Consider the following 56,387-nt stretch of genomic DNA (forward strand, 5'->3'; position numbering starts at 1 on the left):
TATGCACAATAGGTGAGGTCCCACTGATTACCCTCCTCCACCCGGCCACCCCCCCACCCCTCCCCTCCCCTTCCTCTTCTCTCCTTCATTCTGGGCTATATTTGTGTTTTATTATTTGTATGAAAGTGTGGGTGATTATATATTGGTTTCATAATTGTACTGAGTAGACTGGATACTTTTTCATACTTTCTTGAGATACTTTACCAGCTCCATCCATGTAAGCATAAAAGAGGTAAAGTCTCCATCTTTTCAAAGGCGGCATAATATTCCATGGTATACATATACCACAGTTTGTTAATCCATTCATGGGTCAAGGGAATTTACCTAATAAATGACATAAAAGATCTTTATAAAGAGAACTATGAAACTCTGAGGAAAGAAATAGCTGAAGATGTTAACAAATGGAAAAACATACCAAGCTCATGGCTGGGAAGAATCAACGTTGTTAAAATGTGCATACTTCCCAAAGCAATATACAATTTAATGCAATCCATATTAAGGAACCACTGTTATACTTTAAAGATCTGGAAAAAATAGTACTTCATTTATATGGAATCAGAAAAAAACCTCGAATAGCCAAAACATCACTCAGAAATAAAAACGAAGCAAGAGGAATCACACTACCAGACTTGAGGCTATACTATACATGTATAGTGATCAAAACAGCATGGTATGGGCACAAAAACAGAGAGGTAGATGTATAGAACAGAATAGAGTACTAATAGATGAACCCAGACACTTATCATCATTTGATCTTTGCTAAGCCTATCAAAAACATAAATTGAGGGAAAGATTCCCTATTTAACAAACGGTGCCGAGTGAATTGGCTGGTGACCTGTAGAAGACTGAAACTGGACCCTCACCTTTCACCATTAACAAAAATTGATTCTCACTGGATAAAAGATTTAAACTTAAGACATGAAACTATAAAGATACTAGAAGAGAATGCAGGGAAAACACTTGAAGAAATTGGCTTGGGAGAATATTCTATAAGGAGGATCCCCCTGGCAAATGAAACAACAACAAAAATATATTACTGGGATCTGATCAAACTAAAAAGCAGCCACTTATGATATTTAGATGATATTAACCCAAGGGTCTTAGGAATTCCTAAACCTAAACCTCAGCCATCCCTCTCCAGAATGTTCCATGCGTTTCCCTCCTATTTTCCCTCCCCAGTATCCTTTGGCTATCACAGAACAATGATAAAGGAAAGCCAAGAAAATGTCCCATGCTCAGCTAAAGTTTGCCCCCCGTCCTTAATGGGGAGACCTTGTAAGCTGGACTAAACATCTAAGCAAGCCTGAGGCTCAGAGAAGGAACACCTTCTCTTCCCACAAGTCCAAACCCAACTTTAAGATTTCACCACACCTCATCTGCCATAAGACAGAAAATCAAATAAATGAAAATGCTTGATCATGCAGGGTAAGAGCAAAATGTTGGCTGGGCATGTCCAAAGCAGGAAGGCCCTGGCTTTTCTCCCCATTCAGGCCACATGGAAGCAGTAAGGAGAAGAAAAGAGAGCCTGGTCTATTGACATCCTCTGCAATACAGAAGAAAGAGAGAATACACCATCGCATCTGACCCTTTTGTTTACATCAGCTCTACTGAGGTATACACGTAAAATTAGATGCATCTGTTTTAAGTTTGAGTTTTGAAATGATAGCCACATATGAAACCAGCATCATAATCAAGATATATAACATCTCCATCATCTCTCCCCCTCAAAATGTCTTCATGCCCTTTTTGTTTCATGCTTCTACCCTTAAGCCTCAAGCAACTTTTAATCTGTTTTGTCACTATAGATTAGATTTGCTTTCTTCCAGAGTTTCATATAAATCTGCAAAGCATGACTGCATTGGGCTCAGACTTCCCTTGTTTTGCAGAGTGCTTTGTGATCCCTCCTGGTGTGACAAAGATCAGTAGCATGTTCTTTTTACTACTGAGTAGTAGTGCATTGTGTGGATATTCTACAGCTGTTTTATCCCTTCACCCATTTATGGGCACTCAAGTTGTTCCCGGTCTGGCTATTATGAATACAATTGCTATGAAGTTCATGTACAAGTCTTTGTATGGACATTGTGAAAGACCTTTTAGTGGGCACTGTTCTATCTATTGGCACTTTCCAATGTCCTATAACGCCACCAATATATAGCACCCTGGCCCACAGATGGGAAACTGGGAGGAGGACTGAGGGACAAGATGAGAAAGTGTCACCAGCCTTCCTCAGAGACTAGAGCTGCACAACATCCATGGGGACACACGACGTGTTTCATTCCATGCGTTTCCCTCCTATTTTCCCTCCCCAGTATTCTTGCATTTTCTCTCACCTAGTTCCTTCTTCAATTTTTAAAAAAATGTTTAACTTTGAGCAGTGGAAAGAGTAACTGTTTTTTTTTCCATTGTGAATCCTAATACCCTCAAGAACAACTTAGTTGTTTTGTTCTGCTATTACATATGGGATGTGTATTAAGTAACCTGGCGGCTGAGTAGAGGAGTCACGACCACAACACACTCAATTACATTATGGTGACTTCTCTCCACCACAACTGTGGGCCTGAACCTGGCAAGACAATGTGCCATTTTCTGTATGGTCTTCTGTTTTAAGTGCCTAAAACACAAATGCACTGTCCCTCCATCCCTCACATAGCTCTGCTCATCTTCCAAACAAGATGTTAGTCAACAAATAGGCCTTACTCATTATATTTTCTCTCAGAGGACAAAAACCAGCATGTAAGCAAACAAAAACCAACATGAACACTGGAGGCAATAGTAGGTAACATAAGTAGAATAACACTGTTAACACTGACCTGCATGGTGATGTAAATAAAGTTCAAAATGATGTCAAAAATGGTAGACTGTGGGCTGATTAGAGCCACAAACGTGTTTTGTGTAGTTTGCGGTGTTTAAATAAAATTGACTTTTTGTGAAGCTAAAGGTATTCCTATTTCACCAAAAACTTTCACATGCAAAAAAAAAATGTGTATGCAAAAAAATTCACATACCAAAAAAAAAAAGGGGGGTGGGTGGCGCCTATGGCTCAAAGGAGTAGGGCACTGGCTCCATATGCCGGAGATGGCTTGGTTCAAACCAAGCCCCGACCAAAAACTGCAAAAAAAAATCTGGCAAGTAGATCTGGGTTGCCCCTTGACAAGAAGCTACTGGAGCTGAGCAACAGTGGCTCCCTTTGACCAGGCACACGTACTGCATGTGCTCACGGACTCCTGTGAATTGTCTGCGGGACCCTTGCGTTATGACATCACTTCTACTAATGAAGAGGAAGGGGTCAGAAGCTTTTCACTGAGGTAAAGAGTCAAATTCTGGGATGGGAATTCTGAACAACTTCTTCTTCCTCCCCTTGATCTTCTTTCTCCTCCTCTTCTTCCTTTTTTCTCTTCCTCTTCTTCCACTCCTTCCTCTTTCTCCTCTTTCTCTTCTTCTTTAGTAGCAGCAGTAGCAAAAGATTCAGGTTATTAAACATGTTACAGGAGAGATTTAGTCAAAAAGACCAAGGCCCATGTCATCACTGGACTCCTTGGACTCTAGGAATTATCAACCATTGATGCCTTATTCAGACATTTCTTTTGTTCTCCTAGTCCCTTCAGTGAGGCAGCCAGGACTCTCTGGCTTTCCCGGTCCAGTCACAGACTACTGCCTTGCTCTAAGATGCCTTCTTGGTGTGGTTCTCATGACATTTCTCCTGCTCTGAAATACCCTACTCGTTCTGAGCAGGGAAAGCAGGACTCCCAGGCCTGTGCCCACTGCTCAGAGGCCTCTCCCTGAAGTGGCAAGGCTCTCTCCTCAGCTAATTCTGCCTGTACAAAAAGCAACTGAGCAGGCTGGAACTTTCCACAATGTCGTGTGGTTTCACAGCAATATTACATAAAAGAAATCAGCTTTGCAATTATTCCACCAGGAGCTTACACCTCTCCCCTAAGCTCCAGATTTATTCACCTAACTATCCATTACATTTCTTCTTCCTCATCCCCTACAGGTCTCTCAACAAAAACTTTTCCAAATCTATAGTTATAACTTTATGTTGTCATGTTTTCAAAACAAAATGTTTTATCTCCTGTATTTTCCTTTTATATCTTTTCAATAACTCAAGCCAGAAGCCTTTAGAATCATTCCAGGCTTCTCTATCTCCTGCCCATCTACTTCCCCACATCCACTCAGTCACTGCACCTGGTACAAACCACCTCCTTACCATTCCTCTTACCCTTCTCTCCATCTTTAATTTATCCAACATTATTCAATTCCTGCATGCAATATTCCAACAGTCTTCTGATTATGTGTGTACATCTAGTGTTGCCTAGTCCATCCCATTTTATTTTATACCACACACAATCAGAATGAATTCTAAAACAGAAGTCTCATCACTTTACTCTCCATCTTAAACCTTTATTGTGCCCACTATTTGCATTATGGACATTTTCTTAGCTTCTAGCCTAGCTATCTAGCTATCTAGCTATCTAGACTTGCACTGTCAGATACAGTGACCACCAGCCACATGTAGCTATGGAACCCATGAAGTGGTACTAAGTCTGATTGAGGGGTGCTAAAAATTCACCAGATTTCAAAGATATAGTTCAAAGAAAAAAGCATGTAAGGCATCTCTTCAATAATCTATACATTGGTTGCATATTGAAATAGAGATATTTTGCATATCTTGAGCTAAATATACATTATTAAGTTACATATATCTTTTACATATTTTAATGTAGTTACCAGAAAATTTTAAGTTATATCTGTGGATTGCATTATATTCCAAATATTTTCCTCATCACATCTCCTTACCTGCCATATTACCCATGCTGTAACTTGCTAATAATATCAGGCATGTTGAATAACTGACAGTTTTCTAAAGCAAGTTCTCGTATTTTATAATCTTAGTCTCCTTTAAATAAAAATTAAAATGCCTTCAACTATCACACCCCATCCCACCTATGATGATTTTTTAAAAAATACCTGTAGGGACACAATTATGAGAGGGACTTTACCTAACAAATGCAAGCAGTATAATCTAATTCTTTATATCCTTGATAAATCCCAAACAATAAATAAATAAATAAATAAATAGGGGGTCATGGTGTATGGCACCTTTTGGGAGCAGGACAGAATTATAAGAGGGCTTTATCTCACAATTGTAATCAGTATAACCTAATTCTTTCCACCCTCAATAAATCCCAAACAATTAAAAAAAAAAAAAAGGCCTGAGGGAAAGAAAGAAAGAAAGAAAGAGGGTCTATCCAGCACTGCCAGAGGAGTGTTAAAATCTCCAACTATTATGGTGCTGGAGGAAATCAAGTTGCTGGAGGAAATCAAGTTGCTCATGTCTGTTAGAATCTCTCTTATAAATGAGGTGCATTCTGGTTGGGTGCATAAATGTTAATAATTGAAATCTCATCATGTTCAGTGTTACCATTAACAAATATGAAGTGACCATCCTTATCTTTCCTTTCTTTTGTTGGTTTAAAGCCTATTATATCTGTGGATAAAATTGCAATACCTGCTTTTTTCTGATTTCCATTTGCTTGAAATATAGATGACCATCCTTTTACCCTGAATCTATATTTATCTTTTAAGGGAAGATGAGATTCTTGTATGAAGCAGATATCTGGCCTGAGTTTTTGTATCCAGTCAGCCAACCTGTTCCTCTTTAGAGGACAATTTAAGCCATTCACATTAATTGCAAATATTGATAAGCCTGGTAGAATTTTGGGTATTGAGTTTTTCAAAAGTCCAATGGACATTTTAAATCCTTTTGCCACTATGGAAGTTGAAATTTGATCAAAAGTTTCTGAGTGAGTTTACTTTTGTGGTGGAGGATTGAGCTGGTCATTATGGAGGATAGGTCTGAGAATATCTTGGACAGCTGGTTTAGTTGTGGCAAATTTCTTCAACATGTGAATGTCATTAAAGTATTTAATTTCTCCATAATAAATGAAACTCAGTTACTCTGGATACAGGATCCTGGGTTGAGAGTTAGAAACTTCTCTGAAGAAGACAGGCACAAAGCCATCAGACATATGAAAAAATGCTCATCATCCTTAATCATCAGAGAAATGCAAATCAAAACTACTTTGAGATATATTCTAACTCCAATAAGATTAGCCCACATCACAAAATCCCAAAACCTGAGATGTTGGTGTGGATGTAGAGAAAAGGGAACACTTCTACACTGCTGGTGGGAATGTAAAGTAATACGTTTCTTTCTTTTGGAAAGATGTGTGGAGAAGACTTAGGGGTCTAAAAATAGACCTGCCATTCAATCCTATACTTCCTCAACTAGGTATATATCCAGAAGACCAAAAATCACATTATAAGAAAGATATTTGTACCAGATTGTTTATTGCAGCCCAATTCATAATTGCTAAGTCATGGAAGAAGCCCAAGTGCCCATCGACCCATGAATGAATTAATAAATTGTGGTATATGTACACCATGGAATATTATGCAGCCTTAAAGAAAGATGGAGACTTTACCTCTTTCATGTTTACATGGATGAAGCTGAAACATATTCTTCTTAGCAAAGTATCTCAAGAATGGAAGAAAAAGTATCCAACGTACTCAGTCCTAAACCAATATAAACCAGTATAAACCAATTTATAGCTCTCATATGAAAACTATAAACCCAATTATAGCCCAAGAATATAGGGAAAGGGGAGAGGAAGGAGAGGAGAGGGGGGAGGATAGGTAGAGGGAGGGTAATCAGTGGAACCACACCTATGGTGCATCTTACAAGGGCACATACAAAATTTACTAAATGTAGAATATAAATGTCTTAACACAATAACTAAGAAAATGCCATGGAGGCTATGTTAACCAGTTTGATTAAAATATTTCAAATTCCATATAAAACCAACACATTGTACCCCATGATTGCATTGATATACACGGCTATGATTTAATTTAAAAAAAATAGATAACATCTCTTTAAAAAAAAAAAGAAAGAAAAATACCCACAAATCCTTTGATACTCTTCCTTTAAAAAGGTAGATTCTAATTCCTCTCTCCTTGTTTTAAGAATTAGACGTAAAGACTTGCTTCTAATGAATAGAATAAAGCAGAAATGCCAGTAGCTTTGAAGTATTGTCTCTCTCTCTCTCTTTCTCAGCCCTTTTTCTTTCTTAGGTCATTCACTCTAAGCTTAATAGAAAGCCAGCTGTCTTATCAGGAGGTAGCTCAAGTAGCTATGTGAAGAGGTCAGTGTGGCAAGGAACTGAGGCCTCTTGCTAAAAGCCATGTGAGTGAGCCATCTTGGAAACAGGTTCTAGAGCCCAGTCAGCCTTCATATGATGGCAGTCCTGGCTGATGTTATTACAGCAACTAAGCCATAACCACCCAGCTAAACTATTCCTAAATTTCCGAACCACAGAAAGTGTTGTTTTAAGCAACTGAGTTTTGAAATAATTTATTACCCAGCAAAAGATAGCTAATATGCCATCCATACTGCACACTCCTCCCCACTTCCACCTGAGAACAAGAAAAGAAGAGAGAAGAGAAACTGCGAAGAGCTCAACCTTAAGTTTTTTCTACTTTAATGTCAAGATTTGATTCAAAATTATTTCCTTTAAGAAGCATTTCCAAACAAACCCCAACCAGTTCCCATATGTCTATAGAATTTTTTAAAATCTAGAAATGTTTTTTATGCATTCTGAACTCAATGTCTTAACTGAAAACATATTTCCTATTTTTAAATAAAATGTTTCAAAAATAATTTTTTTTCTGAATATAAAAGTGACAAATACACATGGTAGAATTTTGGGGACAGTGTGAAAGGAAGAGGATATTTTTCCTTTTTGAATTTTATTTCAGAATATGACAGGGGTACAAACATTTTATTTATATAAACTGCTTTTGTGCTATTTAAGTCAAAGTTGTAAGTGTGCCCAACACACAGGTAGTGTGCATTATACCTGTTAGGTATGAATTTACTCAACACACCCATCCCCCTTACTGGACTGATTTCTGGTGAGTGCTATTTTCATGTGTGCACATAAATGTTTATCTATTCACTCTAATTTAATAGTGAGTGCATATGGTGTTTGTTTTTCCATTCTTGCAATCTTTCACTTAGAAGAATGGTCTCTAGTTCCATCCAGGTTGTTGTAATAGGTATTAGTTCACCATTTTAACTCAAAACTCTGTCTTTCAAGTCTCCTCAAAATTCAAAGAAGCATAATTCTAATAGTGCATTAACAAAGCCCATGATTGAAAGGACTTTATTTTTTTCCAAATAAGGGTAGAGATGGGAAGAGGGAGACAGGAGTGATGGTGAGAAGGAAGTATCCATACAGCAAGATCCTTCAAACATAGGCTTACCGAAATTTAGAGCTGGAAAGGATCGCAATATCTGTACCAATCCCTTCATTTTATAGAAGTGGAACATTAAGGCCCAAAGAGTATAAATTACATTCATTTATATCTAAAGGACTGATCTATTTGATTAATTTACAGGAACCAAATTTTCTAACCATCTTACTTGGGACCGGCAAAGAGATGACCAATCTTTTACCCAATTTTCAAAACCACAATGTTCTCATCTGTGGTCATTAACAGAACAACCACCATGATTTTATAATTATGTGGGGGAAATGACCATTTCTAAATAGAGTTTCCAAATTTAATAGTGTTTACATCTTCACCCTCCCTCTAAAATGTGGGATACATAGATGCATAGTTTTTGCATAGGAAAGGATGTATAAACAAATAGTAAATTATCAGGCAGATATGGGAGTCACTATGAAAGTTTTGGAACCGACTATGCAGTGGTCTGTTGTTTCACTTCCAAGCAACACAGCCCACAGCATCCTGATTCATCCATGCAAGTTTCAACTTGCTTGCTTATCAGTATTGCTAGAAGGCCTTCATTTGTTTCCGTCCATGCCAATTTTACGTTTCTTGATTTTTATGTATCTCAAAACTTTTGTAAAGAGCTAAGCATATTTTGTTTAGGAATCCCTGTTTTGGTTTCTCAAAACTACCAAGACAAGGGATCAAAATATAATGGATCTCATAGAATAAGCATGCTTATAAGAGCATAAAGCATGTGATTTCTGCCATGGCCCACGGAACACAGGGCTCTGCTTTCTGTATGAGGGGCAGCTGGTCCTTGCCCCATCCCTGGAGGGGCTGGGTGAGGAGTGGCCCATTCATGACTGCAATCAAATAAAACATTCACTGAGCTCTTCCTCTGTGTCAAGTGCTGTCTTACCATTAGGTAGGAGGCAGTCTGATAGGTAAGATAAAATGTACACTCAGAGAATTAAATAGTTCTTGTGAGTATAAATATGCATGTTAATGGCAATTAACACCTTCTGTTTGCAAATGTAGCAGGATAATATTTTGATATAGTAACTGACGTTTTCCCTTCTCAGTAATTCTTGTTACCTGTGAGCTCCCCCTCCACCTCTTACAGGCTTTCTTGGCACACTGCCTCAGGGATGGGATTATACTACAGAGCAAAAATGGCAAACTTTTGGCTTTTGAATTTCAAAACCTGAAATCTTGGCAAAAACAATATGTTTGGAAGGAAAATAGATCTGGAAATGGTCAAAACTGAATTTTTTCAAACTGTGGAAGAGAAAGGGAGCAAAAGCGGAAGATTTAGACCCTTACATGGGTCACAGAGCAGACACCCATGGGCTGTGCCCTCTGCCCTGACCCCATGTGACTGAGCTCCAGTGGGAGGAGAGACAATGGACACACCGGGGAAAGCAGAGGAAATGCACAGGGGGACTGTGGCCAGCACACCTGCCACCCCTCACCTCCTGCTGCTGCCTCCAGCTCAGGTAAGACTCCACAGACCCAGGCTCTCAGGGTCTTTTACCCAGTGAAAGCAGATGTTCTCTGCTATGAAAGCATTATCTACGTGAGAGGATCCCAAACTGCCTGAAAGTTCCCCCATATGCCCAGGAGTTCAGAACAACTATCTTCCAAGTGCCCAAGATGAACAGCCAAGAGAGACACAGATCTGAAAGTACGTGTGGCTGAGAATTAGGTGGGCTCGAAGGGTTGTATACAGAGCTAGGGCATAGCAGGGGGACGGCAGTTCAGTCAATGCCAGTGTGACTGAGTCTGTCCCCCAACTCTCTTGCCCTCATCCTACGCTAATGCACCTGAAGCCCCCTAGATCTACATGAACACTCCAGGCTCATAATCCCACAGGGGTCCTCACTCATCCCAGAACAGATCAGGCTCCTCATCAACCCAGCCTCATCCACACATCCTTGTTTAACCAACTTCTTCATAAAACTTCTCTCAGGACCCAACTAAATACCCTTACTGTAGGCACACGTTGATTTCTTTTTCCATTCTTAGGAAGCAAAGACCAGGACAACCTAGGCTGTGTAATAACTCCTGCTGCATCAGGAGAGGGAGAACAAAGCCTCCAGGGACCCAGGCCTCCTGATACACACAAGATCTCCCTTAGCAGTGCATACGATGAATCCAGAACCTGAGCAGGGAAGTGGGGAAGAGGTTCCTCCCCTTCTCAGCCCCCGGGCTGGCCCTTTCCCCACCTCTGTGGTGCTTAGGGCTCTTTTCGCCTTGCACTGTCTTCTTACTATCTTCCCACTGCAGCCTGACACTCACTCCCACGAAAGTGACTCAGAGTAGCATGAAGTTTAACAACTCCTCTGTTCTCAGGGCTACCCAGTCATTAAATATATCCTCTGGCTCTCTACCCTCCTGTTCTGGAAATGCAATTCTCTGAAGGTCCCTTCTCAATCTGGGAACATGGCAGAATTGTACTTCCCCTCCTTCTTAATGTTCGTCGTGGCCTGCCATGTCACTCACTGGCCAGTGAATCGTAGGCAGGAGTGACATATGTTGCTTCTGGTGGACGAATTTAGTTGCCATATGTGACGCTGAGCTCCATCTGCCTCCTGCCACTGGAACCAACAACATTCCAGATGGTGGAGGCTCTGCTGACCTGGTTCCCAGAGAACCCCACTTGATGTGCAAAGGACATGTAATGACAGCAAGAAATAAACATTCGTTAAACTAATTCACTTACCACATCCTCCTCTAGCCCATCCTGACTGACATACCTGAGCTACTGTGGGAGTCAGGCTGTCATCACTTCTCATGTGAGCTCTTAGCACAGGCTACTCAAAGAAGGGTCCACAACCAGGGGTCATGCCATAAACTATTGCTAGTCTGCAATGAAAAATAAGTACAGAAATAGAGAATAGATATTTTAAATTACTTACAGCAATTAAACTGACTAATTCAACAGACTGAGTTTGATAACATTTGGGCTTGCAATCCCCCAAATCTTAGTATTGTCCCTTGCCCATCGGGGTGATAAATATTTGTCAAATTAAATTGGATCACTGTTTCATGATTAAGAAGTAGAACAACAATAGCATTTCAAGCAATAGCAGGCATATGTAGGGGCTAGTTGAGGTGAAATCATTATTTAGAAGTTTCTGGAATCTCCCTTTGTGACGTGACAAAATTTATTTCCGACAAGCAGAGAACCTTTATCAGCTCTTCCTCATTTTCTATTAAGCATTGTTTTAGGTTTACCTCCATAAGAGCATAGACACGACATAAGAGCATAGACACAAGTGTGTTTATCCCCTGGAATGAAACTCCGTAAATATATTGCCTATGAACATGGTTTTCAGAATTACCCCTAAACAGCCTGACATTCTGATACATTTGTCAGAGAGAACAAAAGGATAATATAACTGATCTCTAAATCACTTCCTAATTCCCTCCAGGACTGAGTAATTTTTTTTTCCTCTCGAAGACTCTTTGGCACACATTAATATATTTCTAAGCTTCCTTATACAAGAAACAGGCGATATAATATTTTGCAAAGCACAGCACAGAAGGTGTCAGGAGATCTGGTTCTAATACTTATTACCCACTCCACTCACTGGTTACTACATAAAACCACCATTTAACCACATGGTACCCTAATTTTGTTTTTATCTTATGAGGATATTAAGTTAATAACAAGTCACATCAACTCCGTTGTGAGAATCAAGATAAAGGGTTCTGAAGGAAATAGTGAATAGCAGGCAACATAATTAAAATTTAGCCTTTACATATAATACTGTTTTGTAAAGTGCTCAAATTATTTTGTAAATAGATTTTCTCCTCTCTAGCCAGATGATAACCTCCTTAGAAGTACATTGTATTGTTTTTCTTTGTATCTTCTCCAATGCTGAGGCCTTTTGGACAAATACCACATATATGATGATTATTTGAAAACTACTTAATTTTTCTAAAGTGGTTGAACTCCTTCCCTTCACCCTTAAGTAAACTACATGTACTTCATACCTCACATGACAAATGTTCCTCTGTTCACAATGACAAGATGCTCTGAGTGTTGTGGCTAAAGAGAATGGTAATTAGCTGAGTTCCTTGAGGGCAGAGGTCATGTGTCATTAATCTTGGTGTCCCCTAGTATCTGAACATTTAGAAGCAGCCCAGAATTCTCCCAAATTCATATGTTGAAGCCTTAACTCACCACATGACTGGATTGGAAATAGGGCCTTCAGGGAGGTAATTAAGTTTAAGTGATATCATAAGGACATGGCTATAATCTGATAGGACTCCTCCTGTTTTCCTAAGGAGACAAAGAGCCCCCCGAGATCATGCTGGCACTGGACTTCTCTCTCACACACACTCTCTCTCTCACCCCTCCATGTACCACAGAGGAAAGGCCTTGTGAGGACACAGCCAGAAGGCTGCCATCTGTAAGCCAAGAAAAGAGTCCTCAAGAGTCCATTAGCACCTTAATCTGGAACTTTCAACTTCCAGAATTGTAAGAAAATAAAATTTTAAGCTACCACTAGCATATGGTATTTTGTTATAGCTGCTATTAATAAATGAATGAACTGTCATGAAATTTTTTTTTTTGGTTGCAGTTTGGCCAGGGTGGGTTTGAACCCACCACCCTACCCACTGAGCCACAGGCACCATTCGAAATATTTTTAATATTACTTCCACTCAGTGTCCTGAAACCCCAAAAGCCAACCTTTGACTTTGCTTATATTGATTTGTGGAAATTTTCCAGAATCATCTAAACATTATAATAGCATACCTACTCACCAGACATGTGATTTTTCCATTCTCTTTTCCTTAGTGAGCACAAGCAGTTCTTATTCGAAGATCATTAAGAGGATTAGGCTGTGGGAATGAGGGTGGTAAGGAACAGAACAGTTATTGCCAGAAAGAAGGAAAACTGTACTATTAATTGTTCAGAGGATAGCCTGTTATTCTACCCATGTAAACAGTCAAGGCAAAATGCGGCAGATGAATAAAGGGGGTTCTGTAGAGAGCAAGGGACTTTGGCAGGAACCACAGTGCTGCAGTGGTGAAGAGGCCTCCTGCTGGGAGCTGCGATGGAAAAAGTGACCTCAAAGAGAAAACGCAGAACAGAAATGCTCAGAAAGAGATGAAACACCACAAAGTTTTTGTTAAGTCATTTGGTTCCAGGCTTATAAAAGTATAAGGCTATGTAAGCCCCCAAAGGCAGATTATGTGAAATTTTGTACATTACTTTCCTATTCTAATAGTAACTTTGAATTCCAAAGTGCCTCTACCCACAGATTCCTTACAAAAGATCTATAATGTTTAGAAACACTTTCTTATAAAGAGGTCTGGGCAGGAGAAGAAAAATACCTAGTCTGAAGCCACTGGGCTTAGATTACTCAGTGTTCCACTGAGCTGCCCCAGCACAGGGCCCACTGATTAGGAACTCCAAAAGAGGAAGCACCAAAAAGAAACCCTTGCGTGCCATTTACTTCTCTTGTTACCCAGCTAGAGAGGGTGCTGCTTTTACAGAAACGTTTGTACAGACATACCTGGGGGATACTGTGGGTTCAATTCCAGGCCACAGCAATAAAGCAAACATTGTAATAAAGCAAGTCACACAAATGTTTTTGTTTCCTGGTGCATATAAAAGTTACATTTATATTATACTGTGGTCTATTTAATTTGCAATCTCATTTTGTGCATACCTTAACTTAAAAATGCGTTCTTGCTAAAAATGCTAATGATCATCTGGGCCTTCAGCAAGTTGTAATGTTTTTGCTAGTGGAGAATCTTGCCTTGATGGTTGATGGCTACTGGCTGATGAGGTTGGTGTTTGCTAAAGGTTGGGGTTGCTGTGGTAATTTCTTAAAATAAGACAACAGTGAAGTTCACCACGTCTATGGGCTCTTGCTTTCACAAAAGAGCTGTCTGTGGCCCGCGATGCTGTTAGATAACATGTTACCCATAATAAAAATTCTTTCAAAGTTGGAGTCAGTCTTCTCAAATCCTGCTGCTGCTTTATCAACTAAGTTCATATAAAATTCTAAATCCTTTCTTGTCGTTTATACAATGTCTGCAGCATCCTTACCAGGAATAGATTCCATCTCAAGAAACCATTCTTTGCTCATCCATAAAATGCAACTCCTTATCCACTCAAGTTTTATCACGAGATTGTGGCAATTCAGTCACATCTTCAGGCTCCAATTATAATTCTAGCTTTTTGCTATTTCCACCACATCTGCAATTACTTCCTCCACTGAAGTCTTTAATCCTCAAAGTCATCTATGAAGATTGGAATCAACTTCTTCCAAACTCCTTTTCATTTTGATATTTTGACATCCTCCTATGAATCATGACTGTTCTTAAAGGCATCTAGAATGGTGAATCCTTTCCAAAGGATTTGCAATCTGCTTTGAACAGATCCATCAGAGGCTTTGATATCTATGGCAGCTAATGCTTTACAAAATGTATTTATTTCTTAAATAGTAAGACTTGAAAGAGAAATTACTCCTTGATGTACAGGCTAAAGAATGAATTCTATATCAGCAGGGATGAAAATAATATTTATCTCCTTTAACATCTTCACCAGAGGTCTTGGGAAACCAGGTGGATAGCCAATGAAGAGCAATATTTTGAATGGGATCTCATTTTCTAAACAGTAGTTCTCAATAGTGGACTTAAAATATTCAGCCAACCATGGTATAAACAGATGTGCTGTCTTTTAGGCTCTGTTGTTCCATTTATAGAGCACAAACAGAATAGATTTAGTACAATTCTGAAGGACCCTATGATTTGGGGAATGGTAAAGGGGCATTGGCTTCAACATAAAGTCATCAGCTGCATTAGCCCATAACGAGAGAGTCAGTCTTTCCTCTGAAGCTTGGAAGCTGGGCATTGACATCTAACTCTGTAGCTGTGAACGTCCTCGATGGCATCTTCTTTTAATAGAAGGTTGTTCTGTCTGCATTGAAAATGTATCATTTAAGGTAGCCGCCTTTATCAATTACCTTAGCCAAGTCTTGTAGGTCGTTGGCTGCAGCTTCCTCATCAGCACTTGCTTTACCTTGCCCTTCCATGTTATAGAGACGGCATCTTTCCTTAAATCTCATGAACCAACCCTGCTAGCTTCAAACATCTCTTCTGCAGCTTTCCTTCCCCTCTCAGCCCTCACAGAATTAAAGAGAGTTAGGCCTTGCTCTGGCTTTGGCTTTGGCTTAAGGGAATGCTGCGGCAGCTTTGATCTTCTATCCAGACAGCTACAACTTTCTCCATATAGGCAATAAGGCTGATTCACTTTCTTATTATTCTTGTGTTTACTGGATTAGCACTTTCATGTCTAACTTTTTTTTTTCACTCATAGTTTAGCTATTTGGTATAAGAGGCCTAGCTTTTGGCCTATCTGAGCTTTTGACATGCCTTCCTCACCAAGTGTGAACACGTCCAGCTTTTGATTTAAAGTGAAAGATCTGCGATTCTTCTTTTTACTTGAAGGCTTAAAGCCACAGTATAGTTATTAATTGCCTTATTTCAACATTTTTGTGTCTCAAGGAACAGGGAGGCGTAAGAAGAGAGAGAGAGGGAGAAGGTTAGTCAATGGATTGGTCAGACAATATACATTTATCAATTAAGTTCGCTGTCTTATATGGACACCGTTCCCTGGAATCCCAAAACAATTACAATAGTAACATCAAATATCAATAATCATAGATCACCATAAAAGATAAAAGTCATTAGGAAAAAGTCTGAAATATTTCAAAAATTACCAAACTAAGAAAGGAAGACATGAAATGAGCACATACTGTTGGAAAAATGGCATCAGTAGACTTGCTTGATAATACGAGGTAGGGTTGCCACAAATCTTCAATTTGTAAAAACCACAGTATCTGCAAAGCACAGTAAGGAGAAGTGCAATAAAACAAGGTATGTTTGTATGTGTGTATTACAGCAGCAATTTATGTATTCCACTACCTGTATTTATCCGGTACAAAGTACAGTACTTCAGAGTTGGGGTCTCCTTCTATGTGAGCAGATTTTGAAATGTATTTAATAAATCAGACTTTTATAAGAAAAAAATGAAGTGCATAATGGCTAAGAACAAAATCATAGTCTATAAAAAATACATACCACCCTACCCACCCCACCCAAACAGCTTTTAAATACAGAGCTACATTTTGAGCAAAGCATGAATCAAGTCACATATTTAATGTCAGTAGAGTATAATTTTAGAGTCATGCCAGGAAGAAAAGGGGGGTGTAAACACATAAAACTTATTTATATTTTTATGTATGCTATGTCCCACAAATTAAAAATAAACTTTCAAGAGTACCATTTCTCAAGTTTATCAACTCCTGGAGTTTAAAACTCTTGTGGTTATCTATCAGCGCCCTCTGGTGTTCAAATATATTATTTTAGTTTGCCTTGAGGCAAAAAGTAAGCTGGTATATAAGGAGACCATTTTATAGTCAGCATTCTTTCATTTGCCAAATATTTACTGAATGTCTAGTATATCCCAGTTACTTGTGGGAAACATTAGGGTGGAAATTGTATTTTTAAAAAGACATGGTTTCTTGTTTTGTTCTTAAGGGGCCCACAGTCTCACAGGGGAGACAAATGTAAACTCAATTGAACAAAATTACTTTTAAAAATTGCTTTACTGAATTTTTCACTAAACTGAGACATACATAGATAGGGCGCCTCCCTTTCCAAATTGTTCTCAATCATTATTCATGTTAGCAGATACCTGGCTGGCTTTGGACACAACAACTTTGGTCAAGTACAGAGGGAACGTTCTGAAATAAACATCCCAGTACAGAGACTGAGTCCCAGGTTTAAAGATTTGAGAAAGCAACTTCCACAGTAAACTGCAAAAGACACTTCTGGTTTGGGGGTTTGTAGTCATTTAAGACCCTGCCAGTTACCAGATCAGTCACACAAGTCTGACACTCATTAAGTCTTACATTTCTTTCTGAAAATACTGTTTTTCTAGCACTATGAGGAAAGGCCTTAACATGAATCAAACCAAAAACCTTAAGAAATCAAGAGACCCTAAGTCTTTATCATGAATTGTCTTAGGATTCTTAGAACTGAAAATTGATCACCAGAGTCCCTGAAGCCATATTGTTCTGAATAGGTACAGAAGTACCTAGTCTTTTAGGGAAGCAGAGGAAGCCTGAAGGAATTACGGAGACCTTCCATCAAGAATAAAAGTAAAATTCAAATGCTATCAAAGGAAAGGAGTCAGGCATGACTACAGCCCAAGAATGATGCCTTGTGCCACTTTGTAATGTCACTTTTTGTCATTTTTCCCCATTCTTATGTTATTGTTTCCTATTAGCCATGAAATCGCAGTATGTAGGCAGGACCTGTGACTTGCTTCTAACCAACAGAATATGGCAAAAGTGACAAGGGGCACATGATTACATTACATAAGATTATTAGGTCCATCTTATGGAGCCTCTCCCTTGCTGGCTTTCAAAAGCAACCAGTTCTGTTGGGAAGGCCCATGTGGCAAAGAGCTAAAGGTGACCTCCTGCCAACAGCCTGGACCCCACTCAAGGAACTAAAGACTGTAGATAACCACATGAGTGAGAAACAAAACCCTTCCCAGTGAAGCTTCAGGTAAGACCACAGTCCAGGACAACACCTTGACTGCAGCCTTACAGAGGATTCAACTGATTGTGCCCAGACTCCTTACACACAAAAACTATGAGATAATAACTGTGTGCTATAAGTTTGTATAACATTATCATGTAATGATAGATAACTAATATAAATTTCAAGACACATTTTAAGATGTTTTTATTATAAAATACAAACAAGAACTGAAATACTGAGGAAAGACAGTCATCCATTTACTGCCTGCCAACCTACTAGAACCATAGTTAGTAATTTGAGTTATTTTATCATCCTTTTATTACATGCATGATGTGTTATTTGTAGCCATGATTGCATGCATTCATACTTTTATTATATTTTGCAATTTTTACTTAATGTAACATTTTCTCATGTATTTAATGTATTCATTACTAATTTTTCAGGAGTATATGTTATACCATTCATAGATCTCTGTTTAGTAACTATTTCCTAGACCAGGTGATGGCAAATTATGGTTCCATATTTGTAAATAAAGTTTTATTGGAACACAGCCATGGCCATTTGTTCACATACTGTTTATGGCTGCTTTTGTGCTACAAACGGCAGTGTTGATAAGTTATAAGAGATAGTAAAGACCTGAAAAGCCTAAAATATGTACTTTCTGGCCCTTTATTAAAAAAACTGTGGACCCCTGCCCTAAACTTTTAAGTGCTTTATAATTTGGGCTATTAAAAGTAATGCCACTTGGAACATCTTTATGCATGTATTTTTTCATACTTTTGACAACTTAATTAGAAGAACAATTAAAACAAGCAGAACAACTGGGTCTAATTAATAAAGACATTTTAAGGCTGACACTGTCCTACACTCTCTCTCTTGTAATATTCTAGCTATAAAAAAGGTAGTGGTGATAAGAATGGAAAGGAAGACCCAATATTCTTGCAGGTAGCACTTCTCGGGTCCCTATTAATGTACACATGGAAGTTTATACCCTGAATGAACATATTTTTATTTTTGATATAAAGTCAACCAAAGAGGGAAGTAACAGTAATTGTAAAAGGAAGACTAGACTAAATCAAAGAAATCTTTTACTTTTCATTGGTGATTAAAAAAAAAAAAAACAGAGATAAATTCTCCAGGTGTCAACATGTATATGAAATACCATTCCAAGCTAGCCGTAGTGGCCAAAAGGCTCTGGGAGTTGAGTACAAAAAAGAGGAGGGAGACTTCATACGAGCTAGCAGTGGCAGTAATGAACAGAGTCTGCCACGAGTGTGGGATGACAGAGCAGCACATGGGTTCCGCCCCTTTGAACATATCCTAGGTACAACCTGCTCACAGCTACAATAAACGTCTCTAGATAAGAAAGTTCTAAGAGCAACTACCCTATATTTTTGAAGAAAAACTTTCTTCTATCTGGGGAAGTTTTATTCTGAAGAAAAAAAAAATCTGGAATTGGAAAGTCAACCTTGACTAGTCAACCCAAACAATCTAAGTCAACACTGACTAGTCATCTCTGGAAAAAAAGATGAAGCAGGCTGATCAGTCTCAAATCCAATCTTGTATGAATAAAATATGCGTCAGGAAGTATAAAGGTCATCTTCTAAGGGAAATATTCTGCAATATATAAAAAAGAAAAGATTAGGATGGACTTATTCCCCTATAAATATTGTAATTTTAAAACACAATTATAAAGACACTTAATGTAATTATCCCAATTATGCTAACAATGTGTATAAAGAAATCACATGTATATGACACATTTATTCCATTTAAATGTTCCTGTCAAAATGTCAACCAATTTAACATTTCCTAAAGAAGTATTCTTTTAGTTAAAACTATTATTAGCCTTTACATTCCACCTCGGTTACTCACTAAATAATTGCATGATGATTTCACGAAATACTCTGGGAAACTATGAAATTCTCCATGGAGTAAAGGAATCAAATTATTTTTGCAAAACTAACTAGGAACGTGATACTTTGAAAAATAGATAGCCAGTTTTCTGAAGTATAAAATCAAACCATTTTTTCCCTGAATTTTTCACATGGCAAAGAAAGTGGTAGTACTATGAATAACTTGATACACACTTAAAAATCATGGCATAATTTTCTTCTTTTTTCACTGGTTACTGTCAGTGACCTCAAAACTGACCTGAGGGTCTGGCAGCATAAATCCATCAGTAAGTTTATAATAGACTATTGTAGAATCAGATTCCACTATGGCCAAAATAAAAGACATCGGCAAATCAGGATCGTCTTGCAATTTTCGTGATGCCTTCAAGATCTCCCTTATCCTGAAAATAAAGTCACAACACGTTTAGGATTTACAGTCACTCAACGATCAATGATAAAATCAAATACTGTAAAATCTTGAGGAAGGAGGAGGCAATTACACCATACCCAAATGCTGACTAAGGCAATGTCTGAAGGCTCAGATATAAACATTTAAAGCTATCTTCTTACACAGAAAATCCCGGAAGTAAGAGTTATCTATTGACTTCCAGTCTTTCTGAAAACATTCACCCATCTTTCCTAATGATTATCAGTGAGAGAATCAGACTGTATTTAGACACATGTAAAATGGTACATCAAGAGTGCTTGGTTCATCTAAATTGGTTCAGGATGCTGAGTGTTAATTTTCCAACATGGTATCTTATAGTGAAACAATTTGGTATTCAAATTTGTTATTTTAAAAAATAGGGCATAATAAAGATTTCCCCCATGTTTTTACCTTGGGTTAATAACTGCTACCTTTAAATGGCAATATAATATTCCACCGACCACAATTTACCTAATCTCCCCCCTATTATTGTGCAGTTCTTTAAGTTTATTTGGGGGGGGGGAGAGATCAAAAGAGGAAGATGCCCATAAAGATAAGCTGCAATGATGATATTTCTGCATGCAACTGTTTCTCTTTAAGTATTTCTGTTAAGTTCTTCCAGTAGCAGAATTATCAGATTTGGAGTAGAGATATTTTCATGGTTCTCAATATGTATTCTGACACAATAAAAGCTGAGAGAAATAAAATTGTTTGTTGTAGAAAATAATCTACCAAATCTAATACCTATGTCTTCAAAGCATTATTGGCTTTTGTTAACCAGGAACAATAATGAAAAATCCTTATTACCTACCCAACGAAGCCTGTGTTCAATGACTCAGGAAAACGTTACCCCCTGAGCTTTCTTAAAAAGGCGAATAAAAAATGATCAGTTGTTTTTTCATTAAGCCAACCAATTCTCCAGAAATTGAAAAGATATTTATTAGCATATTAACATTCCACCAGTGAATACGTAACAGTTTATTCTCTTAGCAAAAGGGTAATTTGTTCCCTTAAGTTCTACTTCTCAACTCAAAGTAAAAATCCCTACAGCCACACTTTACCCATCCTCTTAGCTATTGAATCCACAAAGAATCTAAAAAGAAAAGTCTCTGCTTTGAAATATTCTTACAATAATTATAATGCTTTTAAGACTGGAGATATTCAGAGCAATTTCAAACAGCAATAAACTTCTGGAAAAGCTGAAACTAAATTGTCCTTTTTAAAATACCACTTAATCACTGTGTAATATGTTAAAGGGTGTAACTGGCTTAAACAGCAGTCAAAAAAGGTTGCTTACCTCTACCTATCATTTAAGTTTCCACAGAAAAATAATAATTTGAGAAGAGAATGAGTTTCTAAGTTTGTTTCCTCATATTTAAACCAATTCTAAAATGACTTTGAAAGAGTTAAGTCAAAAATACGCGAATACTCAGTTTTCAAGCCTAACTGTCAAGCAACATTTACTACGTAAATAAAATACGTCTACCTGGAAAAACATGAATTCCTTTTCAAAGGTCAGACAGGATGGTTCTTTCTCTTAAGTCTTCTCTGTCACCTTTCCCCAACCTCTAGGCAAAGTCAGATACCTTACCCCACAACAGTACTTTGTGTAAACAGACATTACTCTAGTCACTATGTTATATTAAATATTTACATATCTAAGTGGTTTTTTCCCATTGGATCATAACCATTTTGAGGGTGAAACTTTAAAAAAAAAAAATTAATGCCCACTATGGAGCAGAGTACGTGGGCAAAATGAACGAGATTTTTCTTAACAAAGGTTTACATATGCTATACCTAACTCATTTAGGCATGTAAACTTTAAAATACATTTCTGACAAATAGTTTTCTAAAATTTATTATACAACTCTATTATACTGAACGGAAGTTCAAACTTGTCTTGACAGTTCAAGATCATCCTTTTTGGTACTTATTATTGTACCAAAAATAGACCATATGGCACTTGGAACCAAAGTCGATCCCAGAACTTAACTTAAAAGTATCTGCTATTTGCCTGCTTTTTATTCAACTGTTTTGTCACTTGGCTCTGTATCAGGTAAACTACAGTCACCTGTTCTTTTATGGTCCATGAGTCAAGAATGTTCTTTACATCAGTAAATGGCATATTTTTAATGGTTACAGAAGTACCTACACATAGCCTCAATTTTGCCTCTTGGTCCACAAAGCCTGAATTATTAATTATTTGGCCCTTTAAGAAAAGTTTGCTCGGCAGTGCCTGTAGCTTAGTCGGTAGGCTGCCCGCCACATACACTGGGGCTGGTGAGTTCAAACCCAGCCTGAGCCAGCTAAAACAACAATGACAACTGCAACAACAACAACAAAATAGCCAGAGGCAATGCCTATGGCTCAAAGGAGTAGGGCACCGGCCCCATATGCCAGAGGTAATGGGTTCAAACCCAGCCCAGGCCAAAAACTGCAAAAAAAAAATAAAATAGCCAGGCATTGTGGTGGGTGCCTGTATTACTGGCTACTTAGGAAGCTAAGGCAAGAGAATCACTTAAACCCAAGAGTTTGAGGTTGCTGTGAGCTACTATATCAGGGCACATCTACTGAGGGCAACAAAGTGAGACTCTGTCTCAAAAAAAAAAAAAAAAATAGAAAAAAAAAGAATAGAAAAAAGCCTTTTCTATTTCTATACCATGAAAAGGGGTTAAAAATAAGAATTATATTAAAAAGATAGGATCATCAGGGCAGTGAACTTTTTTATTTTCAAAATTGTTGATTCAAAGGCAAAGCAGGAAGTGGTGCCACTTCAAATTAGGATGTAGAAGATGTTAAAAGACCACCATTCCTACCATAAATAAAGAGAAAACATACGATTAACTTAAAGATATCACATTTTTCTTTAAAGCCATAAAGGATATGTGAACACAAAATTTAAAGGAATTAAATTCTAACAAGAAATGAGTGGAGACTAACACCTCTCTCCAACTACCCATCTCTCAGGACAGTTGCTAAGTCTGGGCACAAGCGGCTAGAGGAGTGAGCTGTTAATAGCCAAGCAACCTCCCTGGGACAAAGAGAAAACAGCAATGCAAGGACAAACAGCCACGCACGAGCTGGCACGGTGGACTGGACGCTGGAAAGACCCCAATCCCTCTAGTCCATCACTTCTTCCCCGGGGACTTCTGCTAATAAGCAACAGGATGAAATGCCGGGTAAGGGGCTAGAAAATGGCAAGCAAGCTCTAATCACAAGGGCCTGCTGAGGACAAGGGTCTCATCCCACTCTCAGATCATCTGAAACCAGAAGAGAACTGAGATAATTACAGCTGAGACTTACTCCTTAACCTTCCTTGACTTCTGATTAGACTGACCAATTCAGCCCCTTCTCCTACTTGCCAGACACAGGAAAGGATGAGTCCTTAGGGACAGGGAGTACCTCAACATCAGTCTCTTATTATTTACAATGTCAGGTATTGTATTGTGAAAAATTTTAAGCAATGTGAAGAAGCAGGAAAATGTAGTTAAAATTCAAGAGCAAAAACTCAATATCAGAACTTAAAAAAAACAAGGTTATTAAAAAACCCAGATGTTGGAATTAATAGCTAGTGACTCCAAAATAACTACTATAAATGTTATAGTATTGAGAAAGAAACAGACGAAATGAGTAATAGGATGAAAATTTAAACAGAAAAATGAAAATTCTAAAAAAGTGGATATTCTAATTTCTCATACACATACACATACATACACACACACACACACACACACACACACACACACATAGTACTGACCAGGCATGGCAGAAAAAAGCACTAGCAAACTTGAAAACAGATCATAAAAAACTGAAAAGATAAAAAACATCAGAGGCCTTTGGTACAGTATCAAATAAATATCATTGAAAACATATATGTCTCACGGAAATCACAGAAACAAAGGAAAGGAGAGAATGGTACAGAAGTAGCTGCAAACTTTCCAAAATTAGTGTTTCTGAATCTAAAGTGGGTCTTTTGCAGACAGCATAGAGTTGTTTTTATGTTCCGTCTGACGATCTCTGTCCTTTGATTGGAGTGTTTAAATCACTTGCACTTCAAATCAACACTGGAATGGCTGGATGATGTCTGCAGTTAGCGGTTTTCTGTATATCATGTCTTTTCCCCCCTCTAACTCTGATACTCCTTTACCACCTTATTTTGTCATTAAACAGACATTTTCCAGTGCATTATTTTAGTTTCTTTTTTTGAGTTTTTAGTGGAGACACTAGGGATTACTATTACAGCTAAATTTATCACAATTTTGTGTGTGTGGGCGGGGTGAAACTGAGTCTCGCTCTGTCTCCTGAGCTAGAGTGCGGCAGCATCATCACAGCTCACTTCAAACTCCAATTCCTAGGGTCAAGGACTCCTCCTGACTCAGCCTCCCAAGCAGCTGGGACTACAGGCATGCACCAGGCCTGGGTGATATCTTCTCTTTTTAGTGGAGACAGAGTCTCACTCTTACTCAGGCTGCCCTCTAGATCCTCCCACCTCGGCCTCCCACAGTGCTTGGATTATAGGACAAAATGAGCAACAAAATGAAAAATTATAGGTGTGAGCCATGGACCCTGGCCAAGTATCACAGTTTATCTCAGATTAATATTAACTTGATTCTAATAAAACACAGAGACTGCTCCAATATAGCTTTAGTCCTTTCGTAGTTGTGTATGTTTATCTATTATAAACCCAATACTTACTGCTTCCTACAAGTTTATGTTCTTTTTAAAATTAAAGGGGAAAAGGAGAAAAATATATTAGAGTCTTTTATATTAACATATTCAATATCTCTGGTACTCTTCATTTCTCCTTCATTAACTTCTGGTGTCATTTCCTCATCCAACACAGCACCATTCCCCCCTCCATCCCTTGTGTTAATACTGTCACATGTGTTATTTCTTCACATGCTATAAGCCTGGTCAGCTGATTTTTGACAAAGTTACAAAGTGATTCAATGGACAAAGTCTTTTTAACAAAAGGTGCTTTATAATGAAGACAGCAGAGCTCTATGTCTACACGTAGGACATGGTAAGACTCAACGAAGTGGCACATATGAAAGGGCTTTGTGAATCGCCAGCGGTCACTGAATACAAGTATCATTACGTGGTTCTTATATCAACTGTGCTACCTTGCAAGTTGGGACAAAATGTTTGTGTTCACCTCTGTCTCCATGGTTATTGCTAAAAACAAATACTAACCCAAACAAACAAAGGTTCACTATGCTATTAGTGGAAACACAGGAAATGTTCATTTTTAAAAATAGATAGTTTGAATCCCAGAAATTGACTTAGTCCTTAAAAAATAATCTCCACCTATGCCAAACTGCATTACATTAGCTAGATTCTTTTTTTTTTTTTGCAGTTTTTGGCACAGGCATATGGGGCCGGCACCCTACTCTTTTGAGCCACAGGCACCGCCCTACATTAGCTAGATTCTTATTCATAAAAAAAATTCACTTCAAAGAGAGATTCAGATAAAAACGACCATAGATATTAATTAGAAACTTTATTAGTCAGCACTGATTAGAAGTGATGCCCTGATAAAAGACAGCAAATTCTAATCACTTTACCAATCCAAATCTTTTAGCGCAACTAAAAATTTTCCTTCTTCCAAAGTGGCAATGCAGAGAGTTACTCCAAGAGCTCAGCAGAACCAATGCGGGGTCCTGCACCTTGCAGAAGCACCTGCTAATACTTTCTCTTTGGGACTCAGACTCTTTTGGGAGAAGGCTTTCAGCTGATCACCTAGGAAGAAAAGTTCTAAAGAAAAACATTTCAACCTAGGACACTTACTGCAGCTGGACATGGGGAAGAGACTGTCAGACCAGATTCCATCCTGTCCAGCCTGCCTCCATTTCAGTCCTTCCACACTGTTATTCTGGGTTTGGACTGTGCTGGAAAGACAATTGTTTTATATAGGCTGCAATTCAATGAATCTGTAAATACCATATTTACCAAAGGATTTAACTGAGAAAATTAAGGTAACCATGGAAGTCATATGTCAGATGCACAGATGGCATTGTGTTGTTCTGGACTCCGTTGATGTCGAAAGGATGGAAGTAGCCAAAACTGAACTTCACATAAGAACTAGGATATCAGAAAATCAAGGAGTCCCTGTACTTACAGTTGCTAACAAGGCTTGAGGAGCTCGTCCCTCTCAGAAATTGAGAAGCTGTTAGCAATGGGTGAACTGTGCAGTCGTAGGAGATGGACTAAAGGAAGGACTTGAGAAACTACATGATATGATAATTAAAAGAAGAAAAACATTGCCACAACAGAAAAAGAAAAGATGAACATCCGCCTTTTATATCTGTGTGGAGTAGGTTTTCTCTGGTTTGATTTTAACAAATGAAAGAGTGTCTACAGTCTGGTTGCCTATCTGCCCTCGTGGATGATACCTAAAGCTTTGTTTTGTTGAACAATCAGATGCTCAACTCTTTTGCCTTGTAGAAGATGAGTAAATTCAGTGCTTCTTAAAGCGGTCATTTCTCCCTGCCCTACAAATCTTTTGGTATTACTACCATTTTGGGAAGCCAAGCAAGGATAATAAACTGACCAAAACACAGTTGTGGAAATTTGACCTGAAGTTAGTGAAATAAAACTTTGAAGAGAGTCAAAGGAAAAAAAAAAAGTGGCAAACCGATATCTAAGATAATAATCAAAGAAAAAGAAATCAATTCTTATAGGCCATCCATCTTAAATCAATCTTTTTCTACAAAGATGGAAAAGAAGAAACAGACCATGGATCGATTGAAATTTTAATTTACCTTTAGCTTTTGTTGTCAGTATGATCATGAAAGAACTCAGGAAATTTCACCCCAAGATATGACTCTTTGGTATAAAGAATATATTGAATTGTAGACTCCTCAAGATTAGCAAAGCACTGAAAGACACTTTCCTGCATAAACGGGACTGCCCTGATAAAAAGATCAAAGGGGACGATGGACTTCCCTTCCTTTTCCTGTTATCCCAATAATTGCAGGAAAAAGGATCAAGAATGCAACCAGGCCTGGCTCAAATTATGTAAACCATAACACTTGAGACCCTTCCCACACAGCCTTAGGTATTATGTTTTAAATGATTTGGGCCAGGCCTGGTTGCACTCTTGATCCATCAACTCACAAGTGGATTAGTAAACTGTGGTATATGTATACCATACAGTACCATTCAGTCATAAAAAAATGAAGAAGACTTTACATCTTTTTTTTTTTTTTTGCAGTTTTTGGTTGGGGCCGGGTTTGAAGCCACCACCTCCAGTACATGGGACCGGCACCCTACTCCTTTAAGCCACAGGTGTCACCCAAGACTTTGTATTTACCTGGATGGAGTTAAAGCACATTCTTCTTACTAAAGTATCACAAGAACAGAAAAGCAAGTATCCAATGTACTCAATACTAATATGAAGCCAACTGAAAACAACTATACACCCGCACGAGAGAAAAACACAAGTACATGCAAGTGGGAGAGGCGGAGGAGGGAAGGAGATTGGTAACTTCTCACCTAACATGCATAATGTAAAGGTGGGTATACAGCACAAACCCTGAATGAAAGGATCAACTACAACCTGAACTTCACCTTAGAACTGCAAACAGTGTAACCTGACTGTTTGTACCCTCATATTAATCTGAAATAAAACAGTGACACCTGGTTCTCAGGTTGCTTTACAAGTCAATCTGTTCCCTCATCTATTCATCCTCCCTCACAACTGTGTCACCTTATACCCATTTTCCACCTCCCCCTTTAAATAGTGTGTATAAAAATGTCTGAACTTCATTGGGATATTGGGTAATCACTACATAGTTTGCCCCATGTGCATGGTATTGGTAAATAAACCTTTTTCTTATCAATCTGTTGTAATTGTGAGTTCATCTTTCAGAGAACTTTCCGGGGGGAAAGAGCAAATTTCCCCTCACCACTACAGTCACAGTAGTGGTGTGCAATATATACGCAAAACCTAGTATATAACTCTCATAAAGACAATGCAATGCCATAAGCTTGAGACAAATTTCTTTAAACATCCCTAACTGGAACAGTTAAGGACATGGATAAGAAGGAAACCTATTAAGACAACTTTTATACATTTTCTGCTTCTTGAGATAATACTGTATAAATCAGAAGGTGCTGTTAGTGTGTATATGTGAACATGTGTGTGCTTTTTTCCCCAAGGAAAACTGTATCAGGATTCTAGCCCATATATTGGAATTTAGAACAGAAATTTCCATCTCATCCACTGCTCTTTTTTCATTCTCCATTGATATTTGTTTCTAGAGTTCTCTAATATAAACAAAAAAACATTTTTAAACTTACCCAAAACACCCATGTGGGAAACCCTAATGTTTGAAAATTAATTCAGAGGTGTAAAGGGAGTTTTGTTTTCAGCGCTGAGAAAAATCACTGTCAAAAATGAAATGGAAGTTCCCATCTCTGAGCTCTTGTTTATCCTATTCGGTTGGGATGGGGTGGGTAAAGGGAACCATCAATGAATCTTCTCAGTAATAACAGAATAAAATAGTTTATCTGTCTATATTATCCAAAGTACACTCAGCGGGTATTACAAAGTTTCTTGATGAGAATCTCTGGTAGTCTATTTTTAACATATGTTTAAAATAAGCCATTATCTTTCCCCACTTGAGACCTTTCTATTATAGGTCTACATAAACTCCCCAAAAATGTTCATTTTGCCTAAGTCAACAGATTGTGCTTTTTCAATGTATTAATAATAGTAACAGCAATAACAGCAACACAAGTTTCCAAAGTTCTACTTAAAGAATCACACACAACTGTAAAGATGCTGAGAATAGTAAAGCCTCACCAGAATACTATAATCTCACTTAATTTCTAACAAGCTTACAAATTTGAAATCTTAACTTAGAAAACACAGAACAATGTTTCCCAACATGTATAAATTTTTTTGAGAGCTTAAAGGGCGTTTTGAGAAACGCCAAACCATTCCACCAGTTCCTTGGAAAAATACTGTGGAGATGTTTCATCACACAAAGCTAAAATAATAAAATAGATAATAAAATTCATTATAGTTCATATTTGATAGAAGCCTACATATGAAAAATATAATCTCTGTACTAATATTAAGAGCTTTAAGTTTTCTATTCAGTTATATCTCAAGGGAAAGATCTCACCAAAAAAAGATACATCAGCAATGATCACAGCTACTGTTCAACGGTAAGAAAATCTGATCCTTGTTATAGGTTTTTTTCTGCAACTGATGGGTGATCCCAAAGCTTAGGCTAACTTGAAAACAAGCCTGAAGCACACACATACTCAACACTACTTCTTGGCTAATCCCTTTAGTCCAAGCAAGCTACTTCAATGCTTTCCATAAATCTTAGCACTGATTATTTTGGAATGATCCTAAAGCAGAGAATAAGTAATCTCCAGGAGATTTACACAGAGAATAAGAAGTCAAAGACTTCTTTAACTTTTTCAACTATTGTTGAAAAAGAATACATCATGGTTAAAATTAGTATTAGTTTCAATCCAAAGAAAGTATTTTCTTCTGTCCTCTTCAATGTGGCCAAGCTTGATCTGCCTCCTTATGGTATAATGGAGTGAGCCATCATAATGCAACTCTGAAATACAATGCAAAATTAACTTGGTGCCAGAGGCACCGGAGAAGCCTTATTTATCCGCAGGCTCAATCCAAAGAAAAGTTTCAGGGACAACAGACTACCTCCTTGGGATTTGTGCCAACGCTTCCCCAGTGAAAAAGTGAAGTCAGCTAAAATCCCAAGGGGGAGTTACTGAACAATCCAGCTCCTGTGCGGCTATTCACCCCAGTGGGAAGTCATTCTACTGAAATAAACTACTAGCTTTTAGAGAGAAAAATCCTGTGTCAGTTAAAAGAAGCTGCCAGAAGTGGGGATTTCTAACGGAGGTAAGGTGAGGACAGGCATCCTAATTAATATGCAGGAAAGCCAAGTGACAGAAGTCATTTTCCCACTTACTAGACCTTAGGACTCAAAATACTTGTCATTAAATGAACTTGCAATAAGGCCTATGCTTTTGGAGAGTGGAAATATTTGTCAAATACAGGGAAATAATAATGGAATATCCTTCAAGAAAATATTTAGCCTATGAGAATTAAATCTCATAACTAAGAATATTTTTAGAAATGTTATCAAGAAAGAACTTAGTTCTAATAATCCTTCATTCCATCATTGATATTAAGTCCTTTTGCCAAGATACTAGGAAAAAAAGAAGGGGTGAAAGTGTGAAAAGAATGAAGATGAAGAAGAATTTCACTAAAAAGTAAGGACGCTCTTCACAGCAGTGACAGACTGCCTCTTGGGACTTGTGATTGTTCTCTGTCCTCAGATGCACATTACAGTTGCAGTGTAAGAGTAGGAAATAGTGATAAATTCTCCAAGTGGATGGATTTTTTTTTTTTTTTTTGAGACAGCCTACTGCCAGGCTAGAGTGCAATGGCATTCATTGGCCTAGCTCACAGCAACCTCAAACTCCTGGATTCAAGCAATCCTCCTGCCTCAGCCTCCTGAGTAGGTAGGACTATAGGTACCCACCAAAACACCCAGCTAATTTTTCTATTCTTAGTGGAGATGAAGTCTCACTTTTGCTTAGGCTGGTCTTGAACTCCTGAGCTAAAGCCAACCACCCATCTTGGCTTCCCAGAGTGCTAGGATTACAGGCATAAGCCACCAGACCCAGCCAAGTGAATGGATTATGTAGACTTTCTAAATTTTAGAAATTCTTAGAAGGCTGTTTGTATTATAGCCTTGCATTCTTTAAGATATTATTTAGCAAATCTCTGCTGCAGGAACATAGTAGCCTAAGAGAGTTCATTCAGTCATTCCACACATACTTAGGACCATGTGGCAAGTACCAAGCTAGAACAGAGATGAAACAATGAACAAAACAAAGTTCCTGTTTTCATGAAACTTAGTGAAGAAAGGCAGAGGGTAAATAATCAAAGAAAGCCAAATATACAATATGTAGAGTAGCATCACTGTGACAATGTTGTAAACGATGACCATTTAGGAGGTCCCGGAGGTGAGATGAAAGCAGCTTAAGCCACAGTGGTAACAGTTATACCAAATGTGGTAAGAAAGGACGTTGTGAGAAATGGAAATATTCTGGATGTTATCTTTAAGGGAGAACTGACAAGATTTGTTAATAAATTTAATTCGGATGTATGAGAAATGGGAAAAATAAAAACTAAGAAATTATAGTGAAGTTACAGGATCCAAGGGTATATAGGACCATAGAAGTTCACTGAATTCCTATACACCAGGAATGAATACATAGAATTTGAAATTAAAAACAAAACACCATTTATATTAGCATCAAAAAATGAAATACATCAGCTCACTGCCCATAGCTCAGTGGTTAGGGTGCTGGTCACATACACTAGGGCTGGTGGGTTCAAACCCCGCCCAAGCCAGCTAACACAACGGCAACTGCAACAACAAAAAAACAGCTGGGTGTTGTGGTGGGCACCTGTAGTCCCAGCTACTTAGGAGGCTGAGGCAAGAGAGTCACTTAAGCCCAAGAGTCTGAGGTTGCTGTGAGCTGTGATGCCACAGCACTCTACCGAGGGAGGCACAGTGAGACTCTGTCTCAAAAAAAAAAAATGAAATACATAAAAATCTAACAAAATATTTTTAGGATCTATATGAGGAAAACTATAAAATCCTGATGAAAGAAATCATAGGTGATCTAAATAAATTGAGAGACAGTCCATGTTCCTGGATAGGAAGGCTTAGTATCCTATCAATACCAATTCTTTCACTGTGAGCTGGTTTAAGTATAATCCCATCAAAATCCCAAGGAGTTGTTTTGTATATATTGACAAACTGATTCTCAAGTTCATATGGAAAGGCGAAAGACCTAGAATAGCCAACAAAATGCTGAAAAACAACAAAGTGAGAGGATTAGCATAATTTGGCTTCAAGAACTCTTATAAAGCTCTAGTAATTAAGATCATGGTACTAGGCTCGGCATCTGTAGATCAGTGGTTAGGAGCTAGCCACATACACCGGAGCTGGTGGGTTCAAATCCAGCCTGGGCCTGCCAAACAACAATGACAACTACAACTAAAAAATAGCCGGGTGTTGTGGTGGGTGCCTGTAGTCCCAGCTACTTGGGAGGCTGAGGCATGAGAATTGCTTAAGCCCAGGAGTTTGAGGTTATTGTGAGCTGTGATGCTAAGGCACTCTACTGAGGGTGACAAAGTGAAACTCTATCTCAAAAAAAAAAAAAAAAAACATGGTACTGGTGAAGGAATAGACAAATAGGTCAACAGAATAGAAGGGCCCAACTTGGCCAACACAATAATAGTCAACTGATCTTTGACACGGGAGCAAAAACAATTCAATGGAGAAAGAACAGTCTTTTGAACAGATGGTGCTGTAACAAGTGGACTTCCACATGCAAAAAAAAAAAAAATGAATATATACACTGATCTCATACCTTTCATAAAAATTAACTCAAAATGGATTATAAACCTACATGTAAAACACAAAATTATAAAACTTCTAGAATAAAACATATGAGGAAAATCTAGGTGACCTTGGGTTTAGTGGTCAGTTTTAGGATAGAATACCAAAAGCCTGATCCATAAAAAATAAGACCCGGCTCTATTAAAATTAAAAACTTCTGTTCTACAAAAGACAATGTTAAGAGAATGAAAAGACAAGCCATAGACTGGGAGAAAGTATATGCAAACATGTACCTGATAAAGGGACTTGTATCCAAAATATAAAGAAAACTCTTCAAACAAAAAGGAAAAACCAATTAAAAATTGACAAAAGAAGCCACGCGATGGCTCATGCCTGTAATCCCAGCATGAGCTCACAGGTTCAAGACCAGCCTGAGCCAGAGCAAGAACCCATCTCTAAAAAACAGCCAGGCATTGTGGCGGGGGCCTGTAGTCCCAGCTACTTGGGATGCTGAGGCAAGAGAATAGCTTAAGCCCAAAAGGTGGAGGGTGCTGTGAGCTAAGATGCCACGGCATTCTCTCGAGGGTGACAAAGTAAGACTCTGTCTCAAAAAAAAAAAAAAAATGCACAAAAGATTTGAAAAGAAACGTTATCAATGAAGATATATAGATGGTAAATAAGTATATGCAAAGGTGATCAACACAATATTGCAAAATTAAAAGAACAATGAGATACCACTGTGTACTATTAGAGTACCTAAAACCCCCCAAACAATGCCATGCTAGCCAGCATGCATACTGTTAAGTGAAAAAAGCCAGTCTGAAGAGACTACATAGTATATGATCCCAACTATACAACATTCTGGAAGGGTAAAACTAGAGAAAGGAAAAAGTTCAGTGGCTGCCAGGGGCAGGGCTTTGGTGGGGGCAGAGGCACTGAAAACTATTCTGTATGTGACAGTGGAAACATGGCATCATGCTTTGTCAAAATCCATAGAGTGACTCCTCACACAAAGTATGGACTTCAAATATCAATACTGGCTCCTTTACTGTAACAGAAGTACAATACTGATGCAAGAAGTCAAGGGGGAAAATGCGTGCTATACTAGGGATTACCTGGGAAATCTCCATGGCATCTGCTCCATTTTTCTGTAAATGTAAAATTAGTCTAAAAAACAAAAGCTACATACAAATACATTTTTAAAAACCCTCCAAGGTTTTGGCTTCAGAATGAACTGACTTGCCATTTACTGAAATGGGGAAAACTGCAGAAGGAGCAAGCATGGGGGGAAATCAAAAGTTGGTTTTGAACGTGATAATCTGAGATGCCTTTTAGATCTTACTGGAGACGCCAAGTAGGCAGTTAAAGATGAGAGTCTGAGGTTTATGGTAGAGATTGGGTGGGGATATAAATTCGGGAGTCATCAGAACAAGGGTGATATTCGAAACTGTGAAACCAGATGAGGCTGCTGGGGAATGAGCATAATGAATAGATAAACTCAGAGGACCGAAGCCTGAGAGCTCCTTAACATTTAAAGGCCAGAAACTTGAAAAGGTTTAGCAAAGAAGGCTAAGAAATGGCAACTTAGGAGGGTAACCTAACCCCCTCAAATCCCCACATTAGGCTCTTGCACTAATCATCTCCGGTATCCTCATTTGAATTGGCCATTACAGAAAATAGAAACAAGCACTATAATTCCTAACATTTTGGCTTCTCAAATAATTTTCCCACCTTTGTTTCAGGATACACTAGTGTTTCCTAAAGACTCTAGTAGCAAGAGGCTTATCTCGCTTTCTCTTAAACCTTTGAATCCCTTACTCACTTGAATTCCGCCATCCTTAATAGGTTGCTTCCCCTAAACAACTGCTTCCCAGGAGAAGGGCTCCTTTTTTCACATTTTTTCTGTCCATTCCCACCTTTGTCGCATCATACATATTCTCTTTCTCTCTCTTTTCTCTCTCTCTGTGTGCATGTGCACACCCCTCTCCCAGAGCAGCAATTTCTTACCAGCTGCAGGCAGGTACTCCCATGGCCATTACTACGCACCCACTCGTAACAAACTATGTGCCGTCTTCAGACTCTCTCAGCCCTCAACACCTCACTGATGTTATTACTTCTGGCAGGAACAATATCTCTGTTCCATATTAAAAGCCCATGCGTAGTTCAAAACTCTTGTCCTCTAGGAAGTTTTTCTAAACTCTCCAACCTCTTATCCCCCAGGTGAGGTTAGGTATCCTGTACAGATCTGTCATCACGTTTATCACCCTGGATGTAAACACCTATCCATCTCAGTTAGTGACTGTGAGCACCTTGTGGGCAACGTCTGAGACGTTTTGTACCTCGTGAGTGCGGGGAGCCAATAAGTAAAGGAGCAACTTTGAAAATACTGGAGCAATTTATCTTTTTATCCTATCCCCAAACCAAAATATTACCTCTAGTCTACAATTATATTTACATTCATTATATTTGAAGAAAATGTATAGCTATATACATTTATAACATTTTTAGTGACGGGCATATTATTTTAACGTAAGAACAGTAAATAAAATTTTAATTTTCCTTACACATCTCAATGTTTTAAAATACTGTTTTTTTTTCTTCTCCCTGTAAAACATGAACACAATGGATTTAAAATTAAATAATCAGTCCACTAAATTATCTTGACTGCTGCTGACACTCGTTTCTCATGTGCACTGAATGTTTTCACTTTCCTTAAGGTAGAAATTCCTTTAACTGTGCAAGAATCTTGCCAAGAGTCTTGACAAAAGTTCTGAGAAGCAATTTGGTATGCAGAAAGTTTACATCTTTTTCTAAATCTCTAACGCAGTGGTTCTCAACCTTCCTAATGCTGCGGCCCTTTAATACAGTTCCTATGGGTTGCAATCCTCAGACTGGAAGGTGTCTAGAAAGAGAACAGTTGAGACAGTTTTCTCTCAGATAAAATGGCTGGGTGCATTCAGTTTAGTTACTGATAATAATAAAAAAAAAAAAAAAAAAGAAATGCCACAAATTTCTGGGACTGAGGGGACAAAATTACACCGGAGAGGTAGAGGCTCCATCCTCACACTCACTATCCTTCTCTGACACTGAGAGGAGTGAGTCATTTATAATTTAATCAGGTTTGAAAGGATGAATGATTCACTGGTATTACTAAGGAAGGAAGGAACTCTAATCTTTTATAACAAAGAAGATTAACAGATCATTTTAAAAAACAGTACCTTAACTGTCTCTGGATTTTATAATTGTATAAAACACTTCACCTATAACCACAGATAAGCGTAAAATATGTCAATTTTGATTTTCCCACCTCTTTTATCCTGCTAAAGAAACTAAATTGACGCTGAAGTTGGGAGATGACACAGGTTCTATCAGGGGAAAAAAAAAACCACTGGCAAAGAACAGAAAGCCCCCCTTTTTTTCCTTCTTAATTTGGGTCCTTGTGTAAGAAAGTTGTAATATTATTACCCTAACTTTTGTGTAATACATTTCTCCCCTTCAGGGCACTCAATATATACCAATGGCTAGAAGTCCAAAGAGAGGGTATTCAAGCTCCCTGAATGCAAATTTGACTTCATTTCCAATCTTAGCACTGAAAACAAATAGGTCTCTAGCATTAGTTAGGATTCTTCTTGCCTCATGTTTAATTCCACAACATCTCCTTGATGTCTGTGAGTCTATGAATACAATATTACACCACTGCTGTGTCTGAGGAAACTACACACAATGTTACAGTCATTCACCAAAGCTGCTCCATGGATTCCTTAGATTCACTTGAGCAAAAAAACAATCTAATGTGGATACCATCCAAATATATAACTTAATATGAAACTTTATAGTGCAAACTAAAAATTATTTTATATTAGCTTTAGGAAGTATTTTTAGATGAGAGAAAAATCAGATACGCCCTTCCCTTTGAGAAATATGAGCAATTAATCACGTCATACTCCACTGGCATAATTTTCCTACCAGATAATCAGAAATGGGCACTTTACCAATTTCATTTTCCCAATGGAGATGAGCAGTTAGTATGAAAACAATATTTTCAGAAGGACTAGTACACACAAGGCCTTCTGAGACTTGAAAAACATGACAGTGTTTTAATAATAATCATACATTAAGTATAACTGCTTTACAGAAAATGCTAGTAACAAACTCCAAGTAACGCATTCACTCACTGCCATTCAAATATACATTCACTCTGTAATGGAATCTTTCTGCACTCCTGCCAGAAACTATGTAAACAAAATCACCAGGTCTAAAGCCTGGGAAAGTAAGTGGGAAATGGATACAAAAACTGTTCAGGCATTCTTAGAAATGCAACACAGATGTAATATTAAATTTTGCCTAGAACTATTACCTTTTAAGGAGTCAGCAAATACATATACACTATAAAATAAATAGAAAGATTAAGCCATACAAATGTACATGTCACTCAGCTCCCAACAGTCAAGGGGCAAGACTGTTATTTTTTCTTTTAACTCATGCAGAAGGATGGTTTGTTAAAACACTAGGAAAATGCTTCATAATTTAGATATAGTTAACTGTGTAAATGACAGAGTTTAGTCTAGTTTTACAAACAACAGATTCTGAAACTTGGGAACTTCAATAAAGGAGACCATGATCAGGTTACATATGATACGCTCTTTATAAGGACAGGAAATTGTACCTACAACAAATTGTCAACTCCTCTGGCTCCTAGGCTTTCCTATCCAGCTTTCTTGTTAACAAAAACATTATTTAAAATTTGAGGGTAATAGAAAACATCTTTTAAAAAACACTATACTCAAGCAGCTAGCAGCAGAATCTAAGATGGTGACTTACAGCTGGCATACTGATGTTGGTCGCGCAGCGTGACAAGTATTAAATAGCTTGTTTCTAATAATAAGTACTAAAGTTGGTAGGTTATTTTTAATATAAAATTAATATTCCTGGTACTATATTATCATTCTCATCCACTCACACTCCAGCATGCTATCTCGAGTGGCAGTCAAAAGGAGAAACTAGCATTAAGAGGTCCTGGGAACAATATATTGTAGCTGCAGAAGTGGCACAATCTGGTCCAACTTTATTTAATAAAATGGTTATTTTTCAGTTGCCATTAAACTCCCAAGTTGCAGGTCACGTAACCTGAGCATGCCCAGATGAATCAATTGTGTTCAATTCCCTGGTGCCAACTGTAGCTAAAAAGTCAACCATAGGCAGAGCCAGTGCTTGGACTGAGAAACAGGAACCAAATAATAAGCAAGGCTAAGCATCTTCTCACGGCATCCTGCAATTAGATCATGCCTGTTACCCTCTGTTTCACAGGCTCACAGCACAGGGAGACAGAATTGAGTACTGCCTCCTGTCTCCTCACCAGCCAACTCGCAATAAATCCTTGGCATTATTGGGCACAGTGGCTCACTCCTGTAATCCTAGCACTCTGGGAGGCCAAGGCAAGTGGAATGCCTGAGCTCAGGAGTCCAAGAATAGCCCAAGAAAGAGTGAGACCCCCATCTCTACTAAAAATAGAAAAACTAGCTGGGCGTTGTGGCAAGTGCCTGTAGTCCTAGATACTTGGGAGGCTGAGGCAGAGAGTCCATTGAGCCCAGAAGTTTGCAGTTGCTGTGAGCTATGACACCAAGGGACTTTACCCAGGGCAAGAGTGAGACTCTGTCTCAAAAAAAAAACCACCCTTGGTATATGTGTATATTAGGCACTGAGCCTACTGCTTGCTTGGTAACAATTTAGGGAAAAGCCTATGTTATCATACAAGTAAGAACAGTGGTTACTTTGGTGGGAAAGGAAAGAGTTCTGATTGGGAGAGGCACATGGAAAAGGTTGTGGGATGGCTGGAAAGGTTCTATTTCTTGACTTCATTATAGTCGTAAGGGCTCAAGATGTTTACCTATTATTCACTAATTATACACATGTATTGTGTGGTATTCTATATCTGGTTTTATTTTATAATAAAAGATTTTAAAAACACTAATAAAGTAGGAAGAACTCTAATAGCAAGAAGACTATGAGAGCTTAGTGCAACTCACTTCATCTTTTATTATCTTTTAGAAAAGGTAGGGATATGAATAAAAACATATCTTAAACCTCAGCTGTTTTTATGTAAAATGGACCTAAAACAAATACACTGTATACCACGTCGGATTTTAGTGCTAATGAAATTAAAGTATACTTTTGAAAGCACTTTGAAATACTCTAACATTCTCTACAAATGCAAAGTATTCTTCCAACCACCAACAATAATCGATAGTATCACCTCTCTGCTTAAAGCCCTTCAATGACACCATCTACTTTGCAGTTTTTAAAGTGTTCTTTGTGGAAACCTGGGACTTAACAGACATGCTTCAGGGATAGGGAGTTAGGTACAGTTGTACATGCTTTGCACAAGGGCGTCTGGCACAACTTGGCCTGAAATCCACCTCCACTGTTTGCCAACCCTGGAATCTTAGAGACTTTCTTGTGATGCCCAGAGGTGGCACCTTCTTCTAATTTGCTCAAAAGTATTGCAGCCTTGTTCAAAGATTTGCCATAAACTGAGTACCTTCTTTTTGCCAAACAATAAAGACATAACCTTCTGAAAATCTTCAAAGTTTAGACAAACCACAGACAAACACACTTTATGCTTATGTTTCCCTGATTTACAATAGATTTGGGAATTTGAGTTCCCTTTCTGTGAACTGCCTGTTCATATTCTTTGTCCATTTCCCACTGTTGACTCACAGAACCTATTTATATATTCTGAATCAATCCTTGTCAGTTATAAGCATGGTAAGTCTTTTCTCCTAGTCTGCGAACATTTATAGATAAGTCACCACGAAAGTTTTGAGATACACAAAAGTGAAGAAATGTAAAATTCATATGGACAAAAACAAAGCCCACTGATAAAGCAGAAAAAGCTGAAACTTGCACAGGTAAATCAGAAAGGACACTGTAAAAAGTGTTTTTTAGAAGTGAAATAATGAACTGTAACAGTCTCTCTCAAAATTTCGAAAGCGACCCATGTATATTGCCGATGGGAGCGTACACTGATAATCTGTTTGAAAACAATTTAGCAGTTCTTACTTTAAGTTAAAAGTTAAGATGAAGTTTACACCTTCATCTTTACTGATTATTTTTCATTAAAAATAAAGGTGCAAATGTGATACATCCCAGCTATTCCTCCTCTCGCCATCTTTCTTAGGCAAGATCTCATACATGGGTACAAGGAGATACATAAAAGACTATTCATTAGAGTACCATTTGTAACAGTACAAAAGTGAAAACAGATGGTTTTCATAATCGAAATAACCTCTCTCATTTTTCCCCTCTTTTCTCCCGAGTTCTATGCCTTCATTTATTCATTTACCGTCTTACGGAATATCACTACACACCTACTCTGACTAGATTCCATGCTAGACAGGCAGTCAAGTTTAACTATTTTAACTGCCCTACTAAACCATGGCCTCTTAGGGGCTTCAGGAGACTTTTCCTTCCTCTGGATGTTGGCACAACTTTTACATGTCCCTGTTTAAGTAATTGTCAGTACCCCATTATCCCTGCTATTCAATTATCTAGCAACGAAATAAGTGAAGGCAGTCTAAAAATCACAGATTGAATTAAGTATCTGAACAAAAGACAACTCTATTTTTTCTAGATCCCATCCAATAATTACCAGAAAAAGAAAGAAAATTTACTTTCCAACCGAACATTCAGGGCTAGAATGTTACCTTCATGACTAGTTTGTTCAACTTCAAATCTCCAGCAATTAGATTATTGTCTGACACATAAGAGTCACTCAAAAAATACTTCCTATGACAGAAAAGCCCACGCAATATTATCTAACAAATAATGATCCTTAAAAGTAAACACGGGATGACTTATTTTTGTAGCTGTTTGATTATTGAATAAATAAAAACTATTTGCCCTCTTAAATAAAAAACGTACTTTCTTTCATGGTGAGTTAGCCTCACATCTTCCCACTCAAATACTTTTAGGTCATGTCTCAATGAATACCCTCTCTCTACAAGGCTACCAAAGACTCAAAGTCAATAATCTTCTGTGTCACTAATGTAGGAAAATTCCTACATTAACCACAGAAGTCTGAAATCACAGAACCACTGTAAGATATATAACATTTTGTCCTACAAAGAACACACTGGAAGTAAAAGCAATGCTTTTGTTAAAGACTGAAAAATGAAATCACACACACAAACACAGAGACACATCCACACACACATCTCCATTTGTTAAAAAGTTATTTACATAGTTAAAGTTGAGAAAATTTTATGTCCTGAAATTTAGTGTGTAAGGGCCTCATTTTTGCTATTTTCTATTTTATCATTCTATTACATAATGTAATTATGAATATTTCCATAAAATAAGACATAAAGATTTAAGCACTCTGAGTTACTAATTGCAGGATCATAAAAATGGTTTACCAAATTGTCAATTCAATTAAAATTCTACAGTACAATTCTGTTTTTTTCGATCAAAAAAACCCCCTTATTAAGTAAATAAATAAAAGCCAGGCATGAACTAATAATGAGAGTATGCCATGAAACAAAGACACGTTTAATCCAATTCTGTGCAGCTAAGATTAAAAAAAAAAAAAATCCCACAAGCTGCATAAAGCTTTCTTTGATTTCAACTTGCATGTTAATCATGCTTGTCACCAACTCCTGTAACAAATTTTATTTTCATTAGATGGTGCATCTTATAATATCTGTTGTTTCTAATGGTCTTGCTTCCTTACTAAGAATATCAAAACTTCCTGTTTCCTGAAGGCTAGTATTGCTATCAGTTATGCTTTCTCTGAAAAGGTAATGACCACAGAGTAAGTGCAATAAATACCTGTTAAACACCCATATTTAAATTATTCTGCAAATTATCGAAGTACAGTATGATCCCTGTGCCCTAAATTGCTTTAAAAATATTATATTACTATCTTTAATTTAAAGATTCCTAGTGAAATACTCAGTAAAATAACTAATTGGTTACACAAAGATCAAAATCACCTGCTCACCTGTTATGGCTGAAGGAAGCAGTAACAGAGGTTGGCACCACAGTCTGCAGCCCTTCCCCTTCTATCTCAGTGCCCACAAGGCAGATGAGCTGGAGTTCAGGTAAACCCACACAGTTCACTTCATGCCAACTTTTACCTGGAAAAAGCATCATTGAGTGGATAATAATATTTATCAAAAAACAAAAGATAAAAACTCCAAACTTCTACCTACTACTCATCTGAGCAAACATCACTCATAACACTACCTCCTAGCTTCACTTTCCTGGTATTTTCTGTTACCTAGTAATACCCAATGTAAATAAATGAAGAAATTACAAAATGTAATTGACAAAAAAGCAAATGCATAAATGATTATTATGTCAACCATGCTATATCCCAACCCAAGCCTCCAAAACCCCACCACAGCCCCAATAACAAAATGATATAAACAAACAACTTACTCTCCATGAGGTCCAGGTAAACCAAAAATGCTATATAAACTTGGCTGGCATCTCCTATAGCTAATTCCATCATTTCTAAATACTGAAAATCAAAACGTAATTGTCAAATAGAGAAGGAAAAAATCTCCTAATATTTTCTTTCAATCAACAAATATTGATTAAATATATAGGTATACCTAGGTACAAAGTTAAAATGCAATATGAGATCTGATCTCTGTCTCTATAGAAACTGCAACTATTAAACATACACATACTTAAAACTGTTAGGCAAATAACAAAATATGACAATAGTTATTAAAAGCCATGCGAGTGGAATAAAAAAACATGACACAATAGGTTAGAGGAGCTCTATTCATGGGGAACGTTGAGTAGAGAAATTTGCTAATAAGATTTTTGTTTGGACATGTTAATGGGAAGCCTCTATTTCCCCAGCCTCTGATTTACATGTGGAGAGAGTCTCTACAATACTATACCTAGACTCTCTCTCTAATTGTTCTCATCTATAGGCAGTTATTTGTTAGATTTTTATGAATAAACTAAGCAAGCTCCTGCTTCTTTCAGAAGTGCCAGTCAGCTTCAGGGGCCTACCCCTGTAGAGGAAGCCTGAGGCTATTGGGCTCTGTCAGTAACTAGGTGGGTGAGCAGGGCTAACACAGAGGTGAGGTATGATTAGACCCACGTGGTGGCAGATCTTAAGTCACATTCTCCTTTCAGCTTCACTCTACATGTACGGGTACAGGAGAACAGGAATGTTATTAGTTGGCCACCTCAAATGCGTTTGAAAATGACAATGAATCTATACATTCAGATCAGGTAACCAACTTAAAAGTTTGAATTTATCTGTAAGGAAGCACTGAGGATTTCCAAGCAGGAGAATATAGTAAAATAAAAGTCAGATTTGAGGATGGTAAATCTGATACTATTTTACTGGATGAACTTTAGTAATTTTCAAATTGAATCACAAAATGTCAGAACTGGAAAAACGAACATCCACTATCACCTCTTTTCTTCTATTTAAAAAAAATCAATTTTATCTTTTAAGAAGAATACGCAAAAGGGAAGATTTGATGGTCAGAGTCTACACAGCCATTAATTTCAGAGAGAAAAAAAATCTGAAAGTACTCACATGTAAACTACCTAACTAGCAACACCAAATAAGTCTAGATGAGATTTTTAAAATGTGTCACTGGGGTTTCATTTATTAAATAATTATATTGTGCTTTCTATATACATTTCACATCAAACACCCTACAAATATTAGCTGATTTAATCCTGTAATAACCCTGTGAAGTAAGTACATATAACATCACCATTTTTCAGAGAGCAAAACTGAGGCATAATGGCATCAAGCAAGCTGACCAAATCACAAAGCTTGTAAGTGACAAAACCAGGATTCAAACTCAGGGAGTGTAACTTTGAGTCCATGCTCTTAACCACTGCGCTGCCATCTCCACGTTAATTTTCTTTTTATGGCACTAAATAACATTTTATGTTATTTTTTCTTTTTCTCATCTTTTGGGGAGGACAAAGAGCACAGAGCAAGAGGATAAAAACAAACAAGAGAAAATGCAAAATAGTTAACTCTTTTCAGACTTTTTACCTTCAAAATTTTCCTTTTCTTGATTTTAGATGGTTATCTATGAATTACCGCTCTCAAGGGGAAAGGTGAAAATCATTTTACTACACCTGGGATTTCTGAAAAACCCAGATCGCCACTGACTGCTTGGGCTGTTAAGGCAGCGATTTCTCAAACTGAAAGTAAGGGTCTACTTCTCTTGTTGCTAATATAGAAAAATACATTCACAATGTGAGTAGCTCTACTTTGGGCAAGAACCTATTCAAATTTTCCAATAAATCTGAAAAATAAGGGATCTGAACCTGTGCAAAATAAAGATGCTTTGGACACTTCGGGTCCATAGTTAAATGTAAACGTAACTGTGCCCTAATCTTTATCATTATGCACGCCCGGGTCTTACCTATGGCCCACAAACTGCTTTACGTTACTCTGAAGATTAATCAAGTTCATCCCCCAAAAGAGCTCTGTCTAGACAGCAAAACTCAGCTATCAGGAGAGCGCTTATTAGGGACCTCGGGTTTGAAAGAGGCGGGATTTAATGTCTTCCACTCAGTTTAAGAGTGGCTTGGGGTGGGGGGTACTGGAAAGGTGTCAGAGCGATAGCTCAATTCGTTTAAACCAGCAAAACACGATCCAGCTTTGTGCTGGCAGAGGTGCACAGCGGTCCCCGGCCGTGAGGGCGGCGCGCATCCTCAGCCATCCCGCCGGCAGAAAGACGGAGCGCAGCCCACGAGTTCCGCCCGGGGTAGGGGTCGCGACCGGCGCGCTGTCCTCCTCGCGCCTCCTGACCTTAGGGTGGGAACCCATCCAGGCGTCCTCAGGGGCCCACGAGTGAGCGCCGCTGCCACCGCGAACGCCGCCCGGCCCCAGCCCGCTGCAGCCGGGGACCGGCTCGGAATCACCACCTTCTTCCATGCCGGCCGCTGCGGCGCGCCCGTGGTGCACCACGACCCGCGCCCGGCCAGAAGCAGGCGCGCGCGCGCCAGGGTTCCGCTTCCCCGCTGCCCTCAGCGTCCGCGAGGGCGGGCTCAGAAATTGGGAGGAAAGTTGGATATTAGCTCCTCCCCGTAGCAAAGGTAACCAGAGCTGCGCCGATGCTCTCTAGTTTCGCGTTGCTTTTATTCAAATCTGGACTGATTCTAGCGTGAAAAATGTTCAAAAGTAGCCTGAGCCCGAGAGCCCTTAACCCTCCTTAATTCAATGCTGTTTGTAGCTCATTTGAGAAAGTGGGGATACTTAAGTCCTCATGGCCTTCAGCACTGGGGCCCTGGTCTCAGATTCCTGGGAACAGGAGTGCCCTGACTTAGAAGTCTAAAAGAGAACCGTAGTTTTAGAGTGAACCCACCTTTCAAGATTAGACGAAATATGAGCTAAATAGGTATTCGGAGAGACAGATACAAATCAGAAAAGCATGTGACCCAGAAGCCAAGGACGAAGTGCAGGACAGGTAGGACATTTTTAAACATTTTTAAACTTACTGAGTGAAATAGGAAGCCACTGGAGGCTCCTGTTATGTCTGACGTGTTTGCCCATGTAGTAGGAACTCTAGCCAACAGACAGCACAGCTTGTACTTTTTCTGTTTCTTGGCAGGCCATGTGTTTTGGTGTAAACAGGTGATCATGCCTTGTATCTGTGCAGTTGTACTTGTAAGAAAATGGCAGGGAAAAGACATGTAAGTGGTGATGATAGTGCAACACGGATTTTTGAGGACGGTTAGGTTGAAGAAGAGTTTTGTGATGAAAGTGAATGAAGAAACTTTTTTCAATATGCAGTGATATTAGTTCCAGTGAATCTGAAGCTAGAGAAAAAGAAGAAAGTTTCAATAATAGGAAACTTGTAACAAGTAGCTGGAAGGGTTTATCTTGCTGGTGATCGTATAAAGTTCCAGTACTCCGTCACACAGCAGGGATTCACTTTTCCTCAAAGTGCTGGACCAAAAATGGAACTTGAATATTTCCAGCTCTTTTTCTCAGATGGTCTTATGGTGAAATTGTGACCATGACAAATATGTATGCTGTGGGAAAAATACAGAATGTGACTCCACTAACAAAATATTCAATGTGGTACTCGTGAAAGGATGTTTTGTCAAAAGAAATGAAGGTGCTCTTTGGTGTAATACTGAACATGGCTCTGAATTTGAAGGTGCAGTTAGCTACTATTTTACAGGAGATTGGCAAGATTGAACCCCATTTTTCAAGGATGTTTTCTCTCTTCTTTGTTTTTTCCAAATACTTTGGATACTGCATTTAGTTCTTCCTCTTGCAGCTGAAGGGAGTGGATGTACCCATGGGAGCAAGGTGAAGAGTATTACTGAGTTTATTGACAATAAATGCAAAGAATTTTATGTACCGAGAAGAAACGTGTTTATAGATGAGAGCACAGTAGGTTTCAAAGGAAGGATACAATTCAAGTGCTACAATTCAAAGAAGCCCACAAACTGGGACCTATGGATATTTTGCCTCTGTGATTCAGAAAATGGTTAGGTATTTCTTCACATTCCCTATTACATCAAGACAACAACAGAAAGTTTTATTCATCCTGATTTGCCACTTACGTCTCAAAGACTAATTGATTTGGCACAAGTTTTTCAAGCACATACGGGTGGTTCAGGCCATTACATCTACACTGACAGGTTCTACACAAGCCCTCAACTTGCTTGGGAATTGTATAAAATGAAAATACATATAACAGGAACAGCTATGGCATCTAGGAACAATTTTTCACATGATATGAAAAAGCATAAACTTCAGGAATATGAATTTATATGCCTATCAATGTGATATGAAAATGGCGTGCCTCTCATTCCATGACAAAAGTTTAGTGACAATGCTAAGTACATTCTTTGGCCTTCAAACACAGTTGATCACTCATTATAGGAAGAAAGAGCCTGTTCAATTTGAAAAACTGACAGTTATTGTAGAATACACAAAGTTTTGGGAAGAGTGAACAGAGCTGATCAGCTGATGTTATGGATTTACAAGGAGGTCATACAACTGGTGGAAAAAAATTATTCTTCTGGCTGATGGAAGATGCAATTGTGAACAAGTGCATGCTTTATCATTAGCTAAGAAAGAGAGTGGAGAAAAAGTGCAGACACACCTTTCTTACAGGAGAAATCTCATCACTCAGCTTGTGAGCAATGTGAGGAACAGAAATTCAAGGAAGAAGGGAAGTCTTCTGACACTAAGGAAAGCCTAGATGAGAAGATACATTTAATAATACAAAATGAAAAAAATCAAAAAAGGGTTATATGATTCACAGCAAAAGAAATAAGAAAGGTGGAAGGAGAGAAATCATTTTCTACTGTGAGACATGCAAGAGGAAGCCTGGACTTCATCCTGGAGATTGCTTCAAGAAGTACCACACTCAAAAAATTTATAAACAAGAATAAACAAAAACACTTCAATTATTTTGTGTAACCTAAAATATATAATAAAATCATCAGGTGAGTTCATATTTGTGTTATTCTCTTTTAAAACCATAGGATAATTACAAGTAATCCACCAACCTCTTTCCTGCCCAAAATAAACAAGAGCTGGGGAGTGTGTCAAGTAGCAGAAAAATTGAATCAGAATGGTTTCATAGGATCACTCTGACTAATGTGTTGAGAATAGATGGGGAGGTATAAGCAGGGACTGGTTAGGAGGCAATTGCATTAACCAGAGCAAGAAATGACTTTCAAAATTCAAAATACCAGGCAGAAGAGAACTTCTGCTTCCAAATATGGTAGTCTAAGACTCTACTGGCCCTTCCCTCAGCAGATAAAACTTGGACATGACAAAAAGTAACTACCTGAATATCCTAGAGTATGAACAGGTAGTAAGGGCAAGCTTGCATGGAGTCACTTATAGATGAGAGACTCTATAAGACAGTTCCCCTCTTCTTGCTAGGTATGGGCAGTGCTAGAGGCAGGCTTTGTAGCAGCCAGGGTACATGTAGAAAATCTATCAGTTTTTCTTATCTGAGGAACCAAAAGAATAAAGCCAGAAGATTTTGAATGCCAAAGAGAGTAGGAAATACCAAGGAGTCAAAGAGTGGATCCTCAAACTCTGTCAACCCACATCTCTGACAGATCCTGAATGACCCAAAATAGAATCACAGCCCCTCAGTTGCTGCCCCCCAACGAAGAGAGTTTGTGGTTCAAATCCAGCCAAAAAAATTACTTGTTGATACAAATGAAGTAATGTTTATCAGAGAAAAATAGTAGAACTCAGACTTTCCATAATTTAACACTGGTAAAGTCCAGGATACTATCCAAAATTATCTCTATTTGAAAATCAAGATAATGTATCACATTAGTCAGAGTCTGACCCCGAGCCAAGTCAGATGTGGAAAGAGACAGATAATGGATTTTAAAGCAACTGTTATAACTATCCTTAATGAAGGATGACGCTAACTAGTGACACTGACTGACACTAATATAAAGTGATTGGAAGTGAATAAATCTTTCTCTCTGACCCCTCAAGATCCAGATTAGTTCCTATGATGGCATTTATTGAAGCATAAAGAGCATTTTGTTGCTAATCTGAGTACAGAGAAAATTTTATAAGTCAGTAAGGGATTAGGCTATGTGAACAAAGTTTAAGTATCTTCAGGGGAAGAGCTTCAGGCTATTTTAAATTGCACACGAACTTTATGGACACCCTGTATTAAATCCTTTGACTTTTAATGTCACTATCTATTTAAGAGTTGAAGGATGAAAATTGTGTCTCTTGGCTTCCATCTTATAAGTAATGAAAACTTAAATAGGTCTTGGTGATTCAGAATGGCTAAGAATAAATACAAAAGATTTGGGAACACTGAGACATTCAAGTATAGAATCAAAATGGCTTTTGCGGCAATCTAGAGTGAAAGCCACCAGAGACCAAGGGAGAGTTTCAGCATCTGGTGACCTGCAGGTTTTCTCCTGTTGTAAATGCTTTAATAGTTCACTCTATTAAAGAACCAAAGTGGTTAGGGGAAAAAACTAGGTAAGAAATAACAGATAACCCCCTCCCCCCGAGTATACTGGATTTAATCAAATCCAGTGTAATCTGGCACTTGCTGAACTGATTTTCCAACTTGATATCCTGAGCCAGACTCTTTTATTCAAACACACCTCTTCAATGTCTAGGCAGAGACATTAATTCAGTAAGAGTCTCAAGAGGAAAAGTGAATGCCGAATTGTGATGTGAACCTTTCATGTGTTAAGAGAGAGAAAAGAATAATAAGCAGAAAAAGCTTTTATAAGTATTGAATAAAGACAGTGATTCCAAGCTGAAAAATGTAGGCTAGCATTCTAGATCAGCTTTTCATTCACTAGTTTTAAGGACGTTCCTATGTATCTTATTCCCCCTTTTTTTTTTGTACACAAAACATACAATTTCCCATTCTCTGTGTTTCAAGAATAAGTGAAATGTTAATACATTTAGAAAAATATTCAGAAAGCTATGATATTTTGTTTATATGCATGAGCATATGTGAGACGTCTCCAACATATAGAAAATAATGGTTTTCTGTCCATTTTTTCCATAAATGGAAGAGTATAATGTAAATTTCTCATTCACAAAACCAGGATATAGTTCATTTTTAAAGGAATGCTTACATTTAGAACAAAACAATAAGAATAAGGTACCTAAGACAAAGATGAGCAATAACATTATAGAGAACATGATGAATGCTACTGAAGATAATTAGAGAAGATCTAAATAAATAGCCTAAAATGGTAACCTAAAACATTCAGTATTGTAAAAACGGCAGTTTCCCCCAAATTGATCCACAGATCCAAGCAATGATAATCAAAACCCGAGTAGGGATTTTCCTAATATCTGATAAGCTGATTCTCAAGTGTGGGCATAAAGGCCAAAAAGAACCAAGACGTTTCTGATGAACAAAAGGAGAGAAATCCTTACGAAGGTCTGTAATTATGAGTATGTGATACTGGTCCAGGGATAGGTAAATAAACGAATGGAACTACATAGGAGCCAAGGAACAAACCCATACAAATGTGGACAGAGGTGACATTGCAGATGCAGGAAGGGAAGATAAGAAAGGATGATTCAATACATGGTATGGAGGCAAATGCTTTGAAATCTTTAGGAGAAAATACAAAAGAATATTTTATGACCCCTAAAAGAGATGCATTTCTTTTTTTTTCTTTTCTTTTTTTTTTTTTTTTGAGATAGACCCTCAATCTGTGGCCCTGGGTAGAGAGCTGTGTGGCATCACAGCTCACCTCCTGGGCTCTCTTGCCTCAGCCTCCCAAGTAGCTGGGACTACAGGCATCTGCCATAACACCCAGATATTTTTTGGTTGCAGCCATCATTGTTGTTTGGCGAGCCCGGGTTGGATTTGAACCTGCCAGCTCAGGTGTATGTGGCTGGCACCTTAGCCACTTGAGCCACATGTGCCGAGCCAAGAGATGGATTTCTTAAACAAACACAAAAAGCACAAACCATAAGAAAAAGTTTGATTCATTTCAGTTAAGAATTTCTGACACAAAGGTAGTGGAGGGGGGAAGGTATAGACTTGGAGAAGGGATCTGAAATACTTAATTAAGTCCTAAAAATCAATTATGTAAAAAAAAAAAAAAAACACCCCATAGGAGAAAAAAATGGGAATAAATGAGAGGGGAGACATAAATGTCCAGCAAACACATATGGGTGCCCGACTACATTGGTTGAGTGAGAAAATGTAAATTAAGGCAAGACAACACCATAATATACTCACCAGATTAGTAACAAAAACAGAGCAAAGGAAAGATTCACAAATTCTATTATTCAGCATTTCTAATCCGAGGTATATCCTACAGCAGTATTTTTTAAACAAAATACTATTAGTGGTTGTGAAATAAATTGAGTTGATTAAAGTTTTTTAAAAGAAAATATTGTAAATATATAGAGAGAGCTTTAGTAAATAACTTGAATGAATCTCAAAAAACCTTATGTACATTCATAAATGTTAATCATAGAACATATAAGATATGATGAATTGTATATAAGATTCAAATATAGCAGCATTATTCATAATAGTCCAGAAGTAGAAATATCCCAAATGCCCATCAGCTAATGAACATGTAATTAAAATGCAGTCTATTCATACCATGGGATATTATTCAGGAATTGAAAGGAATAAAGTACTGATGCTTGCTACAGTGTGGATGAAACTTGAAAACATCATGGTGCAAGGAGGAAGCGGATCACAAAGGATCACATATTGTAAAATTTCATTTACATGAAATGTCTAAGAAAGGCAAATCTACAGAGACAGAAAGTTAATTAGAGAGTAGGGAGAGCTGGGAGAAAGGAGGATTGGTGACTAATGAGTTCAGATTTCTTTCTGGGGTGATGAAAATGCACTAAACTTAATTATGATGATGTTGCATAACTGTGAATATGCTAAAAACCATTGAATTGTGTATTTAAATAGATGAAGCATATGGTATGTGACAAAAATTCAAATGCAGGCAAATTAACACATATTTAGGAGATTTATTAGCCAAGGTTCTCCCGAGAAATAGAACCAATAGGAGATATACATAAATATGTGTGTGTGTGTGTGTATGTATACATATATATATCACGCAGCCCTCATATAATTATATATGGCTTATGTGATTGTGGGGCTGGAAAGTCCGAAATCTGCAGGGCAGGCTAGAGACACAGGAAAGAGTTGATGTTGCAGTCTTGATCCAAGGGCAGTCTGGAGGCAGGGTTCCTTTCTTCTGGGGGAATCCCATTCTTTTCCCTTTGTGCCTTCAATATGTTAAAGAGACCTCCCCACATTGTGAAGGGTGATCTGCTTTACTCAAGGCCGGCTGACTTAAATTTTAATCACACTGAAAGAATACATCACAGTAACATGTAGACTGGTTTGAAGAAGGAACAGAGCACCCTAGTCTAGGCAGTTTGATGCCTAAAATTAAAGTGAAGTTCTAAACAAAATTCAGTCTTATGCTTATCTATGGGGAGTCGACAAAGTATCATGACTAAGATACCCACAGAGGACCTCAAAGTCAATGGTCATGTTCTGTATCTAAAGTGTATGCTGAGGACAGGGACATTCATTTTTATTACTAGTATTTAAATTGACATATGAGTAAGTGGAATATGTATAGTAATTTATAAAATGTATTTCATTTCTATTAAATATTTTTGTTAAAAATTTTGCTGAGATCTGGAGTACAAGGGTCATAAGTTGGAAATTTCTATAAACAGATGCATATATGCAGCCTTATATAATACCTGACTTTGTAAACATGAATAGGCATAGAAAGGAATTCATGGTCCCCCCAAAATCCCCTCCTTATCTTGACAGTTTTTCAACATCTGCTATGAACATGAATATTGAGTTTCACCAAAGAGAACTGAATACAAATGCAAATTGCAAAAATGCCGTATTAAAATTATCCCGAAATATTAATAGTAGTTGTGATCCTTGTAAGTGGTTTTTCTTTCTTTTTTTCCCATTTTTAATATTTTTGTATCCTGTATTAAAATAGACGTTAACAGATTGTTGAATTTTGGAGCCTCTCCTCCACATTCATGTTAACATATTTCTTGCTTTCCTTATTTTCTTCCTTCTTTCCCATCCCCTCTGTCTAAAACCTCCAGTATAACATTGTAATGAAGTGGTGGGGCGGCACCTGTGGCTCAAAGGAGTAAGGTGCCAGCTCCATATGCCGGAGGTGGTGGGTTCAAACCCAGCCCTGGCCAAAAACTGCAAAAAAAAAAAAAGTGGTGAAATCTTACATTCTTGTCTTTTTTTCTGTACTTAGGAGAAAACTTTCAGTATTTCGCCATTAAGGATGATGGTAGGCTGTATATAGGCTTTTTTACAGATGCCCTTTATCAACTTGAGGACGTTCACTTCTACCCCCTATGTAGCTGAGAATTTTTATGAGGATTGCATCCTAGATTTGTAAAATGTTTTCCCTGCATCTCTTGAAATGATCTTATGGTTTTTCCTTTCAAGTTCATTAATAGGGTAAATTGCATTGATTGATTTTTGTCAATTTTTTTATTGTGGTAAAACACACATAACACAAATTGTACCATCCGGACCATTTTTAAATGTACCGTTCAGTGGTATTAAATATACTCTTAATGTTGCACAACCATCATCAATATCCATCTTCCGAATTCTTTTATCTTGTAAAACTGAACTCTATAACCACTAAACAATAACTCCCCCATTTCTCCTACCCCCAGCCCTTGTCAGCCAACCTTCTACGTTCTGTCTGTATAATCTTGACTAAGCTCTAAGTCCCTTATATAAGTTGAATCATACAGTATTTATCTTTTCATGACTGGCTTATTTCCCTTAGCATGATATCCTCAAGGTTGATGTGCTGTAGTATGTGTCAGGATTGCCTTCCATTTTAAGGCTGAATAATATTCCATCGTATGCCACATTTTGCTTACATGTTTATACATGGATGAACACTTGAGTTGCTTCTGCATTTTAGCTGTTGTGAATAATGTTGCTGTGAACGTGGGTATACAAATATGTCTTTGAGACTTTGTTTTCAATTGTTTTGGTATATACTCAGAAGTGGAATCGCTACATCACATGGTAACTTTATTTTTAATTTCTTGAGGAACTGCCATACTGTTTTCCACAGTAGCTGGACCATTTGACATTCCTGTCATTGGTGCACAAGCATTCCAATTTCTCTGCACCCTCACCAACACTTGTTATTTTTTGGTTTTTTGGTAATAGCCATCTGAATAGGTATGAGATAGTATTTCACAGTTTTGATTTGCAGATCCCTAATGATTAGTACTAATGTTAAGCAACTTTTTGTGAGCCTATGGTCATTTTATATTTTCTTTAGAAAAACGTCCTTTGCCCATTTTTAAGAAATGACTAAATTTAAAATCCTAATAATTTTTACAGCTTTTCCTTCCTCTACTTCCCAGCCTACTTTCCAGCCATGCTCTATTCATTCAAGTTCTTAAGAGTATCATGCTGTTTCATTCTTTCTTGTTCATCTGCCTGAAATTCCAACCTCTGTCTCCCCTTCTGCCCACTGGCCTTTCCTTACTACATACCGCTTACTTTTCAATACTCAGTTCAAAGTCAGCTCTTTAATCAAACATTTTCTAAGCACGTCCACTTCCTTCCTTTTGCTTCTTTTCCATCATAACACTTATAACAATTTTCATATTTATTCACTGATACATCTTAATTATCCATGCATTTCCAGCACCTGTCTCTTGGCAGCACTGAGTAAATTTTTGAAGGAATCCGTGAATATCACTTCAGGAACACATCTGTTCTTCTTAAATGTGATATAAAAGCACATTTTAAATTTGTATAAGTTTGTTCGGGATTGAACAACGTTTTTGTAGTAACTATTATAAAGTTCTTGGTTGCACAAATAGCATAGACAAAGCTTTGGCCTTGATACAGCTGAACTTCAGCCTTTCCCACCTCAGTCACTGCTCTTCCCCTGTCCTTTCTCCTCTCCTTTTCCAGAACCCAGAGTCCTCAGCCTTCATGTCAGAAATCCTTAGGGCTTTCTTTGTCATCTAAGAGTTCCATGCTCCAAATGAGGATCCCATTCAGTTCCTTTCATCAAAACTTCATATAATTCATCTCAGTTTAGGTGCTGAGATTAAGAAATCTGATTTGATAATCCACACAAATGTAGGAATGATAGAAGATATTGCCTAACAGTCTTCTCTCAAGTGTTTTCATATTGAAATTGGCACACTTGTCAACTCAAGTGAATTTTACATTGTAGGATTTTAAACTGGATAAGATACATGAGTATAAACAGTCCAGATAGTGAAAGAAAGGTATTTGGTACAGTAGAAACAAGCCTAAATAATTCAGCCAAAGAAACTCCCTCAGGCAACTCTGGCCTACCGGGGCTATCTGAGGGACAAGCCACCTACTCCCCCCTGAAGGAGAAGTATTCAAATATTCAACATCCAAATGATTGTCATTTAATAATGTCAGAAATATTTGTTGGATGAAAAAATGAGGCAAGCATTTAAAACTTTTTTACATAGGAAGAAACTGATGTTCAGAGATGTCAGGTCTCCAAGGCCACACAGAGCAACACAAGTGAGACAGAAATTAAGCTCCAATGCCAAGCATTTACTGGTTTTTCTAGCACATCACATACATCCTAGAGACATTTATTTCCTCCTCTTCTTGGCTGCTGGAGCCACAGACTTCTTAAGAATCTTTTCTGCAAGAAGTCTTCTCTACACCTCCACCACGGCTGCACTAAGGGTATACCTCCACTACTTTTTAGCTTGAGAGAAGGAACTGAAAGAGATCAGCTGAAGATCAGTAGGGAATGGAGAAAATGATGGAGAAAAATCAAGCACTAGTAAAGAAGACACGGTGGCTCACGCCTGTAATCCTAGCACTTTGGGAGGCCAAGGTGGATTGCCTAGCTCAGGAGTTCCAGACCAGCCTGAGCAAGAGTAAGAGCCCACCTCTATAAATTGCTAGATGTGGTAGGCGCCTGCAGTCCCAGCTACTTGGGAGGCTGAGGCAAGGGGATCTCTTGAGCCCAGGAGTTTGGGGTTGCTGTGAGCTGTGACGCCATAGGACTCTAGCCTGGGGCAACAGAGTGAGACTCAGTCTCAAAAAAAAAAAAAAGAAAAGAAAAGAAAAGAGAAAGAAAAAAATGTTTTTAAAAAAGCGCTAGTAAAGGAGAAGAGAGTACGGGATCAAAGACCCTGTCATGAACAGTCACGTTCAAGTAAGGAGTGGCTTGGTAGGGATACGCCTTAGAGACCGGGTGCCGAGTGGGTTCCCTGAAGGAAGTGACACACTTCTGAGGGAGTGACGGCGTGAAAGGAGAGTGGCTAAGCCTTCTCCTAATTGTGGAGAAGGACTGATACAGCTCATTAAAAGACCCTGGGACAGAGCTGAGGGCAAGTTGGGATTCAAAGTCATGAATGTGCAGTGGCACCAGTTCCCCGCGTAGCTACCATAGATCAAAGGCTGCACAAATCCACAGAGAAGGAACGTCACATTTCAATACTTGCTTCACTCTTGTCTTAGAGAACAGACATCCTTTAGCAGCGTATCCTTGCAGTTAAATTTTATGTACCAATTGTGTTCTTCTTCCAACCCTTCTCTTCTTCCTTAACTCTGTTCTGCTGTCCAACATGTGTGTTATTTTCCCTCTCTTTGTTAGTTTGGGTCATTAAAGAAAAAGAAAACCTCAGCGAATCTCCTGTTCCACACTCCGGAAGCTTACTGAGGTCCCTGGGTTAGCAGTAGCTGGGGGCTTCAGAACGGTGTCCTATAGTTGTTTATTTTATTTTTAGGGGTTTGATCTGCCTCTAAAATTCTCCAAGTCTTCAAATTTGTGTTACTGCGTATGTACTCAGTCAAGCATGAATTTCAGGAGAAGTTCAATGTACCTTCGTGTAACGTTCTGCCTCTGTGATGGCTAAACAATGGTTTGTCATAGTGAATAGCTAGGGAGACTCTGCATTTGAGAGCTGTCCTCATTAGTTAATAGGTGCATTGTGAAAACCTGGATCCATGACATCACTGTGAAGGACTTCAGACTGCGGTTTGCAAAAGCAGAATAAATTTTCTTGGGGTTGTACCGTTATGTACACACACTCACACGCCCATTGGCAGACACGGCCACACCTCACAGCTCTGGGGGAAGCCACAGACCTCAGCTGTACGAGCTGAGCCTGGACTAGAGGAACTTTCCGCAGGACTCGGGACAGACGGCCCCGCGGCCACGACCGTCTGGGGAACAGCGGCGCAGGCGGGCGCGGGCGCGGGCGGCAGCAGGTACCCGGTGCGC

The 56,387-nt window shown here is 38.2% G+C and overlaps 1 protein-coding gene and 1 pseudogene across 2 annotated transcripts; one reads left to right on the forward strand and one right to left on the reverse strand.

Moving 5' to 3' along the window:
• Nucleotides 1–17,880: 17,880 nt before the first annotated feature.
• TSEN15 (tRNA splicing endonuclease subunit 15) lies at nucleotides 17,881–44,620 on the reverse strand. Of its 2 annotated transcripts, XM_012802616.2 has the most exons (5): nucleotides 44,404–44,620; nucleotides 42,039–42,120; nucleotides 41,599–41,734; nucleotides 20,026–20,167; nucleotides 17,881–19,488 (listed from the first exon to the last, which is right to left on the reverse strand). In XM_012802616.2, exons 1-5 carry the CDS (start codon nucleotides 44,527–44,529, stop codon nucleotides 19,468–19,470), a joined length of 507 nt encoding a protein of 168 aa, XP_012658070.1. In that variant the 5' UTR covers nucleotides 44,530–44,620; the 3' UTR covers nucleotides 17,881–19,467. The 2 variants fall into 2 exon arrangements, with proteins under 2 accessions (XP_012658070.1, XP_023366600.1); XM_023510832.1 differs by lacking the exon at nucleotides 17,881–19,488 and having other exon boundaries at nucleotides 19,993–20,167.
• Nucleotides 23,366–26,480, forward strand: LOC111723810 (annotated as a pseudogene).
• Nucleotides 44,621–56,387: the final 11,767 nt, after the last annotated feature.

Source organism: Otolemur garnettii, unplaced genomic scaffold (assembly GCF_000181295.1).
Source record: "Otolemur garnettii isolate 467f Iridium unplaced genomic scaffold, OtoGar3 scaffold00016, whole genome shotgun sequence".
Taxonomy (NCBI): Eukaryota; Metazoa; Chordata; class Mammalia; order Primates; family Galagidae; genus Otolemur; species Otolemur garnettii.

Coding starts and splice junctions, on each gene's coding strand:
- TSEN15 (XM_023510832.1), bottom strand. CDS start 44,529: ATGGAAGAAGGTGGTGATTCCGAGCCGGTCCCCGGCTGCAGCGGGCTG. Junction 41,735..42,038: donor TTACCTGGACCTCATGGAGA/GTAAGTTGTTTG, acceptor TGCTTTTTCCAG/GTAAAAGTTGGCATGAAGTG. Junction 20,168..41,598: donor GCTTCCTTCAGCCATAACAG/GTGAGCAGGTGA, acceptor CTTTATTTTCAG/GATAAGGGAGATCTTGAAGG.